The sequence below is a fragment of the Staurois parvus genome, unplaced genomic scaffold (genome assembly GCF_062004578.1).
Source record: "Staurois parvus isolate SC_StPar_1 unplaced genomic scaffold, SC_StPar_1.0 ptg003838l, whole genome shotgun sequence".
NCBI classification, from domain to species: Eukaryota; Metazoa; Chordata; class Amphibia; order Anura; family Ranidae; genus Staurois; species Staurois parvus.
In genome coordinates, this window is record NW_028321633.1 from 7,188 (window position 1) to 70,002 (window position 62,815).

Sequence of the window (62,815 nt, forward strand, 5' to 3'; positions counted from 1 at the left end):
ACTGGGGGGGGTGGAGGCAGTTGTGGTAAGACGGGGGGGACAGAAACACTGGGGGGGGCAGAAATATTTGGGGGAGAATTGGGCAGTTGTGGTAACACTGGGGATGGGGGGCAGAAACACTGGGGAAGAAGTTGTAACATGGGGGGGCAGAAACACTGGGGGGGTGGGGGCAGTTGTGGTAAGACGGGGGGACAGAAACACTGGGGGGGCAGTTGTAACATGGGGAGGGGGGAAAAACACTGGGGTGGAGGGCAGGAACACTGGGGGGGAAGGGAGCAGTTGTGGAAACATGGGGGGCAGAAATACTGGGGGGAGGGTGGGGGCAGCTGAAGTAACACTGGGGGGGGCAGAAACACTGTGGTGGAGGAAATAACACTGGGGTGGGGGATGGGGGCAGTTGTGGTAACACTGGGGGGGGGCAGAAAAACTGGGGGGGGGGGGCAGATGTAGTAACTCTGGGGGGGCAGTTGTGGTAACATGGGGGGAAGGACGGGGGTGAGGGTGGGGGCAGTAGTAGTAATACTGGGGGGGGGGGCAGAAACACTGGGGGGGATGGGGGCAGTTGTGGTAACATGGGGGGACAGAAACATTGGGGGGCAGAAATATTTGGGTAGTTGTGGTAACACTGGGGGGGGCAGAAACACTGGGGGGCAGTTGTGGTAACACTGGGGGGGCAGTAACACTGGGGGGAAGTTGTGGTAACATGAGGGGGGCAGAAAAACTGGGGGGGATGAGGCAGATGTAGTAACTCTGGGGGGGGGCAGAAAAACTGGGGGGGATGGGGCAGATGTAGCAACTCTGGGGGGGCAGAAAAACTGGGTGGGGTGGGGCAGATGTAGTAACTCTGGGGGGGGGCAGTTGTGGTAACATGGGAAAGACTGGGGTGAGGGTGGGGGCAGTAGTAGTAATACTGGGGGAGGCAGAAACACTGGGGGGGATGGGGGCAGTTGTGGTAACACGGGGGGGCACTTGAGGTGACGCTGAGAGGGGGGGCACTTGAGGTATGGGGGGTGACAGGCGATGGTGGAGCTCCAGGTATGCCCCCCCCATCATTTATTAGTCTCTCGATAAAATTCCCCCCCCCCCACATCATCCAGCACTCACTCAGCCTCTTCCTCCTCTCCACCCCCGGCCTTCTCCTCACCTCCTCAGTTGGGCTCCCCCGGTCGCCATCTTGCCCCCCCGGACCCCGTTTCTCTCAGCTCCCGTCTGTCTCTGCTCCATCCTTCCTCCGGCTCCGATTCCTCTCTGTGACATCAGAAGATGGCCGCCGAAGGAAAGGAAAGCGATGTTTATGAAGGAAGGGAGACATCTCTGGCGGGGAGCAGTATTACCGCCATGGAACACATACAGGCACAGTAAAATCTAGTGGCGGAATTTAGAAAAACCCACTAAAGTCACCACAACACTGATTAATTCTATGGGAAAATCAATAAAACGATATCAGATTTCTTTTGGTTGTCACTCAAAATATGTAGGCCTGAAAAGTGAGGTGGAAGGCTGTGATAGGCAGGCAGAGCGAATAGCTCCACCTCCAGGCTGTGATTGGCAGTGATTAGCTCCACCTCCAGGCTATGATAGGCAGTGATTAGCTCCGCCTCAGGCTGTGATTGGCAGAGTGTTTAGCTCCGCCTCCAGGCTGCCTCTGACCTCACTTCCTGTGACCTCACTTCCTCTGACCTCTCTTGCTGTCTGCATGCCTAGCGATACGCATCAGCAGAGAGAGTCTCCTGCCACTGACTGCGATTCTTAGCATTTCGATTCATTTCTATTGCTGATATCATTATCAGGTTATTTTTTATTCTATTAATGGGAAATTTTTAGATTTTTAGCCACTTTAAGGTCATCCAGAGCCATCAGGATGCCACGACCTTCACGACGCCCATCCCGTGGAAGGTCTTCACATCAGGAGGATGGAGGGTCTCCGATCGCCCATCGGACGAGGTCCAGAGTCCAACATCATCGGAGAGGGGAGGAGGCCTCCACCCACCGCAGCCATTCACCAGGAGAGCGTGCCCGGGCCCCTGAGCACCCCCCACCTCCGGCCATGGAGCAGCGTGCCCGGGCCTCTGAGCACCCCCCACCTCCGGCCATGGAGCAGCTCCTCCCATTGACACCAACGATGGGGCTCTATTCCTCCCACTGACACCAACGATGGCGCACTATTCCTCCCACTGACACCAATGATGGTGCACATTTCTTCCCACTGATACCAAAGATAGGGCACTACTCCTCCCACTGACACCAATGATGGGGCACTACTCCTCCCATTGACAACAATGATGGGGCACTATTCCTCCCACTGACACCAATGATGGGGCATTATTCCTCCCACTGACACCAATGATGGGGCACTATTCCTCCCACTGACACCAATGATGGGGCATTATTCCTCCCACTGACACCAACGATGGGACACTAGTCCTCCTCGCTGACACCAATGATGGGGCCTATTCCTCCCACTGACACCAGCAATGGGGCACTATTCCTTCCACTAACTCAAACGATGGGATACTATTCCTCCCCACTGAAACCACTGATTGGGCAATATACCTCTCAATAACTCCAAAGATGGGGCACTATTTATCCCACTGTCACTATTGATGAGTGATGTGAATGGATTTATTTTTTTTTAAGGAATTTGTTTCTTTTTTCTGGCCCTCGGGGCAATATTCTTCTCACTGACATTAATAATGGGACATAATTCCTCTCACTGAAACCAGTGATGGAGCACTATTCCTGCAACTGACACCAACGGTGGGGCACTATTCCTCCCACTGATACCAATGATGGGGCACTATTCCTGCAGCTGACACCAATGATGGGGAACTATTCCTCCCACTAACACCAACGATGGGGCACTACTACTCCCACTGACACCAATGATGGGGCACTATTCCTCCCCACTGACACCAACGATGAGGAACAATTTCTCCCACTGACACCAATGGTGGTGCACTACTCCTCCCACTGACACCAGCAATAGGGCACTATTCTTCCCCACTGACACCAACAATGGGGCACTATTCCTCCCCACTGATACCAACAATGGGGCACTATTTATCCCACTGTCACTATTGATGAGCGATGTGAATGGAGGAATTTTTTTTTTTAAGGAATTTGTATCTTCTTTCTGGCCCTTGGGGCAATATTCTTCCCACTGACATTAATAATGGGACATAATTCCTCTTACTGAAACCAGTGATGGAGTAAAATTCTTGCAACTGGCACCAATGTTGGGGCACTATTCCTCCCACTAACACCAATGATGGGGCACTATTCCTCCCACTGATACCAATGATGGGACACTACTCCTCCCATTGACACCAATAATGGGGCACGATTCCTCCCACTGATACCATTGATGGGGCACTATTCCTCCCACTGACACAAACAATGGGGCACTATTCCTCCCACTGACACCAACAATGGGGCTCTATTCCTCCCACTGACACCAACAATGGGGCTCTATTCCTCCCACTGACACCAACGATGGGGAACTATTTCTCCCACTGACACCAATGATGGTGCAATATTCCTCCCACTGATTCCAATGATGGGGCACTACTCCTGCCATTGACACCAATGATGGGGCACTATTCCTCCCACTAAAACCAATGATGGGGCACTATTCCTCCCACTAAAACCAATGATGGGGCACTATTCCTCCCCACTGACGCCAGCAATGGGGCACTATTCCTCCCACTAAAACCAATGATGGGGCACTATTCCTCCCCACTGACGCCAGCAATGGGGCACTATTCCTTCCACTAACTCCAACGATGGGATACTATTCCTCCCCAATGACACCAATGATGGGACTCTATTCCTCCCACTAACACCAAACGATGGGGAACTATTTATCCCACTGATACCAATGATGGGGCACTATTTCTCCCACAGACACCAACGATGGGGCACTAGTCCTCCCATGGACACCAACGATAGGGCAGTATTCCTCCCCGCTGACACCAGTGATTGGGCACTATTCCTCCCACTGACACCAGCAATGGGGCACTATTCCTCCCTACTGACACCAACGATGGGACACTATTCCTCTCTACTGACACCAACGATGGGACACTATTCCTCCCCACTGACACCAACGATGGGACACTATTCCTCCCCACTGACACCAACGAGGAGACACTATTCCTCCCCACTGACACCAACGATGGGACACTATTCCTCCCCACTGACACCCACGATGGGACAATATTCCTCCCACTAACTCCAAAGATGGGGCACTATTTATCCCATTGTCACTATTGATGAGCAATGTGAATGGAAGAATTTTATTTTTTAAGGAATTTGTTTCTTTCTTCTGGCCCTTGGGGCAATATTCTTCCCACTGAAATTAATGGGACATAATTCCTCTCACTGAAACCAGTGATGGAGCACTATTCCTGCAACTGACATCGATGGTGGGGCACTATTCCTCCCACTAACACCAACGACGGGGAACTATTTCTCCCACTGACACCAACGATAGTGCATTATTCCTCCAACTAATACCAATGATGGAGCACTACTCCTTCCATTGACAACAATGATGGGGCACTATTCCTCCCCAAGATACCAATGATGGGGCATTATTCCTTCCACTGACACCAGTGATGGGGCACTATTCCTTCCACTGACACCAGTGATGGGGCACTATTCCTCCCACTGATACCAGTGATGGGGCACTATTCCTCCCACTGATACCAGTGATGGGGCACTATTCCTCCCACTGATATCAGTAGGAGGAATAGTGCCCCATCATTGGTATCAGTGGGAGGAATAGTGCCCCATCATTAGTATCAGTGGCAGGAATAGTGCCCCATCACTGGTGTCAGTGGAAGGAATAGTGCCCCATCACTGGTGTCAGTGGAAGGAATAATGCCCCATCATTGGTATCTTGGGGAGGAATAGTGCCCCATCATTGTTGTCAATGGAAGGAGTAGTGCTCCATCATTGGTATTAGTTGGAGGAATAATGCACTATTGTTGGTGTCAGTGGGAGAAATAGTTCCCCGTCGTTGTTGTTAATGGGAGGAATAGTGCCCCACCATCGATATCAGTTGCAGGAATAGTGCTCCATCACTGGTATCAGTAGGAGGAATAGTGCCCCATCATTGGTACCAGTGATGGGGCACCATTCCTCCAAATGATACCAATGATGGGGCACTATTCCTCCCACTGATACCAATGATGGGGCACTATTCCTCCCACTGATACCAATGATGGGGCACTATTCCTCCCACTGATACCAGTGATGGGGCACTATTCCTACCACTGATACCAGTGATGGGGCACTATTCCTCCCACTGATACCAGTGGTGGGGCACTATTCCTCCCACTGATATCAGTAGGAGGAATAGTGCCCCATCATTGGTATCAGTGGGAGGAATAGTGCCCCATCATTAGTATCAGTGGCAGGAATAGTGCCCCATCACTGGTGTCAGTGGAAGGAATAGTGCCCCATCACTGGTGTCAGTGGAAGGAATAATGCCCCATCATTGGTATCTTGGGGAGGAATAGTGCCCCATCATTGTTGTCAATGGAAGGAGTAGTGCTCCATCATTGGTATTAGTTGGAGGAATAATGCACTATTGTTGGTGTCAGTGGGAGAAATAGTTCCCCGTCGTTGTTGTTAATGGGAGGAATAGTGCCCCACCATCGATATCAGTTGCAGGAATAGTGCTCCATCACTGGTATCAGTAGGAGGAATAGTGCCCCATCATTGGTACCAGTGATGGGGCACCATTCCTCCAAATGATACCAATGATGGGGCACTATTCCTCCCACTGATACCAAGGATGGGCACTATTCCTTCCACTGATACCAGTGATGGGGCATTATTCCTCCCACTGATACCAATGATGGGGCACTATTCCCCCCACTGATACCAAGGATGGGCACTATTCCTCCCCGCTGACACCAATGATGGGGCACTATTCCTCCCCACTGACACAAACGATGGGGCACGATTTATCCAATTGACACCAATGATGTGGCACTACTCCTCCCACTGAGACCAATGATGGGGCATTATTCCTCTCAATGATACCAATGATGGGCACTATTCCTTCCACTGACAACAATGGGGCACTATTCCTCCCACAGACAACAATGGGGCACTATTCCTCCCACTGACACCAATGATGGGGCACTATTTCTCTAATACCAAAAATAAGGCATTGTTCACTCTCACTGATGCCAGAACATTTCCTCCTCTCACTGGCCACAGTTCGGCCCCTCTATAGTCTGAAGAACAATAAATTGGCCCTTTATTTAGAGAGTTTAGCGATCCCTGCTATATACCTTCACCAACTCTCTCTTAGATGCTTTGCCATGTAAATATTTTAAAGATTTTTAACCTTCACCGTCCTCACTTAGACACTAAAGAGCCATTTACATACCGGTTAGTTCCCTCACGACCCACTCTAACCTAGAGACTTTACAAACACATCTATCACAGTCCTGTTATAAGTCGCTGATCGCTGGCATTACTAGAGAGAAAAATATTCCTGTATACATACTGCTATTAGTAGATGATATCATTTTCACGCACACCAATTAATATACACTTACTGGGATTTTGTTTACCAAAGACATGTAACAGAGTACATTTTGGCCTGAATTGATGAAGAAATTTTATTTTTGTTACTTTTTTTTTATGGGATATGTAAAGTAAAAAATATTGTTTTTTTTTCCATTTATAGTGCGGGAAATTAATAACCCAATAGTGATCAAATATCACCAAAAGAAATCTCTATTTGCATGTAAAGAATTACATAAATTGTATTTATGTACAGCGTTGCATGAAAGTGCAATTGTCACTTAAAGTAGTGCAGCGCCATATAGCAAGAAAATGTTCTGGTCATGAAGGGGGGTAAATCTTCCAGAGGGTAAGTGGTTAATGTGCTATACAACATTCTCCATTTACTGGGCTGTTTATTACACCTTTCAAAATCTCCCCTTTTTCAAGGAGCTACAGTCACTGTAATGGGCCTAGCTTGATTCTTTGTCCAGTAACTTCATATTAACGATACATGCGGTCATGTAACTTTACAGATATTTTAACATACCCTAAGGAACATGTGTCAAACACAAGGCCCACGGGCCATATCCAAGTCCCAGCAGTTGGCAGCACAGAGGACAGGACTCCTCCTACAGATCCTGTGCCTCTCTGTGCAGCCGCAGCACCCCCTCATCGCTGCCTCCCCTGGTCTCAGGATTCAGCAGATTCTGGCAGCTGACTCCAGCCCTCCTCTGGTCCCCCTCCAGATCCTGAACTTTCTACTTCCAAGCACACTTGCCCTCCACTTTTTCCCAGCAGCAGCACAAAATAAGAAAATAAGGGGGGGTGCACTGTGATGTAAGGGAGGGTAGGGGGAACCTTGACCTCTGATGGTGGGGGGAGGCTCATGATATCTGATGTAAGGGGGGGGGGTGCCCTGGATGTCTAGTCTTACAGAGACAGTCAGCCCTTTGAGGGCATCCATAATGCGGATGGGGCCCACTATGATAAAGAATTTGACACCCCTGCCCTGAGGTAACGTAACTTACTTTTTAAAAGGTTTTTTATATCTGATCTAGAGGTACATTGTCACTTACTTAGACATTTATCCAGAACTAGTGGTAACTATTATACACATTATCTAGTCAAATAATATATACAATAACATACAACTACATGAGGAAAACTATTATTTAACATCTAAGCTACACGTTATACATTGTGGAATATCCAGTTCCGGTTATTACACTTCAGTGTCATTATTAGAAAATATCCAATCACTGTCTGTTTGGGAAATTTCATTCATCTACCTATCTTAACTGCTTGCTGACTGCTTCACATAGGAATACGGTGGCAAAGCGGGCTCCCTGCACTGGACCACGTACTTAGAATGCGATCCGAGCACCGGGACAGGGGGTGCACACATGTGCCCGCCAGACCAGCACTGCTTTGATTCGGTACAGCACTCATCAGTCATCATGCTGATCTGCTGTAATGAATCACAGATCAGCTGGTTCCTGTGTTTACAAAACATTAATCAAAAAAGTAAAAAAAAAACTTAAAAAATTAAAAAGAAAACAAACGTTAAGAAAGTTAAAAACAAATTGTTGTTTTGTTGACTTCATGTTATATTGTTACTGTGTTTTATTGTTAATCGTTGTTTGCTTTGCAGGAAGACCAATCAGCTGCAGCACTGACATGTTTACTCTGACAGAATGTATACGCCCAAATATGGGGGCCGGGGGCGGTCAGTGGGTGGATCGCTCCTATACTTCGGCATATATTTTTTTTCCGTTTTCTTCTGGCACAGATTTCTTCATCCACATTGATCGATGTGAATGGAGGAATCCATATGTTTTATTTTTAGGTATGTGTTCTTCTTGAGGCAATATTCCTCCCACAGACATTAACCACTTGCCTACCGGGCACTTATATCCCGTTCCTTACCAGGCCAATTTTCAGCTTTCAGCGCTGTCGCAATTTGAAGGACAATTGCGTGATCATGCAACATTATTCCCATATGGAATTTTTATTATTTTTTTCTCACAAATCGAGCTTTCTTTTGGTGGTATTTACTTGCTGCTGGGTGTTTTACTTTTTGCGCCATAAACAAAAAAAGAGCAAAAAAAAAAGTTCCTTTGTTTCTATTATAACATTTTGCAAACTGGTCATTTTTCTCCTTCACTGATCTGCGTTGATGAAGCTGCACTGATAGGCAGCACTAATGAGTTGGGTAATGATATTCGGCGATGATAGGCGATACTGACTGGCGCAACTGCTGGGAACTGACTGGCGGCACTGACTGGTGGCACAGGTGGGTGGCACTGCTGGGTACTTGTGGGCAGAACTGGTGGGTGGCACTGCTTGGCACAGGTGGGCGGCACTGCTGGGCAGAAGTGGTGGGTGGCACTGCTGAGCACTGATGATCGGTGCCGATCCCTGCTTTGACAACTGCCGGTTCTCAACAGTACTTTCCTCACGCTCTGAAAGTAGTCAGAATAATAATATATACAATAACATACAACTACATGGGGGAAAACAATGTTTTACATCAAAGCTACACATTATACAGTGTGGAATATCCATTTCCGGTTATTACACTTCAGTGTCATTATTGGGAAATTTCATTCCTCTACCTATCTTAACTGTTTGCAGACCGCTTCACGTAGGAATACGTTGGCAAAGTGGGCTCCCTGCACTGGATCACGTACTTCATACACCATTCAAGCACCCGGACAGGGGGTGCACACGTGTGCCAGCCAGCCCGGCACTGCTTTGATTTGGTACAGCACCGATCAGTCATCATGCTGATCTGCTGTAACGAATCACAGATCAGCCGGTTCCTGTGTTTACAAAACATAAATCACAAGGTAGAAAGAAAAATTTACAAAATTAACTGGTTGCCGACCAGCCACTGTATAAAAACGGCGACAGGGTGGCACCGCTGCACAAAATCACGTTTCAAAACGTCATTCGCACTCCCGTTGTTTTTGCAGGCAGGGGGGCGCGCCCAAGCCCCCGCCGACCCGTGGGTGTCACGATTCGATCTCAAGTACAAAAAAAAATTTAGGAAATTAAAAAGTAAACAAAAAGCTTAAAAAAAAAATGTTTTGTTGACTTCATGTTATATTGTTACTGTGAGGAGGATGATGATGGAGGAGGAGATGATGGAGGAGGGGGAGGAGGAGGAGAAGGAGATGATGGAGGAGGAGGAGGAGAAGATGGAGGAAGAGGACATGGAGGAGGAAGAGCAGATGGAGATGATGGAGGAGGAGATGGGATGATGGAGAAGGAGATGGGGATGGAAGAGGAGGAGATGATGGAGGAGGAGGAGATGGAGATGATGGAGGAGATGACAGAGGAGGAGGTGGAGAAGATGAAGGAGGGGGAGATGCAGGAGGAGGAGGAGATAGAGATGGAGGAGCAGATAGAGGTGATGGATGGGGATGATGGAGGAAGAGGAGATGATGGAGGAGATGGAGATGGAAGAGGATGAGATGATGGAGGAGGAGATGGAGATGATGGAGGAGGAGATGGAGATGATGGAGGAGGAGGAGATGGAGGAAGAGATAGGAGGAGGAGGAAGAGATTGGGGAGGAGGAGGAGATGGAGGAGGAAGAGAAGATGGGGATGATGGAGGAGGAGATGGGGATGATAGAGAAGGAGGAGATGGAAGAGAAGGAAATGGAGATGGAAGAGGAGGAGATGATGGAGGAGGAGATGGAAAAGGAGGAGATAGAGATGGAGGAGGAAGAGCAGATGGGGATGATGGAGGAGGAGATGGGGATAATGGAGGAGATAGAAATGGAGGAGGAGGAGATGATGGGAGGAGGAGGAGATGATGGGAGGAGGAGGAGGAAAAAAGAAAGAAGAAAGGGAGAAGAAAAAGAAAGAAGAAAGGGAGAAGAAAAAGAAAGAAGAAAGGGAGAAGAAAAAGAAAGAAGAAAGGGAGAAGAAAAAGAAAGAAGAAAGGGAGAAGAAAAAGAAAGAAGAAAGGGAGAAGAAAAAGAAAGAAGAAAGGGAGAAGAAAAAGAAAGAAGAAAGGGAGAAGAAAAAGAAAGAAGAAAGGGAGAAAAAAAAGAAAGAAGAAAGGGAGAAGAGAAAGAAAGAAAGAAAGAAGGGGAGAAGAAAAAGAAAGAAGGAAAGAAGAAGAAATGAAGAGAAGAAGAAAACAAAGAAAAGAAGAGGAAAAGAAAAAAGAAAAGAAGAGGAAAAGAAGAAAGAAAAGAAAAGGAAAAGAAGAAAAGAAAGAAGAAAAGAAGAAGAGGAAAAGAAGAAAGCAGAGGAAAAGAAGAAAGAAAAGGAGGAAAAGAAGAAAGAAAAGAAGGAGGAAGAGGAAAAGAAGAAGAAAGAAGAGGAAAAGAAGTAGAAAGAAGAGGAAAAGAAGATGAAAGAAGAGAAAAAGAAGAAGAAAGAAGAGGAAAAGAAGAAAGAAAAGGAGAGGAAAAGAAGAAAAAAAAAATAGGAAAAGAAGAAAGAAAAGAAGAGGAAAAGAAGAAAGAAAAGAAGAGGAAAAGAATAAAGAGAAGGAAAGGAAGAAAGAAAAGAAGAAAGCAGAGGAAAAGAAGAAAGAAAAGAAGAGGAAAAGAAGAAAGAAAAGAAGAGGAAAAGAAGATGAAGAAAAAGAGAGGAAAAGAGGAGAAGAGGAAAAGAAAAAAAAAAAGAGGTAAAGAAAAAGAGGCAAAGAAGAGAAAAAGAAGAAGAGGCAAAGAAAAAAGAGAAGGAATAGAAGAAAGAAAAGAAGAAAGAGAAGGAAAAGAAGAAAGGAAAGGAAAAAAAGGAAGAAAAGAAGAGGAAACGAAGAAAGAAAAGAAGAGGAAAAGAAGACAGAAAAGAAGAGGAAATGAAGAAAAAAAAAAGAAAAAAAAGAAGAAGAGGAAAAGAAAAAAAGAGGAAAAGAAGAAGAGGCAAAGAAGAAAAGAGAAAAAGAAGAAGAGGCAAAGAAAAAAGAGAAGGAATAGAAGAAGGAAAAGAAGAAAGTAAAGGAAAAGAAGAAAGCAGAGGAAAAGAAGAAAGAAGAAGAAAAGAAGAAAGAAAAGAAGAGGAAAAGAAGAATAAAAAGAAGAGGAAAAGAAGAAGAGGAAAAGAAAAAAAGAAGAGGAAAAGAATAAAGAGAAGGAATAGAAGAAAGAAAAGAATAAAGAGAAGGAAAAGAAGAAAGAAAAAAGAAAAGAAGAAAGAAGAGGAAAAAAGAAAGAAAAGGAAAAGAAGAAAGAAAAGAGGAAAAGAAGCAAGTAAAGAAGAGGAAAAGAAGAAGGAAAAGAAGAAAGAAGAAGGAAAAGAAGAAAGAAGAAGGAAAAGAAGAAAGAAGAAAGAAAAGAAGAAAGAAGAGGAAAAGAAGAAAGAAAAGAAGAGGAAAAGAAGAAAGAAAAGAAGAAAGAGAAGGAATAGAAGGAGGTAAAGAAGAGGAAAAGAAGAAGAAAAGAAGAGGAAAAGAAGAAAGAAAAGAAGAGGAAAAGAAGAGGAAAAGAAGAAAGAAAAGAAGAGGAAAAGAAGAAGGGGAAAAGAAGAAAGAGAAGGAATAGAAGGAGGTAAAGAAGAAAGAAAAGAAGAAAGAAGAGGAAAAGAAGAAGAAAGAAGAGGAAAAGAAGAAAGAAAAGGAGGAAAAGAAGAAAGAAGAAAAAAAGGAGAAAGAAGAGGAAAAGAAGAAGAATAGAAGAAGGAAAAGAAGAAAAGAAAGAAGAAAAGAAGAAGGGGAAAAGAAGAAAGAGAAGGAATAGAAGAAGGAAAAGAAGAAAGAAAAGAAGAGGAAAAGAAGAAGGAAAAGAAGAAAGAGAAGAAATAGAAGAAAGAAAAGAAGAGGAAAAGAAGAAAGAAGAGGAAAAGACTAAGAAAAGAAGAGGAAAAGATAAAAGAAAAGAAGAAAGAAAAGAAGAAAGAAAAGAAGAGGAAAGAAAAGAAGAGGAAAAGAAGAAAGAAAAGAAGAAAAAAAAAAAGAAAGAAGAGGAAAAGAAGGAAGAAAAGCAGAAAGAAAAGGAGAGGAAAAGAAGACAGAAAAGAAAAGGAAAAGAAAAAAAAGAAGAGGAAAACAAGAAAGAAAAGAAGAGGAAAAGAAAAAAAAAGAAGAAAAGAATTGGAAAAGAAGAAGAGGAAAAGAAGAAAGAGAAGGAATAGAAGAAGGAAAAGAAGAAAGAGAAGGAATAGAAGAAGGAAAAGAGGAAAAGAAGAAGAAAAGCAGAGGAAAAGAGGAAAGGAAGAAAGAAAAGAAGAGGAAAAGAAGAAGAAAAGAAGGGGAAAAGAAGAAAGAGAAGGAATAGAAGAAAGAAAAGAAAGAGAAAGAAAAGAAGAAAGAATAGGAAAAGAAGAAAGAAAAGAAAAGGAAAAGAAGAAAGAAAAGAAAAGGAAAAGAAGAAAGAAGAGGAAAAGAAGAAAGAAAAGAAGAGGAAAAGAAGAAAAAAAAGAAGAAAAGAAGAGGAAAAGAAGAAAAGGAAAAGAAGAAAGAGAAGGAATAGAAGAAAGAAAAGAAGAAAGAGAAGGAAAAGAAGAAAAAGAAAAGAAGAAAAAGAAGAAAGAAAAGGAAAAGAAGAAAGAAGAGGAAAAGAAGAGAAAAAAAAAGAGGAAAAGAAGAGAAGAGGAAAAGAAGAAAAAAAAAAGGAGGAAAAGAAGAAAAGAGGAAAAGAAGAAAGAAAAGAAGAGGAAAAGAAGAAAGAAAAGAACAGGAAAAGAAAAAGAAAAGAAGAAGAGCAAAAGAAGAAAGAAAAGAAGAAAGCAGAGGAAAAGAAGAAGAAAAGAAGAGGAAAAGAAGAGGCAAAGAAGAAAGAGAAGGAATAGAAGAAAGAAAAGAATAAAGAGAAGGAAAAGAAGAAAGAAGAGGGAAAAAAGAAAGAAAAGGAAAAGAAGAAAGAAAAGAAGAGGAAACGAAGACAGAAAAGAAGAGGAAAAGAAGACAGAAAAGAAGAGGAAAAGAAGAAAGAAGAGGAAAAGAAGAAAGAAGAGGAAAAGAAGACAGATAAGAAGAGGAAAAGAAGACAGAAAAGAAGAGGAAAAGAAGACAGAAAAGAGGAAAAGAAGAAGAAGAAAAGAGGAAAAGAAGAAAGAGAAGGAATAGAAGAAAGAAAGAAGAAAGAAAAGAAGAGGAAAAGAAGAAAGAAAAGAAGAAAGAAGAGGAAAAAAAGGAGAAAAGAAGAGGAAAAGAAGAAAGAAGAGGAAAAGAAGAAGAAGAAAAGAGGAAAAGAAGAAAGAAAAAAGAAAGAAGAAAGAAAAAAGAAAGAAGAAAGAAAAGGAAAATAAAGAAAACAATAGGAAAAGAAGAGGAAAAGAAGAAAGAGAAGGAATAGAGAAGGAAAAGAAGAAAGAGAAGAAAAAGAAGAAAGAAGAGAAAAATAATTGGAAAAGAAGAGGAAAAGAAGAAAGAAAAGAGGAAAAGAAGAAAGAAAAGAGGAAAAGAAGAAAGAAAAGAGGAAAAGAAGAAAGAAAAGAAGAGGAAAAGAAGAAAGAAAAGAAGAGGAAAAGAAGAAAGAAAAGAAGAAGAAAAGAAAGAAGAAAAGAAGATGAAAAGAAGAGGAAAAGAAGAAGGGGAAAAGAAGAAAGAGAAGGAATAGAAGAAGGAAAAGAAGAAAGAAAAGAAGATGAAAAGAAGAAAGAAAAGAAGAGGAAAAGAAGAAAGAAAAGAAGATGAAAAGAAGAAAGAAAAGAAGAAGAGGAAAAGAAGAAAGAAAAGAAGAGGAAAAGAAGAAAAGAAAAGGAAAAGAAGAAAGAAAAGAAGAGAAAAAGAAGAGAAAAAGAAGAAAGAAAAAAAGAGGAAAAGAAGAAAGAAAAGAAATAAAAAAGAAGAGGAAAAGAAGAAGGGAAAAGAAGAAAGAGAAGGAATAGAAGAAGGAATAGAAGAAAGAAGAGGAAAAGAAGAAAGAAGAGGAAAAGAAGAAAGAAGAGGAAAAGAAGAAGAAAAGAAGAGGAAAAAAAGAAAGAAAAGAAGAGGAAAAGAAGAAAGAAAAGAAGAGGAAAAGAAGAAAGAAGAGGAAAAGAAGAAAGAAAAGAAGAAAGAAAAGAAGAAAGAGAAGGAATAGAAGAAGGAAAAGAAGAAAGCAGAGGAAAAGAAGAAAGCAGAGGAAAAGAAGAACAAAAGAAAAGGAAAAGAAAGAAAAAAAATAGGAAAGGAAGAAAGAAAAGAAGAGGAAAAGAAGAAGAAAAGAAAGAAGAGGAAAAGCAGAAAGAGAAGGAATAGAAGAAAGAAAAGAAGAAAGCAAAGGAAAAGCAGAAAGAAAAGAAGAGGAAAAGAAGGAGGAAAAGCAGGAGGAAAAGAAGAAGAAAGAAGACAGAAAAGAAGAAAAAAAGAAGAGGAAAACAAGAGAGAAAAGAAGAGGAAAAGAAGAAAAAAAGAAGAAAAGAGGAAAAGAAGAAGGGGAAAAGAAGAAAGAGAAGGAATAGAAGAAAGAAAAGAAGAAAGAGAAGGAATAGAAGAAAGAAAAGAAGAAAGAGAAGGAAAAGAAGAAAAAAGAAAAGAAGAAAAAAGAAAAGAAGAAAAAGAAGAAAGAAAAGGAAAAGAAGAAAGAAAAGAAGAGGAAAAGAAGAAAGAGAAGGAATAGAAGAGGAAAAGAAGAAAGAAGAAGAAAAGAAGAAAGAAAAGAAGAGGAAAAGAAAGAAAAGTAGAAAGAGAAGGAATAGAAGAAAGAAAAAAGAAAAGAAGAAAGGAAAAGAAAAGAAGAAAGAAAAGAAGAGGAAAAGAAGAAAGAAAAGAAGAGGAAAAGAAGAAAAAAAGAAGAGGAAAAGAGGAAAAAAAAAGAAGAAAAGAAGAAAGAGAAGGAATAGAAGAAGGAAAAGAAGAAAGAGAAGAAAAAGAAGAAAGAAGAGAAAATAATTGGAAAAGAAGAAAGAAAAGAAGAGGAAAAGAAGAAAAGAAAAGGAAAAGAAGAAAGAAAAGAAGAGAAAAAGAAGAAAGAAAAGAAGAGGAAAAGAAGAAAGAAAAGAAGAAAAGAAGAGGAAAATAATTGGAAAAGAAGATGAAAAGAAGAGGAAAAGAAGAAAGAAAAGAAGAGGAAAAGAAGAAAAGAAAAGGAAAAGAAGAAAGAAAAGAAGAGAAAAAGAAGAAAGAAAAGAAGAGAAAAAGAAGAAAGAAAAGAAGAGAAAAAGAAGAAAGAAAAGAAGAGAAAAAGAAGAAAGAAAAGAAGAGAAAAAGAAGAAAGAAAAGAAGAGAAAAAGAAGAAAGAAAAGAAGAGAAAAAGAAGAAAGAAAAGAAGAGAAAAAGAAGAAAGAAAAGAAGAAAGAAAAAGAAGAAAGAAAAGAAGAAAGAAAAAGAAGAAAGAAAAGAAGAGGAAAAGAAGAAAGAAAAGAAGAGGAAAAGAAGAAAGAAAAGAAGAAGAAAAGAAAGAAGAAAAGAAGAGGAAAAGAAGAAGGGGAAAAGAAGAAAGAGAAGGAATAGAAGAAGGAAAAGAAGAAAGAAAAGAAGAGGAAAAGAAATAAAAAAGAAGAGGAAAAGAAGAAGGGAAAAGAAGAAAGAGAAGGAATAGAAGAAGGAAAAGAAGAAAGAAGAGGAAAAGAAGGAGGAAAAGAAGAAAGAAGAGGAAAAGAAGCAAGAAAAGAAGAGGAAAAGAAGCAAGAAAAGAAGAGGAAAAGAAGCAAGAAAAGAAGAGGAAAAGAAGCAAGAAAAGAAGAAGAAAAGCAGCAAGAAAAGAAGAGGAAAAGAAGAAAAGAAAGAAGAAGAGAAGAGGAAAAGAAGAAGAGGAAAAGAATAAAGAGAAGGAATAGAAGAAAGAAAAGAAAAAAAAGAAGGGAAACAAAAGAAGAAAGAAGAGGAAAAAAGAAAGAAGAGGAAAAGAAGAAAGAAAAGAAAAGGAAAAGAAGAAAGAGAAGGAATAGAAGAAAGAAAAGAAGAAAGAGAAAGAAAAGAAGAAAGAGAAAGAGAAAGAAGAAAGAAAAGAAGAAAGAAGAGGAAAAGAAGAAGAAAAGAAGAAGAGGAAAAGAAGCAAGAAAAGAAGAGGAAAAGAAGAAAGAAAAGGAAAAGAAGACAGAGAAGGAATAGAAGAAAGAGAAAGAAGAAAGAGAAAGAAAAGAAGAAAGAAAAGAAGAAAGAAGAGGAAAAGAAGAAGAAAAGAAGAGGAAAAGAAGCAAGAAGAGAAGAGGAAAAGAAGCAAGAAGAGAAGAGGAAAAGAATAAGGAAGAAAGAAGAGGAAAAGAAGAAAGAAAAGAAGAGGAAAAGAAGAAAGAAAAGAAGAGGAAAAGAAGAAAGAAACGAAGAGGAAAAGAAGAAAGAAACGAAGAGGAAAAGAAGAAGGGGAAAAGAAGAAAGAGAAGGAATAGAAAGAGGAAAAGAAGAAAGAAAAGAAGAAAGAAGAGGAAAAGAAGAAAGAAAAGAAGAGGAAAAGAAGAAAGAGAAGGAATAGAAGAAAGAAAATAAGAGAAAGAAAAGAAGAAAGAAAAGAAGAAAGAGGAAAAGAAGAGGAAAAGAAGAAAGAGAAGGAAAAGAAGAAGGAAGAAAGAAAGAAAAGAAGAAAGAAGAGGAAAAGAAGAAAGAAAAGAAGAGGAAAAGAAGAAAGAAACGAAGAGGAAAAGAAGAAGAAAAAAGAAGAAGAAAGAAGAAGAAAAGAAGAGGAAAAGAAGAGGAAAAGAAGAGGAAAAGAAGAGGAAAAGAAGAGGAAAAGAAGAGGAAAAGAAGAGGAAAAGAAGAAGGAAGAAAGAAAAGAAGAAAGAAGAGGAAAAGAAAGAAAAGAAGGGGAAAAGAAGCAAGAAAAGAAGAGGAAAAGAAGCAAGAAAAGAAGCAAGAAAAGAAGAGGAAAAGAAGAAAGAAAAGAAGAGGAAATGAAGAAAAAAGAAAAGGAAAAGAAGAAAAGAAGAGGAAAAGAAGAAAAGAAGAGGAAAAGAAGGAATAGAAGAAAGAAAAGAAGAAAGGGAAAAGAAGAAAGAAGAGGAAAAGAAGAAAGAAATGAAGAGGAAAAGAAGAAAGAAATGAAGAAAAGAAGAAAGGGAAAAGAAGAAAGAGAAGGAATAGAAGAAAGAAATGAAGAGGAAAAGAAGAAAAAAAAAGAGGAAAAGAAGAAAGAAAAGAAGAGGAAAAGAAGAAAGAAAAGAAGAGAAAAAGAAGAAAGAAAAGAAGAAGAAAAGAAAGAAGAAAAGAAGATGAAAAGAAGAAGGGGAAAAGAAGAAGGGGAAAAGAAGAAAGAGAAGGAATAGAAGAAGGAAAAGAAGAAAGAAAAGAAGATGAAAAGAAGAAAGAAAAGAAGAGGAAAAGAAGAAAGAAAAGAAGATGAAAAGAAGAAAGAAAAGAAGAAGAGGAAAAGAAGAAAGAAAAGAAGAGGAAAAGAAGAAAAGAAAAGGAAAAGAAGAAAGAAAAGAAGAGAAAAAGAAGAGAAAAAGAAGAAAGAAAAAAAGAGGAAAAGAAGAAAGAAAAGAAATAAAAAAGAAGAGGAAAAGAAGAAGGGAAAAGAAGAAAGAGAAGGAATAGAAGAAGGAATAGAAGAAAGAAGAGGAAAAGAAGAAAGAAGAGGAAAAGAAGAAGAAAAGAAGAGGAAAAAAAGAAGAAAAGAAGAGGAAAAAAAGAAAGAAAAGAAGAGGAAAAGAAGAAAGAAAAGAAGAGGAAAAGAAGAAAGAAAAGAAGAGGAAAAGAAGAAAGAAGAAAGAAAAGAAGAAAGAAAAGAAGAAAGAAAAGAAGAAAGAGAAGGAATAGAAGAAAGAAAAGAAGAAAGAAGAGGACAAGAAGAAGAAAGAAGAGGAAAAGAAGGAGGAAAAGCAGAAAGAAAAGCAGAGGAAAAGAAGACAGAAAAGAAGAAAAAAAGAAGAGGAAAACAAGAGAGAAAAGAAGAGGAAAAGAAGAAAAAAAAAGAGGAAAAGAAGAGGAAAAGAAGAAGAGGAAAAGAAGAAAGAGAAGGAATAGAAGAAGGAAAAGAAGAAAGCAGAGGAAAAGAAGAAAGCAGAGGAAAAGAAGAACAAAAGAAAAGGAAAAGAAAGAAAAAAAAATAGGAAAGGAAGAAAGAAAAGAAGAGGAAAAGAAGAAGAAAAGAAAGAAGAGGAAAAGCAGAAAGAGAAGGAATAGAAGAAAGAAAAGAAGAAAGCAAAGGAAAAGCAGAAAGAAAAGAAGAGGAAAAGAAGGAGGAAAAGCAGGAGGAAAAGAAGAAGAAAGAAGACAGAAAAGAAGAAAAAAAGAAGAGGAAAACAAGAGAGAAAAGAAGAGGAAAAGAAGAAAAAAAGAAGAAAAGAGGAAAAGAAGAAGGGGAAAAGAAGAAAGAGAAGGAATAGAAGAAAGAAAAGAAGAAAGAGAAGGAATAGAAGAAAGAAAAGAAGAAAGAGAAGGAAAAGAAGAAAAAAGAAAAGAAGAAAAAAGAAAAGAAGAAAAAGAAGAAAGAAAAGGAAAAGAAGAAAGAAAAGAAGAGGAAAAGAAGAAAGAGAAGGAATAGAAGAGGAAAAGAAGAAAGAAGAAGAAAAGAAGAAAGAAAAGAAGAGGAAAAGAAAGAAAAGTAGAAAGAGAAGGAATAGAAGAAAGAAAAAAGAAAAGAAGAAAGGAAAAGAAAAGAAGAAAGAAAAGAAGAGGAAAAGAAGAAAGAAAAGAAGAGGAAAAGAAGAAAAAAAGAAGAGGAAAAGAGGAAAAAAAAAGAAGAAAAGAAGAAAGAGAAGGAATAGAAGAAGGAAAAGAAGAAAGAGAAGAAAAAGAAGAAAGAAGAGAAAATAATTGGAAAAGAAGAAAGAAAAGAAGAGGAAAAGAAGAAAAGAAAAGGAAAAGAAGAAAGAAAAGAAGAGAAAAAGAAGAAAGAAAAGAAGAGGAAAAGAAGAAAGAAAAGAAGAAAAGAAGAGGAAAATAATTGGAAAAGAAGATGAAAAGAAGAGGAAAAGAAGAAAGAAAAGAAGAGGAAAAGAAGAAAAGAAAAGGAATAGAAGAAAGAAAAGAAGAGAAAAAGAAGAAAGAAAAGAAGAGAAAAAGAAGAAAGAAAAGAAGAGAAAAAGAAGAAAGAAAAGAAGAGAAAAAGAAGAAAGAAAAGAAGAAGAGGAAAAGAAGAAAGAAAAGAAGAGGAAAAGAAGAAAGAAAAGAAGAGGAAAAGAAGAAAGAAAAGAAGAAGAAAAGAAAGAAGAAAAGAAGAGGAAAAGAAGAAGGGGAAAAGAAGAAAGAGAAGGAATAGAAGAAGGAAAAGAAGAAAGAAAAGAAGAGGAAAAGAAGAAAGAAAAGAAGAGGAAAAGAAATAAAAAAGAAGAGGAAAAGAAGAAGGGAAAAGAAGAAAGAGAAGGAATAGAAGAAGGAAAAGAAGAAAGAAGAGGAAAAGAAGGAGGAAAAGAAGAAAGAAGAGGAAAAGAAGCAAGAAAAGAAGAGGAAAAGAAGCAAGAAAAGAAGAGGAAAAGAAGCAAGAAAAGAAGAGGAAAAGAAGCAAGAAAAGAAGAGGAAAAGAAGCAAGAAAAGAAGAGGAAAAGAAGCAAGAAAAGAAGAGGAAAAGAAGCAAGAAAAGAAGAAGAAAAGCAGCAAGAAAAGAAGAGGAAAAGAAGAAAAGAAAGAAGAAGAGAAGAGGAAAAGAAGAAGAGGAAAAGAATAAAGAGAAGGAATAGAAGAAAGAAAAGAAAAAAAAGAAGGGAAACAAAAGAAGAAAGAAGAGGAAAAAAGAAAGAAGAGGAAAAGAAGAAAGAAAAGAAAAGGAAAAGAAGAAAGAGAAGGAATAGAAGAAAGAAAAGAAGAAAGAGAAAGAAAAGAAGAAAGAGAAAGAGAAAGAAGAAAGAAAAGAAGAAAGAAGAGGAAAAGAAGAAGAAAAGAAGAAGAGGAAAAGAAGCAAGAAAAGAAGAGGAAAAGAAGAAAGAAAAGGAAAAGAAGACAGAGAAGGAATAGAAGAAAGAGAAAGAAGAAAGAGAAAGAAAAGAAGAAAGAAAAGAAGAAAGAGGAAAAGAAGAAGAAAAGAAGAGGAAAAGAAGCAAGAAGAGAAGAGGAAAAGAAGCAAGAAGAGAAGAGGAAAAGAATAAGGAAGAAAGAAGAGGAAAAGAAGAAAGAAAAGAAGAGGAAAAGAAGAAAGAAAAGAAGAGGAAAAGAAGAAAGAAACGAAGAGGAAAAGAAGAAAGAAACGAAGAGGAAAAGAAGAAGGGGAAAAGAAGAAAGAGAAGGAATAGAAAGAGGAAAAGAAGAAAGAAAAGAAGAAAGAAGAGGAAAAGAAGAAAGAAAAGAAGAGGAAAAGAAGAAAGAGAAGGAATAGAAGAAAGAAAATAAGAGAAAGAAAAGAAGAAAGAAAAGAAGAAAGAGGAAAAGAAGAGGAAAAGAAGAAAGAGAAGGAAAAGAAGAAGGAAGAAAGAAAGAAAAGAAGAAAGAAGAGGAAAAGAAGAAAGAAAAGAAGAGGAAAAGAAGAAAGAAACGAAGAGGAAAAGAAGAAGAAAAAAGAAGAAGAAAGAAGAAGAAAAGAAGAGGAAAAGAAGAAGAAAGAAGAGGAAAAGAAGAAGGAAGAAAGAAAAGAAGAAAGAAGAGGAAAAGAAAGAAAAGAAGGGGAAAAGAAGCAAGAAAAGAAGAGGAAAAGAAGCAAGAAAAGAAGCAAGAAAAAAAGAGGAAAAGAAGCAAGAAAAGAAGCAAGAAAAGAAGAGGAAAAGAAGAAAGAAAAGAAGAGGAAATGAAGAAAAAAGAAAAGGAAATGAAGAAAAAAGAAAAGGAAAAGAAGAAAAGAAGAGGAAAAGAAGAAAAGAAGAGGAAAAGAAGGAATAGAAGAAAGAAAAGAAGAAAGGGAAAAGAAGAAAGAAGAGGAAAAGAAGAAAGAAATGAAGAGGAAAAGAAGAAAGAAATGAAGAAAAGAAGAAAGGGAAAAGAAGAAAGAGAAGGAATAGAAGAAAGAAATGAAGAGGAAAAGAAGAAAGAAAAGAAGAGGAAAAGAAGAAAGAAAAGAAGAGGAAAAGAAGAAAGAAAAGAAGAGAAAAAGAAGAAAGAAAAGAAGAGGAAAAGAAGAAAGAAAAGAAGAGGAAAAGAAGAAGGGGAAAAGAAGAGGAAAAGAAAAAAAGAAGACGAAAAGAATAAAGAGAAGGAATAGAAGAAAGAAAAGAATAAAGAGAAGGAATAGAAGAAAGAAAAGAATAAAGAGAAGGAAAAGAAGAAAGAAAAAAGAAAAGAAGAAAGAAGAGGAAAAAAGAAGGAAAAGAAGAAAGAAAAGAAAAGGAAAAGAAGAAAGAAAAGAAAAGGAAAAGAAGAAAGAAAAGAAAAGGAAAAGAAGAAAGAAAAGAAAAGGAAAAGAAGAGGAAAAGAAGAAAGAAAAGAAGAGGAAAAGAAGAAAGAGAAGGAATAGAAGAAAGAAAAGAAGAAAGAGAAAGAAAAGAAGAAAGAAGAAATAAAAGAAGAAAGAAGAGGAAAAGAAGCAGAAAAGAGGAAAAGAAGAAGAAAAGAGGAAAAGAAGAAGAAAAGAAGAGGAAAAGAAGCAAGAAAAGAAGAGGAAAAGAAGAAAGAGAAGGAAAAGAAGAAGGAAGAAAGAAAAGAAGAAGGAAGAAAGAAAAGAAGAAAGAAGAGGAAAAGAAGAAGTAAGAAGAGGAAAAGAAAGAAAAGAAGGAGAAAAAGAAGAAAGAAGAGGCAAAGAAGAAGAAAGAAGAGGAAAAGCAGCAAGAAAAAAAGAGGGAAAGAAGAGGAAAAGAAGAAGAAGAAAAGAGGAAAAGAAGAATGAGAAGGAATAGAAGAAAGAAAAAAGAAAAGAAGAAAGAAAAGGAAAATAAAGAAAACAATAGGAAAAGAAGAGGAAAAGAAGAAAGAGAAGGAATAGAGAAGGAAAAGAAGAAAGAGAAGAAAAAGAAGAAAGAAGAGAAAAATAATTGGAAAAGAAGATGAAAAGAAGAAAGAAAAGAAGAGGAAAAGAAGAAAGAAAAGAAGAGGAAAAGAAGAAAAGAAAAGGAAAAGAAGAAAGAAAAGAAGAGAAAAAGAAGAAGAAAAGAAAGAAGAAAAGAAGAGGAAAAGAAGAAAGAGAAGGAATAGAAGAAAGGAAAGAAGAAAGCAACGGAAAAGAAGAAAGCAGAAGAAAAGAAGAAAGAAAAGAAGAGGAAAAGAAGAAAGAAGAGGAAAATAAGAAGAAAAGAAGAGGAAAAGAAGAAAGAAGAGGAAAATAAGAAGAAAAGAAGACAAAAAAGAAGAGGAAAAGAAGAAGAAAGAAGAGGAAAAGAAGAGGAAAATAAGGAGTAAAAGAAGACAGAAAAGAAGAAAGAAAAGAAGAGGAAAAGAAGGAGGAAAAGAAGAAAGAAAAGAAGAGGAAAAGAAGACAAAAAAGAAGAGGAAAAGAAGAAGAAAAGAAGAGGAAAAGAAGGAGTAAAAGAAGACAGAAAAGAAGAGGAAAAGAAGAAAGAAGAGGAAAAGAAGAGGAAAAGAAGGAGGAAAAGAAGACAGAAAAGAAGAGGAAAAGAAGACAGAAAAGAAGAGGAAAAGAAGACAGAAAAGAAGAGGAAAGAAGACAAAAAAGAAGAGGAAAAGAAGAAAAAAAAGAAGAGGAAAAGAAGAAGAGGAAAAGAATCAAGAAAAGTAGAAGATGAAAAGAAGAAAGAAAAGAAGAAAGCAGAGGAAAAGAAGAAAGAAGCAAAGAGGAAAAGAAGAAAGAAGAGGAAAAGAAGATGAAAAGAAGAGGAAAAGAAAAAAGAAAAGAAGAGGAAAAGAAGAAAGAAGAGGAAAAGACGAAAGAAGAGGAAAAGACGAAAGAAAAAAAAAAGAAAAAGAAGAAGAAAGAGGAAAAAAAGAAGGAGGAAAAGAAAAAGAAGAAGAAAGAGGAAGAAAAGAAAAAGAAGAAAAAGCAGGAAGAAGAAAAGGAGAAGGAAGAAGAGGAGACGTGTTTAAAAGCAAAACGTTAAAAATATTGGTTTTTTTTCAAAAAATAAAAAACGCACAAGCGATCAAATACCACAGAAAGAAAGCTCTATTTGTGGGAAAAGGACAAATTTCATTTGGGTGCAGCGTTGCATGACTGCACAATTGTCAGTTAAATTAACACAGCGCCATATCGCAAAACAGGGCCTGGTCAGGAGTGGGGGGATCCTCTGGAGGGCAAGTGGTTAAAGTGGTTGTAAAGGCTCAACGTTTTTTATCTTGAATACATGAAGTTAAAAACAGACTTGTGTACAGCAGCCCCCACTTCCCTGAGCCCCCCCTCATTCCAGGAATGGAGCCAAGCCATGCTGTGTGTGTGTAAATGGTCACACACAGCAGCAGCTCAGGAGTGAGCCTGCTCGAGTGCCCTCATATTCCGTCATTTCCGGGTGGAGCTCGGTGACGTGTTTCCGGTGACGCACTTCCGGTTTTTGCCAAACGTGATTTCCTATTACTCCCATAGGATATGGGGGAACCGCTTGTTAACTACTAGGAGCATGTGAGTTATTCGTCTGGTCTTTATATTTAATAATCGTTACATATTGCGCAATGGAGATCTCTCTTTTTGCTTAATCTTCCATGGTCCATGGATATATGGCTGAGTCATCTTATATAATAAGATTTTGAGTCGTGGGGACAAGATATATCCTGGTGTCGGTCTAGAACATCATTTAAATAAATGATCTGTGACCTCTAGGGGTCGAATGTTGGAGGTGAGGAGGCACTCTGGATATTTAGGATTGATGCACTGGAGTGACACCTTGGTCTGAGCACAATTTTGATGAAGAAGCACCTATTTATATCTTAATTTTCACAGAAGAATGATAGCATGATTTTGCACATGATGATATTAGATGTATATTGATTGCATTTTAACACTTGGCACTTTTTGAGATTATTCACTGTGATTTTTTATTATATTTATTAAGACATTATATATGTAAGTAAGCACTTGGTCACCCTTATTTAAGTCGTGTGTGCACATGTTTAACCAGTTTTTAGCCACTTGGGGGCAGACTGGTTTTATATGAATTATATATTTTTATTGTGTTTACACATATAATATTTATTAAGCACTAGTCACTTTCTTTTTTTGTTTTATATATATTTGTACAATATTTTGGTTTTGTGTATAGTACTATTATAGCAGAGCGCTTCATCCAATATTTAATATTTATGTTGTGTGCAAAACCAATGCACAGAGCAGGTAAGTATGACACATTTATTTTTCTTAATCTGCCTTTAATATCACTTTAAGGAACCCAAAGATATGGGTGGGGGTCCAGTCAGCAAAGCCCAACAGCAACACACGGCACAGTGGTAGAAACTGTGAGGCACTTTTAGTGCATTATCATAGCCAAGAATTTTATGGAGAAGACTGTGAATTCCTAAGATATGAGGGGTCTCCATTTACTAATCACCACCCATAATTAAAATATCCATTTTAGGTGGACTGACCCATAAAGCAGATTTATACAGTAATCTCCTCTTCTTGCCCAAATCTGAGTATAGCACATCCAGTATATTGGCACTTCTTATACAGAGCATACAATAAAGAGGCAATATGCCAATCAGGTCCAGACATATTGGCAGGAAAGGTTTCATGCAACTTAAAGGTTTGTTACAAGTTCCACACACTTTAGGGTCACCAATCCCCCCCCCACCTGTGACAGCGGGCCAGGGATCTTCTCTCAGCGCTAGCTGTCACAATTTGAAAAGAATGCAGCCGTGTGGTCAGAATGTAAATTAATGAACTACAAGTATCAACAGTCTTTGCGTCTGACGGCTTGCAGTTCTTGAACTACCAGGGTGCTAGTGAGTGCTCTAGGCAGTTCATTGAGTCTTCCTGTCATCGTGTAACTGCCTGTCCATATGAGGAACGAGCAGACAGATACAATGGCAACCTGCAGGAGCCTGTCATTGCACCAGCGATCTGCTGATCACGGGGTGCAATGTTTTACATGCACCAAAACAAATAAATAAATGAATGAATGCACATTTGTTTTACCTGCAAAATAATTGCATGGGAAAGCTTGGGTTTCATCCTACCCCCCCCCCCCCTCTTTACTGGTCAGCCACATAAAAATGCCAAAAGTAAGGCTGAGAATACAACAGCTCCAGTAAGGATGGCGAGTTGCACATCACATCAGCTGCCTCCATCTCTGGCATGCAGGTTTAACTCAAAGTTAAAGGATAAGTTAATCTTTGGGAACATGCAACATGTTCCCGGGGCCCGCTCTGCTGCATCTAGTCACAGCGAGCAGATCTTTCCCCTGATAGCGGTTACTATTTTTTTTTTTTTTTTAAATGCAACCATGTGGGGCTCCTCCTGCTCGGTCGCATCATTCATTTACAGATTTCAGTGAATGGAAAACTACAAGTCAGGATAGCCTTTGCGGCTGTTGGCTTGTAGTTCTCAATGAACTACCACGGAGCTGTTGAGCACTGTGGTAGTTCTTTGTCTCTTCCTGTCTGTCAGTGTGTATCATCTTGCCTGTATGAGGTAGGAGCACACAGATACACTGACAGGTCTACAGGAGTCCTGCATGGCACCTGTATCTGCTAATTGTGGGTGCAATGCTTTCTAGGCTCCAAGTAAAAAAATAAATAATAAATGCACATTTTTTTTATCTGCAAAACAGAGTTAAAGAATAATTTCACCTTTTTTTTTAAAATGTATTTATGTGTTTTTTCCTGATAACCGATCTGCTCATTTCAACTTGCCCAGTGTAGCCACCCTGCCATAAACAGAGGTGACTAGTAAATTTAGTTCTGCCAGGTTGATCAATAGTCTTTTACTTGGCTCTCCCCTAAACTCAGTGTTGGTGTTCCTGGCTGCTGCTACTAGGAATCACTGACGCTTTGGGCAATAAAAAAGGGAGCTGCAGCAATACTAGATTATAGATATTTATGTCAGTCTTGGTAAACCACAAGGAAAATCCTCAAGCTGCCTTGCCAGGTCAAGGAGCATACAGTACCCAAGCTGGAGAGCCAGGAAAAGAAGTCCTGTTGGAGGAAGATTGGAGTCTGCCCTCAGAGAGTGTGATGACGTTTTGAACCCATGTTGCTGGAGGTATCTCAATCCCTAATCCTCTCTCTCTTATGAGCCAGAGCAGAATACTATAAAATACTAAAGTGCTAGGTGCCCTTCATCACTGTAACTCTCCACTGCGGCCATGGATCCACCCTGGGGTAATATCAGCCCACCTCTGTGCTGGAGGTTTTTCCTTTTCTAGCCAGGAGGAGTCACTACACCAATTTAGGATGATCAATAACAGTTTTTTAGATCAGGGGTATTGAATTAAAATTCAAGAAGTCCGGTTACTAAAATTTTCTTCTGGCCGAGGTCCAAATAGAGTGTGCCCATCAGTGCACCCCCTTACACTAAGTGTCGCCATCAGAGTGCAACTTTACATCATGTATTCCCATCACATCAGGTGTGCCCATCAGAGTGCCCCCTTTACAACAGGTGTCCCCATCACAGTGCCACCTTACATCAGGTATTCCCATCAGAGTGCCCCCTTTCACTCAGAGTACCCCTTTAAATCATATTCCCCATCAGAGTGCCCCTTTCCACAGTATGTGCCCGTCAGAGTGCCCCCTTAACATAACATGGGCCCGTCAAAGTGCCCCCTTAACATAACATGGGGCCGTCAGAGTGCCCCCTTAACATAACATGGGGCCGTCAGAGTGCACCCTTAACATAAAATAAGGGGCACTCTGATGGGCACATTTATAGTAAGGGGCACTCTGATGGGCACATTTATAGTAAGGGGCACTCTGATGGGCACATTTATAGTAAGGGGCACTCTGATGGGCACATTTATAGTAAGGGGCACTCTGATGGGTACATTTATATTAAGGGGCACTCTGATGGGCACATTTATAGTAAGGGGCACTCTGATGGGCACATTTATAGTAAGGGGCACTCTGATGGGCACATTCTATGTTGTGTCCATCACAGTGCACCTTAACATTAAATGTGCCCATCAGCATGACTCTAACATTAAATGTGCCCATCAGAGTGCCCCTGTAAGACTACACCCTACCTTAAGGGCAGACAGGAGCTGTGTCAGGATCCTTGCTGAAGAATGCTTGTGTACAGGCAGGGAGAGGGAGCCGGAGAGACAGTGAGCTGCAAGGGGCGGGGCGCACACACGTGATGTCATGTTGCTGTGAGGACCGCCCTGCTCAGCGGCAGATCTGTCATTGCAGGCTGGCGGTCCAGAAGGGAGCATTTTGGGGCCGTTCTCGGACTGTGGTCCGCCATTTAGTGACCGCTGGTTTAGATACTGAGCAAGTCTATTGTAGCTAACACGAATAGCATTTTGTTTGTTCACCACAAACTAGAAGAAAAACTACAGCAGCCAGTGGGAAAGGTCTAAATTTAATAAAATTAAACACTGCACACAGAAATCATGACTACGTACATGAAGGTGCACAGAGCAGCAATGCAGGATGGATGGATGGATGGATAGAATGAGTCTGTTGGCGACTTTTACTGCAGTGATCAGGAGGGAAGGAGGATGGGGATTCTGAGGTCATGGAGCTTCATCCCACTGGGCACAGCATTCATGGTTCCCAGGTAGTGACATGGAGTCTTGCGCTCCATCTGTTGGAAAAGAGAAGAAGAATGAACAAATTGAATTGACTGCAGGAGGACATGACACAAAAAAGAAGAGGATTGGAGCGGTTTGCCTTAAAAAAAAGTACAACCTTACATCACTTTAAATTTATCCTGTATGTTGATTAAAAAAAGAGAAAATCAATGTTTCCTGTAATCCCTCACCCTTTCCCAACAATTCCCCCCCTTCAACAAGCACCAGCATGACTTCACAAACACCACTCCTTCGGGGCTTTACTTTCATTTCCAACTGAACAGATTGGCTGAGGAGCAAAAACCAGGAAAGTATTTGCATTTGTGGAGGTTGGCATTATGGTGAACCTGTCGCTTTATCCTGAATGTGCAGATTAATTTAACCTTCATGCGTTTACTTTGCAAGGAAGAATGAAGGTTGAATTTTATCAAAGAGAACCTGTCACCCAAACACCATGGAGAGACCCATCCTGTGCACAGACCCAATACACAGCTTATTAGTATAAAATTATGGATGTACTACAAGCCACAATGTTAATGCTGCTCCCTGGGCAATTCACAGGCTGTATTTTATTAAATATTAGACCATCCTAAAAGCGTGGTCTTCCACGGGGCTAGGAAATGCACAGTTGAATAGGGACCCATCCATCTTTCAAAACAGCTCTTAAATTTACCCATATATTAGAAACAATGTGAAACCCCCCGGAAAAGCAATTGGCTGGAAAAAGACATTTGATATACCGTATTTTTTGCTCCATAAGATGCATTACCCCCCCAAAAAAAAAAAATGGAGAAAAATGTCTGTGCATCTTATGGAGCGAATATGGAGCAGCCGGTCTGGTATTCCTGCTGCCGCCGTGTCAGAATACCTGGCCGGCCACTCGGCTCTTCTCTGCAGCAGAGCCCTTACCTGTTCCTCGGTCCAGAGCTCTACAGTCTTCTCTCCCAGCACCGGCATCTTTAGTGTGGGCACCAGGCTGTGACAGCCGGGTGCCCACTGCGCATGCATGAGAAGTGTTGCTCTCTGTGAGTGGTCCAGCAGTCTTCTGGGACCTGTCAGTGTCCCAGAAGACGGGGAGGGAGGACAACTCAGTGCAAGTGGGAGTGGGTACCTGCTACCCCTCCCTCCCCAAAGGTCCGCAGTCTCTGCTCATCCCCTGTACTGTGTCCGCAGTCTCTGCTCATCCCCTGTACTGTGTCACCAGTCTCTGCTCATCCCCTGTACTGTGTCAGCAGTCTCTGCTCATCCCCTGTACTGTGACCGCAGTCTCTGCTCATCCCCTGTACTGTGACCGCAGTCTCTGCTCATCCCCTGTACTGTGACCGCAGTCTCTGCTCATCCCCTGTACTGTGACCGCAGTCTCTGCTCATCCCCTGTACTGTGACCGCAGTCTCTGCTCATCCCCTGTACTGTGACCGCAGTCTCTGCTCATCCCCTGTACTGTGACCGCAGTCTCTGCTCATCCCCTGTACTGTGACCGCAGTCTCTGCTCATCCCCTGTACTGTGACCGCAGTCTCTGCTCATCCCCTGTACTGTGACCGCAGTCTCTGCTCATCCCCTCTACTGTGTTCGCAGTCTCTGGTCATCTCCTGTACTGTGTCTGCAGTCTCTGGTCATCTCCTGTACTGTGTCTGCAGTCTCCGGTCATCTCCTGTAGTTTGTCCGCAGTCTCTGGTCATCTCCTGTACTATGTCCGCAGTCTCTGGTCATCTCCTGTAGTATGTCCGCAGTCTCTGGTCATCTCCTGTATTATGTCTGCAGTCCATTGGGTCAAAATATTTTTTTTCTTGTTTTCCTCCTCTAAAACCTAGGTGCATCTTATGGAGCAAAAAATACGGTATATCCACCTGTGTCTGTCTGGGTCTCTTCCCTGCCGAGTAACCACCAGCTTATCACTGACCATTCCTGCAAACTTCCAGGAATCTAAAAAAAAAAAAACAAAAAAAAAAAACACTTAGCTTAACACTTAACACAAAAAACATAGCTGGTGTCAGTGAAAGGAATAGTCCATCACTGATGGGAGGAATAATACCTCATTGTTGGTCAGAGGGAGGAATACACCCTGTTCCAAATTATTATGCAAATTCTATTTAAGTGTCACAAAGATTAAATATTTTGTTTTTCAGTTTAACTCATGGATGGCATTGTGTGTCAGGGCTCTTTTGATCACTGAACACAATCTCGGACACCTGTGATAATTAGATTAGCAGGTGAGCCCAATTTAAGGAAACACTACTGAAGGAGGGCGTTCCACATTATTAAGCAGAGCACCGTTTTCAAGCAATATGGGGAAGAAAAAGGATCTCTCTGCTGCCAAAAAGAGTGAAATAGTTCAATGCCTTGGACAAGGTATCAAAACATTCGATATTTCACGAAAACTTAAGCGTGATCATCGCACTATTAAGAGATTTGTGGCTGATTCAGAGCACAGACGGGTTCGTGCAGATAAAGGCACATTGAGGAAGATTTCTGCCAGATCCATGCATCGGATCAAGAGAGCAGCTGCTAAAATACCATTACATAGCAGCAAACAGATATTTGAAGCTGCTTGTGCCTCTGGAGTCCCACGGACAACAAGGTGTAGAGTCCTCCAGAGTCTTGCAACTGTGCATAAACCTTCTATTCGGCCACCACTAACCAATGCTCACAAGCAGAAACAGCTGCATTGGGCAGAAAAATGCATGAAGACTAATTTTCAAACAGTCCTGTTCACTGATGAGTGTCGTGCAACCCTGGATGGTCCAAATGGATGGAGTAGTGGATGGTTGGTGGACGGCCACCCTGTTCCAACAAGGCTGCGACGTCAGCAAGGCGGTGGTGGAGTCATGTTTTGGGCCGGAATCATGGGAACAGAGCTAGTCGGCGCCTTTAGGGTCCCCGAAGGTGTAAAAATGACCTCTGCAAAGTATGTGGAGTTTATGACTGACCACTTTCTTCCCTGGTACAGAAGGAAGAACTATGCTTTCCGTAATAAAATCATCTTCATGCATGACAATGCACCATCTCATGCTGCAAAGAATACCTCTGCATCAATGGCTGCTATGGGGATAAAAGGAGAGAAAGACATGGTGTGGCCTCCATCCTCCCCTGACCTCAATCCTATTGAGAACCTTTGGAGTTGGATCTGTGTTTAACAGATGAGGCTGAGCGCTCCTTACGTTGGACTCGCCAGAAGTGGTATTGCAAAGCTAACAAACCAGACTCTATGTTGGCCCGTAGATTGCGTTCTTTTGCGCAACACCCTAAACCGATATCTTTACGTACTCGTCACAATACCCTTACGAGCAACCCAGTAACGGTTTTAGAGGAGTTCCGGCACAGACTAGCTAAACTTTACTCTGATCCCACCCGGGCTGACCCTCAGTCTATTTCTGACTTCTTATCTAGTTTGTCATTACCTACTTTAACACCGGCCCATAAGGATCTGATGGATCGCAATATCCAAGTATCTGAAGTTTTGCAATGTATAGCGGAACTGAAAACAGGCAAACGCCCAGGTCCTGATGGATACACGGCACTATATTATAAGAAATTGGCTGATGTGCTCGCTCCCCACCTTGCCGCTATGTTTAATGCGGTGAAGGGAGGTTCAAATTTTTCCCCGGACTCTTTAACTGCTAATGTAGTTATGATCCCTAAACCGGACCGAGATCATTCTTCCTGGGCTAATTATAGGCCTATCTCTCTTACCAATATCGATATGAAGATTCTTACTAAGATTTTGGCTACTCGATTGAATTCCTTCCTTTCTCGTCTGATTAAAAAGGATCAGGTGGGATTTGTTCCCCATAGGCAGGCCGGAGATGCCATTAGACGTATTTTACAATTGCAACATTTGGCCCATACTCGTAAAATCGATATGATGCTCTTATCCTTGGACATCAACAAGGCTTTTGACACTTTATCCTGGCCGTATCTCCTGTCGGTCCTCCATCGTTTTGGCTTCGGTCCTTCCTTCTTGCGATGGATCTCTTCACTATATACATCCCCTCAAGCGAAGCTTAGATACTACGGATTTGAGTCTTCTACGTTCTCGGTTGCTAGAGGTACTAGGCAGGGCTGCCCGCTTTCCCCTTTACTTTTTATCTTAGCCCTGGAACCGTTGGCAGAAGCAATCAGTGTACATCCTGATATTAAGGGAATCGATGTGGCGGGCTCCCAACATAAATTATCGTTGTTTGCGGATGACATATTATTGTCAATCTCGAATCCGGGGATTACTTTGCCTAATTTACTAGCAGTTCTTGATTCTTTTGCCACCCTCTCAGGTTTACACGTCAATCCAGCTAAATCAAGAGCTATGTCAGTTACCCTCCCACCATCACTTCTGACTACTTTGAAGCAAACGTTCCCCTTCCAATGGCTTTCGGCCTTACCATATCTAGGAATTAAGCTTACCCCGACATATGATGGACTGTATCAGGCTAACTTTCCCACTGTTTTTCATGAGTTGACTGAGCTTTTGTCCTCTTGGTCCCATTTCCCGTTATCATGGTTTGGCAGAATTAATGCAATCCGTATGACCTACCTTCCTAAACTATTATACCTATTTCGTGTTCTGCCAGTTTCAGTACCTTCGCATATATTGCGTATACATCAGCGAAAACTTTTGTCCTTTATTTGGGGCTCCTCTCGACCTAGAATTAGCAAGCACATTTTATTTGCGCGGCGGAATGCGGGCGGGTTATCTGTTCCAAATCTCCAGTCCTATTATTTGGCGGCTAACATTGCCCCTTTAGCTCATATTCATGCTTCTCACCATTTCCCCCTGTGGGCTGTAGTAGATATGATGGACTCTCACCCGATACCGCTCCCCTCCTTGCCCTGGCTCCCTAATGCTCAGCGTCCATCTAATCTTAGCCCAACGCTGACACTTTCGCTTCGTCTTTGGGATTCTATAAAATACTCCGCTGGCCTTATCTCTCCTCATCTGCCTCTGCTACGTCTATTGCATAACCCATTATTCCCTCCGGGTAAGGATAACCCTAGACAGTTTGTCTGGTGGCAGACACATGGTTTTTATGATATTCATTCACTCCTATCCCCCACCAGAATAATTACCTTTGACACTTTGCGTTCTTCTTATAACATTCCCCTCCGAGAACATTTTGGTTATCTTCAACTTCGTCACTTTATTCATACTCTAATACGTACGCATCCAGGACCTTACCGTTTATCCCCTTTTGAAAGCCAGTGTAGACATAGACCTCATGCTCCAGGTCTGATCTCCCTGATTTATTCTTCCATTATGTCATATAGAACCCCTCCGGTTCGTTCCTACCATCAGCGTTGGCAGTCGGAATTAGGGGGAACCCTGGATCAACAAGACTGGCAGCTCATGACCCAAACATTATCTAAGTGTTCCAGGAATGTTATTATTCTTGAGAATGCCTACAAAATTCTATACCGATGGTATTATACGCCTGCCCGTCTAGCTAGTTTTATTCCTACCTATTCCCCGGTTTGTTTTCGGGGATGTCAGCAATTAGGTACCATGGCACATATCTGGTGGACTTGTCCTAAGGTAAGCAGGTTGTGGATTAGGGTGTATGCCCTCCTCCGCACTATTCTTCATACAGACATTAAGCGTAATCCATATGAAGCGCTTCTATTTAAACCACCAGAGGGCCTTCTCCGCTCTGAACGGCAACTGGCATCACATTTATTTATGGCAACTAAGTTGACGATTGCGAGGGCTTGGAAGACTCCTGTTCTTAGCTTTGAGGCTGTCAAAAACCGGATGAACTTCATAATGGTCAATGAAAAACTGACGGCCATATTATTGGATACCCATACAAAATTTCTGCAGATATGGCGTCCCTGGCTGGACGTAGCCCAGCCCTCGAGATTCGACCAGTCCCTTCTATCGATATGAGGATGGATTCTGCTGTGATCCCCCCAGGGCCCCTCCCTCTCCCCCCTTTTTTTTTTTTTTTTTTGTGTGTCTGTGTGTGTTGTCCATGTCTCTCTACTATTTGTCTTTTTCTACTCTTCTGTTTACTCTGCTCTTAAACATAATTTACGGATTGTACCTCCTGTTCTCTACGCTGCATTCGTAAGGCTATTTATGCAATCTAGATTTCTTTTTAAATTCTAGGTCATGAATATGTGCTGTTTTTTGATGCGGCCTTTTCTCGGGCCTTTCCTGTTTATTATAATGTTGATATAGCAATACTTCCCTTTGGAGTTTACATTATCATTGCCCACAAAGGTCTGTTGCCCGTTCTCTCCCAACCTCCCTCCCCATCCCCTCCCTCCGGGCACCTATGTAAACTTTTCCGATTTTGCCTTTATTGATGCATGCCTTGCACCAGCTTCCCTTCATTTATTGTACTATGTAAATGTTGGTCATTGAATTTTTGTTACGATTGTCTGTTCATCTTTGCTTATTTTTCAATAAAGCTTTTTGTAAAAGAGAACCTTTGGAGCATCCTCAAGCAAAAGATCTATGAGGGTGGGAGGCAGTTTACATCCAAACAGTAGCTCTGGGAGGCTATTCTGACATCTTGCAAACAAATTCAAGCAGAAACTGTCCAAAAACTCACAAGTTCAATGGATGCAAGACTTGTAAAGCTGCTATCAAATAAAGGGTCCCATGTTAAAATGTAACGTGACCTGTTAAAATGTTGTTAAAAGTTTGATTGAAATAGCTTTTGATTTCAGTAAATATGCTGCAAACACAAGAAACTACAATTTTCAGTTCTTTACAACCTATAAAGTGTTTTGAAACTTACTGTGCGGAATAATTTGGAACAGCGCATTGTAAGTGTTTTAGGTTTCAAAAAAATCCTGTTATCATTAGGAGGTTTGTTCAATCAAATTTGAATTGTACTCTTAATAGTTGATAACATGAGAATTATGCCGACTGTTATTTACATCAATTATTTAGGTAAATGAGAAAAATATCATTTGCATAATAATTTGGAAGTCCAAAGGGCTAGATAAAGGCAAGTAAAGGACTGGATATGGCCCTCGAGCAGCAGTTTGGAGACCACTGGTCTAGGGAGTAGTGATGGACGAATTGGAAAGCACTTAAATGTGTTCAACAATTCACAGGATAAAGTAATATTTGAGCAGGTAAAGACTTAACAACTGGGACTTCTAACCTGCCCAACTGACTGTAGGTTGGGAGATCAGGGCACACTCACTCAACATCATAAAGCAACTGGAAATGACAGGATTCTCCCAATTAAGTCTTCTTAAATGTAACCCATTGGAATTCTGCACCACAATCCTTTTGCAGGGTTTTAACCCTGAAACACTGACAATCCCTGTTATTTCCCCACCCTCCCCAATAACTGGCCCTACAGCCACTGCTTATTTTTAGTCAGGAGCAAAATAGAAGTATCATCGCCCATGCCATGTATGAATGCGAATTCACCCTGCACTGCAATATGGTAAATGTCTGCAAGCAATATCCATCTGTACTATCGCCCATGCCATGTATGAATGCGAATTCACCCTGCACTGCTATATGGTAAATGTCTGCAAGCAATATCCATCTGTACTATCGCCCATGCCATGTATGAATGCGAATTCACCCTGCACTGCTATATGGTAATCTATACTGCTTTTAAAATCCACCTCTAACTGAAGCCGATTCATGGCTATCAATGTTCTTGGTAATTCTTACTGCTTCCCAAATCTTTACGGCTACGTTCACACTAGCTTTGTCAGCAGGCGTCAGACAGGCGTTTGGGAAGTGTTTTTAACGTTTCTCAAACACCTATGAATATTCTGCACATGGCAGCACACAGTGCTGTTCACACTGAAGCGTTGCGTCGCCGCAAAACTGACGCCTCATGTTGAGTCAGGAGGAGTTGAAACCTCCCATTCAAGTCTATGGTGACGCTCCTCAAACGCCTGGGCGTTTGTGGAGCATTAATACCATTAAACTTCATTATAGGTGTTTGTGGTGCGGTTTTAATGCTTGGTAAATGCCTCAAAAACGCTTCCCAAATGCCTGTCAAACACTATAGGAGCGTTTGGCAAGAGTTAGAGATAAGTCAAGTGTGAACGAGCTCTAACTCTGTCCATATTACTGTGGTGTTTATTTTGCTCTTATTGTCTTACCCAAATTTATGAGTTGATCCTAATCTTTACAACTCTGCCCTCCTGCAGTCTTTTTGTCCTCCTTTGGTGTGAGAAATTTGCCCTGCTAGCCATGTGTCTCTCCTATGCATTCCTCATTGATTAATTGGCAATACCCCCACCCAACTCAGTAAAAATTTAGACCTTCCTTAGGGGAGGCACAGCCAGAGGCAGCACAGCCATGGGTAGCATTGGCAACTATCATCTTGGATTAAGTATTGAGCATTGCACTTTGGCTCTGCACTTCAGCAAAACCACAGCAGACGACTTCAAATACTAAACAGACTACAGGTGACCTGTTTCCTCTTCCACTCTTTCATCTCTTACCCAGTCTGCTTCTTCATCTCACCACTCTGTAACATGCACTCCCTACTCCTCCTTCTCACAGTTGTATCCTCTCTCTTCAAACTCTCTCTCCTACACCCCTCTTCTCCACCCCACAACTCATATATATCACCCTCACTACTACCTTCACCTTATTACTGTACTCATCAACTCCTGCTAATTCTGAACTCACATCCTAATAAAACCTCCAGGACACTGGGACCTGTCCCTCCATATAAGTCACACTCCCATATTACCTCTCTCACCCTTCTGCATCTCCTAACATCTGGGAGACATTTCCCAAATCCTGGGCCACCATCTTTCTCATTTGACCAACACACCTTATCCTCGAACTGCGGCCGCAATCCACACAATCTGGTTACTATTCCTCTTCTTTCTAGAACCAGTCTCCCCTTTTCCTGTGCCCTTTGGAATGTCTGCTCTGTCTGTAACAAACTCACTTCTGTCCATGACCTTTGAATCACTAACTCCTTTAACCTACTTGCAACTATGTAAGGGTGTGACGCATGGATGAATACTGACATCTAATGTTAAACTATATTGTGCCTGTAATATGCTCTTTGGTCAGTAGATGGCAGCAAAGTACAAGAATCGATTTTGTAGTGACTTTTGCTAAGACAAGATAAATGCTTATTTACCCTATAAAGTTTCATGAATACTAATTTAGGGGCCGAGTAGGACCCTCAGAAGGGTCATAGTGAACTGTAAATGCAGGTTTGAGGCTGCAATTAAGAAATGACTTACTGCATCACAAACTCTGAGGAGGAAGTGGAGTCTGGGTCTGGCTTTTGGATGCTGAGGACGTCTGGAGAATCTGTGTGGGGCCTGGAAGAGGATTTACGGCTCACAGTGGAATCTGGCAAGGGCACCTAAGGAAGATCCACAACGAGGCCAGGAAACAAGTGACTGTGTGGTCTGGTTCCGGAGTGGGTCAGGAGAAAACACCAAGAGCCTGGCAGGGAACCGTAAGTGCGGCTTTGCCGCAGCACATCGCACCACACGTGGTCAGTGACATTTTATATATACCAGAAAGTTACAAGAGACATACTCCACTTTCCTTTGGATTACAAATAGTATTGCGCAATACTTAGGGTGCACCCCAACGTTATATCTTGCTCAGGAACATTCAGGCGCAGCCAGGCTGCTTTCTGGACATTGGGGAAAAGTCCGCAAGTACGGGGTTAGTGTTAGACAGTATTATTCTTACTGTATGGTTATGCGCTGTTATCATTCTGTTTACGTATGCTCAACTACATGATCACTATAACTCTTCAGTAAACGTAATTGTGGCATCGTGTACCCTCTGAATCTGTGGGCCCAGCCCTCGGTTTTCCTTCAACTACAGAAACCTGGCTTCATGAATCTGACTTTCCCTCTCCTGCTGCCCTTTCCCATGGTGGTCTCCTCTGGACTCACTCTTACAGGTCTAGTGGATGGAAAGGAGGTGGAGTTGGAATCCTCCTATCCCCTCAAAGCACTTTTCAGGACCTCCCTCTCCTCATTTGAAGTTCACTGTATACGTCTATTCTCTCCAATTTCTTTAAGAATTGCTGTGATCTATCAGCCTCCTGAACCGGTATCACGCTTCCTTGTTGACTTCTCTGCCTGGCTGCCTTACTTTTTCTCTTCTCAAATTCCCACAATCATTCTTGGTGACTTAAACATCCCTGCTTATCTTAAAACTCCTGCTACCTCTAAACTTCTGAGCCTAACCACTTCTATTGACTAAAACAATGGACACATGCTTCTACTCACTCTAATGGGAACTGCCTCAACCTTGTATTCTCCTACCTATGCACTTGTCAGGGATGCGGGTGTGACCAGAAGTGTGTGGACTGACACAGGGAAACGCAGGCTTCAGATATGGTATAAATAAGACAATTTATTAAGACTAACAATACAAATATAAACGCAGTGCACCAAACACCAAGCTAACACAAATTCATACAACAAGGTAAAACAAACCCAAACCTAAACTGATATAGATACACAGGTACATACACATATAGAGCACAACGTAGCCAGGCAGGCCGTGTCGATAACTATCGGGCAGGTAGGTACAGGAGGAGCAGGCGGAGAGTAGTCAGGTCACGAGCCGGGTACAGCAACTAACGGACAGGTAGGTACAGGGGGTCAGGCAGAGAATGGTCAGGGTCACAAGCCAGGGATCAAACAGGAGAAGTCAGCAGAAGTCAGGATTAGGCAGGGTCGGCAACAAGTCAGGCAGAAACAGGAACAGGAATGCAGGTTACAAGATACAGGGGCCATCCCTTAAATACACCACCTGCAATCAGCCCCAGGTGATGGCTAATTGCCGAAGTGAACCTCTGGTTGTTGAGAGCACCCGCTGGCCAGCCCTGGTACTGCAGCCCACAAGGCAGGTGAGTCCCACCACTATTGGCAAGTCCATTCCTGACAGCACTCTTTGCAACCTCACCAACTTTTTTCCGATCTCTGATCACTCCGTTATTAGCCTCACTCTCTCCTTGGCTTCCAACTACCAGTTACCGGTAGAAACCTTCGTTATCTTAACCCTTCTCTTCTTTTTTTCGGCAACAGATTGTCTCTATGACAAAATCTCAGCCCTGTCCTGTCCCAACCTGGCCACTTCTGTCTACAACAGTTCACTGTCATCCACTGTGGACACATTGGCCCCCCTCACTACACACAGACCTAGGCCCTAACCGCTACAGCCCTGGCAAAAAGACAATACCAGATGCCTCAAAAAATGTAGCCATGCTCTTGAGCGTTTATGGCATACGACTAAGCCCCAGCAAGACTTCAATCAATATAAATCTGCCTTTCAAAAATACAATTCCTGTCTCCACACTGCCAAACAGACCTATTTTATCACTCTCATTAACACCCTCTCACGCAATCCCCATCAACTCTTTTCTCCATTTAACTCTACTTCATCCTTTACCTCCAGCCGCTAACTCACTCACTGCCCAGGAGATCGCTAATCACTTCAAAAATAAGATTGATACAATTAGTGACGAGATCTCTACTGTACAGATATCTCCCTCACCCTACACTCCTTGTCTACCTGCACAATCTATACTTCCCTTGGTTAACCCAGCTACTATAGAGGAGGTTGGTAAACGTTTCTAAAGCCTACCTAACCACCTGCCCCCTGGACCCTGTTCCCTTGCAAATACTTCGGTCATCCTCTGGCTCTATTCTTCACTCTTTAACTCGTATCGTCAGTCTCTCCCTTTCTACTGGCATCTTCCCCAACTCTCTAAAACATGTGCTAGTCGCCCCCATACTTAAAAAGGCCTCACTGAACCCCAGCAATCTTAGCAACCTAAGACCCATCTGCTTACTCCCTTTTGCCTCCAAACTCCTTGAATGTCTAGTCTACAACCAGCTGAGCTGCCACCTTATTGAGAATAACCTTCTCGTTCCCCTTCAGTCTGGATTTCACCCACAACACTCCACAGAAACTGCTCTCCTAAAACTCACAAACGACTTACTAACCGCGAAAACCAATGGTCACTATTCCGTACTCTTGCTCTAGGACCTCTGTGCTGCCTTTGACACAGTTGGCCACCCCCTCCTCCTCAAAAAAACTCTATTTACTTGGTCTTGGTGACTGTACTCTCCGTTGGTTCAAATCTTACCTATCTCACCGCACCTTCAGTGTCACTTACAACTATACTTTCTCCTCTCCTACTCCTCTCACTGTCGGGGTCCCCCAAGGTTCTGTCCTTGGACCTCTCCTAATCTCGATCTACACTTCTTCCTTGGGTCAGCTGATAGCTTCCCATGGTTTCCAATACCATGTCTATGCTGATGACACACAAATCTACCTCTCTACTCCTCAGCTCACCACCTCAATTCCCTCACGTATTAACGATTTACTAACAGACATATCAGAGACAAATCAGACTGGATGTCACACCACTTCCTAAAACTCAACCTATCCAAAACCATTTCTCAGTCAGGATCAATAGCACCACTATCAACCCATCCCTGAATGCCAAAGTGCTAGGGGTAACCCTGGATTCTGAAATATCCTGTCAGGCCCACATCCAATCCCTGTCCAAATCATGCCGCCTCAACCTCCGCAACATCTCCAGAATACGCCCCTTATTAACAAAATGATGCCACAATGCTCCTAATTCACTCTCTGATTATCAGTACAATTTGTACTGTTGTCATTACAGTTACAAATTGTATTGTAACTGTAATGTCAACCTTCATTTTGTATAGCGCTGCGCAAACTGTTGGCACTATATAAATCCTGTATAATAATAATAATAATCAGAGAATCTGTCATTCAATAACATTTTGTTGGGGTGGTTACTGCACTAGCTATTGAGTCACAGAATAAATCCACAACACTTGCAGTCAGGACACCGGTACACCACGATCCAAACACATCAACAAACTTACCTTGAACACATCCTAGTTGTGGTCCAGCGTGAAAAGCACCAGCAAGTCAGACGTTCCCTTGGACAGATTCTTGGGGACGACAATTGCTCCAGAGAACTTTCTCTTTACAGTCATTCCGTTTTCACTTTGACAACAAAAATAAACATATTAGTTATCTGGAAGAGCATCAACCCCAGCACTGCCCTCATATTCTACCATGGACAGGAATACAATCAGTTTGATTTAAAATTCCAAACACTTGACTTCTTATGAACAGTTTTCATATTTCCATTGTCTTTAGGATGTATTTGGGTGCATTTATTTTACATTACAATTTAAAGAAGGATCGAAGTCTACACTCAGAAACCTGCAAGTTTAAAGGATAAGTTCACCTATTGTAAAAAAAAAAAAATAATAAATGCACGTGTTTTTTGCAAGCACCAAAAATGTGCATTTATTATTATTTTACATTGCATTCTGTAAAGTATTGCACCTGTGATCATCAGATTGTGGGTGCAATGCCAGGTTCCAGCAGGCTCACAATAAGCTGTCTGCCCGTACCTGGGCAGAAACGGGTGTGGAAATTTTTGAAAAAACTACTTGTTCAGGGACTAAATCGGTCTCCAGGTCTACTTGTCCTGACTAAAAAATAAATATATTTTAACCAAAACACTATTTAAATCTGAGGTGCTTTATGGACTGTCTGGGGCTTTTAAAAAAAAAAAAAAAAAAAAAAAAGGGACTTTATGGCGAATTAAACGTTTAATATTTTTAACATTGCACTCTATATCTCCTCCTCCCCTCCCTGCCTGTCTCCGGCACCGTACCCGGGGACTAGCAGGGAGGGAAGAGACCTTGCAGTGTAATGAGCACTGATTGGCTGCTCCTCAGAAAATGGGAGTGTTGGACTTATCCTTTATCACTTTCACTGCCAGAGCCATTTTTGCGTTTTTTGTGCACATTTAAAAAATCATTTAAGGCCTGATTACACAAAACTCTTAAACATTATATATTTTGTGAAAGCAGAGACCCTAGAAAATAAAATGGCAGCAGTTCCAATTTTATATGTCACATGATATTATCACAAAGATCTATGAAACTTAAAATTTCAGTAAAAAATCCACTTAATTTAATTTCAGGGCACAAAACGCAATAAATTATCAGATTTTCTTGTAAAATATAAAAGATGAGATTGCATCGAGTAAACAGATATCCAACATGTCAAACCTTAAATTTGAATGCACGCGTGAAAAAGGTCCCAAACTTCAGTTCCCTATATTTTCTATAGGTGACGCTTTTAAAGCTCCTTATAGGTCATCAGTTTAGCGTTACATAGGAGGACTGGTACTAGAATTATCGCTCTCATTCTGGTGTGCACGGCGATATAGAACATGTGTATCGCACTTGACGTTTTGATGTGTAGGCGCCCCAGCGCATGCTTTTACATTTGTGTGTGCGTACATATGTGGGGGTGAGGGGCATTATATGCTAGGGTGTAACTTACATTTTTAAGAAATAAATTTTTTTTTTTTTTGTTAAATCACATAGGGGACAAAAAGTCCCCTATGTGATGATTTTGGGTGACAGATTCTCTATTTTGAGACATCCAGGATCTAAAAGACCCTGCATGCCTCCGCTGTGCTCCACCAAGATCAATAACACAAGCATCATTCCCTCCCCTCATGCCAGGGTACTAGGTGTAATCCTAGACTCCCATCTGTCCTTTCAGCCCCAAGTCCAGTCACTGTCCAAATCTTGTAGACTTCACCTCCACAACATCCCCAAGATACGCCCGTTCCTAACCTCAGAAACCACTAAGCAACTTATCCACTCCCTTGTTATATCTGGCCTTGACTATTGTAACTCCCTCCTCATTGGCCTACCTCATCACAGGCTATCCCCTCTTCAGTCTATCATGAATGCTGCTGCCAGACTCATCCACCTTACTAACGTTCTGTATCTGTCACCCCTCTCTGCCAATCCCTCCACTGGCTTAACGTTGCCCAACGGATAAAATTCAAAACATTAACAATAATGTATAAAGCCATTTATAACTCTGCCTCAAATGACATCACCAATCTTGTCTCTAAATATCACCCAAACCGTACTCCCTGCTCCTCACAAGACCTCCTACTCTCTAGCTCCCTTGTCTCCTCCTCCCATGCTCGTCTCCAGGACTTCTCCAGAGCTTCCCCATCCTCTGGAACTCTCTACCCCAATTTATCAGACTATCGCCTACTCTGCAAACCTATCTCTTCAGGGAAGCCTATCCTTCCCTCAACTAATACTGGAATCTTCTACTCTTCCAACCAGTTCATCCCCCAAAGTTACTACCTTTTGTACCACTAGCCCCTCCCTCCTAGATTGTAAGCTCCAAGGATAAGGCCCTCCTATCCCTCTTGTATTGAACTGTATTGTTGCTGTATTGTCTCCCGTTATATTGTAAAGTGCTGAGCAAACTGTTGGCACTATATAAATCCTGTATAATAATAATAATAATAATCACATTCTTTCCTGGCAGGGCCGGATTTAGTTTGTCTGGTCTGGGGGTGCAGTAAAAAAAAAAAAAAAAAAAGTCGGGGGCATAATGTTTACACACATTTTATCCAATCCTCTCTTAGCTCCCTACAACTCCATGTGGCTGTATTATGCCAGCGTTTTTCAATCTTCAGATCCAGCTGAGGAAAGCTGGGATTGAACAGAAAATAAGTCCAGCAGTGCATGTAGCACACCATTGCAATTGGTTGTCACGGTCAGGTTGTGCCTAGCAGTGGAAATGGCTTAAAGCAGGATGAAAAGAACCTGAGCCTAGTCCCAGTATACAGTACACTGTACACATATGGCACAGTCCTTGTACCCACAAAATGCTTCTAATTTATGTGCCACAAGTGACAGTCTCACAGTAAGAACATAAACCTCAGGGCAAAGGAGTTAAAAAGAACCCTTCCTTTACATTTGCTTTTCTGCACCCAAAAAGGTATTGTTTTGCCTCACTGAGCATATCTTAAAGAACTTCATAACAGGTTGCCGACCAGCCACAGTACATATACTTTTTTTCTTTTGTTTAGAAAAAATTAGTCTTAGCCTTGCATTAATTTTACTAAAGCTCTTATTATTAGCGTTCGTATTAAAACTACAAAAATGACCACGGAGTGTGTAATTGTGGGAGAGTCTGCGCCTACACTGGGTACAATACTATCACTGAATTCTCTGAACACAGCGCACTAAGCTTTGCAGCAGCTGTAAAACAGTCCTGCTGCCACCCTGTTCTCCACAGAGGGGGAAGTTAAGGATATATACAGTATCTCACAGAAGTGAGTACACCCCTCACATTTCTGTAAATATTTGATTCTATCTTTTCATGTGACAACACTGAAGAAATGACACTTTTCTACAATGTGACGTAGTGAGTGTACAGCTTGTATAACATGTAAATCTGCTGTCCCTTCAGAATAACTCAACACACTGCCATTAATGTCTAAACCGCTGGCAACAAAAGTGAGTCCACCCCTAAATGACAAGGTCCAAATTGGGCCCAAAGTGTCAATACTTTGTGTGGACACCATTATTATCAAGCACTGCCTTAACCCTCTTGGGTATGGAGTTCACCAGAGCTTCACAGGTTGCCACTGGAGTCCTCTTCCACTCCTCCATGACGACATCACAAAGCTGGTGGATGTTAGAGATCTTGCGTTCCTCCACCTTCCGTTTGAGGATGCCCCACAGATGCTCAATAGGGTTTAGGTCTGGAGACATGCTTGGCCAGTCCATCACCTTTACCCTCAGCTTCTTTAGCAAGGCAGTGGTCGTCTTGGAGCGGTGTTTGGGGTCGGTATGTTGGAATACTGCCCTGCGGCCCAGACTCCAAAGGGAAGGGATCATGCTCTGCTTCAGTATATCACAGTACATGTTGGCATTCATGGTTCCCTCAATGAACTGTAGCTCCCCAGTACCGGCAGCACTCATGCAGCCCCAGACCATGACATTCCCACCACCATGCTTGACTGTAGGCAAGACACACTTGTCTTTGTACTCCTCACCTGGTTGCCTCCACACACGCTTGACACCACCTGAACCAAATCAGTTGATCTTGTTGTCATCAGACCACAGGACGTGGTTCCAATAATCCATGTCCTTAGTCTGCTTGTCTTCAGCAAACTGTTTGCAGACTTTCTTGTGCATCATCTTTAGAAGAGGCTTTCTTCTGGGACGACAGCCATGCAGACCAATTTGATGCAGTGTGTGGCGTATGGTCTGAGCACTGACTGGCTGACCCCCTTCCCATTCAACCTCTGCAGCAATGCTGGCAGCACTCATACATCTATTTCTCAAAGACAACATCTTGATATGACGCTGAGCACGTGCACTCAACCTCTTTGGTTGACCATGGCGAGGCCTGTTCGGAGTGGAATCTGTCCTGTTAAACCGCTGTATGGTCTTGGCCACCGTGCTGCAGCTCAGGTTCAGAGTCTTGGCAATCTTCTTATAGCCTAGACAATTGTTTGATAAAAAATTCCTCCTGCGCTGTAATGGACCCCAAACCCTACCTATCAGCTGCTTACACTCAAACTGATACCCAACCAGTGCAGAATAAATATTAAACAATAGTGCAGCGCTAATAAACTGAATCACTATAAATATTGCTACATGGGCTAAAAATGCCAAACACACCTACATGTGAAATAATGATATTGAAAACATGGAAAAAAAATTAAAAAATGAAAACATATGAAATGTGAAAAATATGACACATCTTAAAGTGACCAAATCATCTTAGTGCCCCACACAAGTGCCAGCAAATAATATTGGAATAAAGATAACAAACATAAATCACGTGATAGTGCCACTTCAAATCTCATAAATGTACAAACGCAGAAATATATAAGTCCAATATGAATAATTCAGTGATGCAACATACACATACACACGCAGCTGGAGTGGAAAAGTGTGTTGGCACTTACACGATTGAGCACCAATTGCACATTGCATGTGTATGTTGCATCACTGAATTATTCATATTGGACTTATATATTTATGCGTTTGTACATTTATGAGATTTGAAGTGGCACTATCACGTGATTTATGTTTGTAATCTTCTTATAGCCTAGGCCATATTTATGTGGAGCAACAATTCTTTTTTTCAGATCCTCAGAGTTCTTTGCCATGAGGTGCCATGTTGAACTTCCAGTGACCAGTATGAGAGAGTGGGAGCGATAACACCAAATGTAACACACCTGCTCCCCTTTCACACCTGAGACCTTGTAACACTAATGAGTCACATGACACTGGGGAGTGAAAATGGCTAATTGGACCTTGTCACTTAGGGGTGGACTCACTTTTGTTGCCAGCGATTTAGACATTAATGGCTGTGTGTTGAGTTATTTTGAGTGGACAGTACATTTACATGTTATACAAGCTGTACACTGACTACGTCACATTGTAGCAAAGTGTCATTTCTGCAGTGTTGTCACATGAAAAGATAGAATAAAATATTTACAAAAATGTGAGGGGTGTACTCACTTCTGGGAGATACTGTATTTGCCAACTAATTCAAGACCAAGAAAAATACAAGTGCCGCAGGACCAAAACAGCAGGGACGTTTACCGACATGAATAGAAGGACCTTCCACCAATGCGTTTTTTCTAATATACCTGCTCTATGTGCAGCACATTGGGGTGTATGGATTATGAATGGCACACCCTTACATTGTACAGCAGACCGCAATGCACTGCACTACAACCAACATATACCATTTTATTGTGGGTATTGAGCCTAAAACACTTTTTCCCCGCTCACACTCCCACTCAGAACAGTACGGCACCTATAGGACTGATGAGGTCACAGCTCCTCATGTTCGTCTGGTTGGGGAATCCCAGCGGGCTGCTGACAGGAGGCCGGAGTGTAGAATTCCATGAGGTATTCACAACAACTTGGCTCCGACGTGGACATGATGACTGTTTCTTTACCACAGAACAATTTCACCTGCAGAAGGGAGAAAAATGACGGCATTTGCATGTCTTAGTCTGATCAAACACCTCATCACGATTGCTACGGTGCAACATACAGGGGGAAACACGCCTCCTCACACGTTCCCAAAGATTCCGAGTACAATCCTTCCACGTGGCTGTATGTGTACAGATGCACTTTTATGGAGACTACAAAACTGCTATGTAGCTGTATTTATAAAGTGACTGCAATGCTGTTACATAGCTGTGCAGAGTAGGCATAAGATATATGGTGTATGTGACCTTCTAGGTGTCTCGTTATCCTGTAATGAAGCCATACCCTGCACTTTGGTCACAGCAGGCAATGCCCCGCAATCCAACATGTTATTCCCATCGGTCATCCCTAGTGACACTCACCAATGTGGACCGGTTGGGACCCTGCCAACAGCCTGTGCCCTGGTCGTACTTCATGGCACTACATCTGTCATTTTCTGGTCCGGCCCAGGTGTTCCAGATGCTGTGAATATGAAGTCATAACAAAAAAAGAAAAATCACATTTACTAGAAGGTGCTCAGGAGCCTATTTGCCCATTTCCTGTGAGTCCGGTTCACACCAATGCACTGAATGAAATGTTATTTTGTGAAATTTTATTAAAGGACAAGTTCACCTTTTGTAACGTTACGTGTTATACCCGTATTCAAGGTGTAACATGTAACAAGTTACTTTTGCAGCAGCAACAAGGCCCCCCCCAATCCTCATTGTGTCAGCATGCTGCTGATCTTCTCCCCACACCCACCATTTTAAATAAACACGGCCTTGCGGCGCTCCGTCCACCCAGCCGTGTCATCCATTCACAGAATTTTGTGAACGGGAAAACTACAAGTACCAACAGCTTTTGCAGCTGACGGCTTATAGTCCTCAACCACGGCACTGTTGAGTGCTCTAGGTAGTTCACTGCTCCTCCCAGTACGTGGTGATAGCAACACTGACATTCTGCAGGAGCCTAATATTGCACCCAGGTTGCACAAAAAAAATAAATAAAAAAAAAACATTTTTACCTTCAAAAACTTTCCTTTCTTTTCTTTTTTTTTTACAAAGAGCAGCTTATCCTTTGAAGTAAAACAAGTAAACGGTGTGATGCAAAATGTCGATGGTGTGAATGGATCCTACAAAGAGTGGGCTTGTGGATAGGAATTGTGTTCCAACACAATTGTGTTTTTTTTTTTACTTTAGGTACTTTCACATTTGTTTCTTACTCAAAACATGCATACAAATATCAATGCCATTGGACTCCATTGTTTTCACTTTTGTATAGAAGGCTTACTGCTGGCAGGTTTGGGGCATCCTCACAGTAGTAAAAATCATCATTTCTGAGCTTACAGAACCAGAAATAAACAAGTACTAACACGCATAAAATGACAACAAATGAAGAACATTTCCTTAAAGCACAGGAGAAAAGCTGCAGATTTGTGGCAACTACTGCACCGAAACACATTAAAACTCCAGCAGGTAAAAAAAAATAAACACCCCTAATAAGGCACCTTTCAAACCGTTTGGCTCCGATCAGCAGGGTATCTGCTCACAGATCGCAGTGGACTTTCCTCTGTGTGAAAGGAGCCTTAGCATTACTATTTTTGTGACCTGCAGGAGTAATAATGTTTCAGTGTGTGACCGGTCACATCCGTGCCCTTACAGTTTCTGTGGACACAGGCAGACCCGTCAGCTCTATGGGTGGCCAGGTGTAAATGGGCTCTCCTGTACCTCCCATCCAGTCAACAAAAATGAAAAATTACGCATTTCTTTTCTGTTTTTTTGCTTTCTGGACCTGGATGGCGGTAGGTGGATGTAAAGAGACACAAGCCCAATTACATCTGCCTGTCCATAGGGCTCCATGGACCTTCCAACCAGGTCTGCCTGAAAAACTGACAAGTGGACCTGATTGGAATGCTGGTGTGAAAGTAGCCTAACAATTACATCAGCACTTGCCCTATAATAGATCATACTCATCTGCAGCTTAGACCAAATTAGGGCTCATTCACAAAGAGAAAAAAACACAGTTATTTACCTGTTAACTATTTCCAGGAATCTTCCAGGACAGCTTCACATGAGAGATAGGCTCCTCCTACCAGGAAACACCTGATCCACTTTTTCCTAATAAATAGCCTCTCCACCCCTGAGATCCTCAGTGTAATAATATAACCGAAGGTCTAGGATAAAACACAAATATAACAGTAGGAATATCATATATCTAGTCCATTGTATGACAGAACACCAGCTTATAACTAGAAAAGCTACAATTTCTGGGGAAATTGTGTGAAGTGTTCTTGCCTCCACCAGTAGTCTATAACTGGAGTGGGCGGTGTAACTGGGTGGAGTGGGTTCCTATGGCAACTCACTCTACAGCAAGGCCAGAGAAGAGCGGTTAAAAAACTGCTCCAACTTGCTCACTTCACTGGCGGTTGGCCTCTTCAAAAGATTGTAGTTTAAAAATGATAAATCTGAAGAGCTTTATATTGTGAGAATCACAAGACCCAGCCCTACATTTTGTTGCATAGTATGTCTCTGAAATATTAAAAATGAAGGCACAGTCGCAGTTTAGAAATTGCCCTTCAAATTTGAGGTGGCTAGAGTGCAGTTTCAATGAATGTCAATGGGCGGCGTGAGTTGCAAACAAATGGTCATATTGTGAAGACTATCAGGACTATCGCCTAGCCGTGGACATTTTTAGTGGCAGCAGGGATAGCTGAACGTTTTGATATAAGATTTGTGTAGGTGGGCTTGAAAATGAGGGAGTGATGGCAGTTTACAAATCATGTCCTGATTTTTCAGCTCACACTCTAGCTTTTGTCAGCTCCCACTCTAGTTTTCAACATTCCGCCATTCATTCCTATGGGACCAATTTCACCACAAAAACGCTGATATTTCGTGAACCATTCGGCGAAACGTTCCACAAAGTAATAGCACACCAATCGGGAACAATCCGCACGTTTCGGTATATTACTGTCTATGTAGTGTAAAAACTGCGGGAGGAGTTAGGGTGGTAAATTTGGCAATAATAATAGGAATATATATGTGAGATAACAGTAAGTGGTTGCCATGCAAGAACACTTAATGACAGGATTCTCCCAATTAAGCCTTCCTAAATGTAACCCATTGGAATTATGCACCACAATCCTTTTGCAGCGGTTTAACACTGACACTGGTATTTCCCCACCCCCCACCGATAACTGGCCCTACAGCCACTGATTATTTTCAGCCAAGAGTAAAATGGAAGTTGATTCTAATCCAAGAATCTGTCATTCAATAACATTTTGTTGGGGTGGTTACTGCACTTGCTACTGAGTCACAGAACAAACCCAAAACACTTGCAGTCAGGACACCGGTACGCCACGATCCAAACACATCAACAAACTTACCTTGAACACATCCTAGTTGTGGTCCAGCGTGAACAGCACCAGCAAGTCAGACGTTCCCTTGGACAGATTCTTGGGGACGACAATTGCTCCAGAGAACTTTCTCTTTACAGTCATTCAGTTTGCACTTTGACAACAAAAATAAACATATCAGTTATTTGGAAGAGCATCAACCCCAGCACTGCCCACATATTCTACCATGGACAGGAATACAATCAGTTTGATTTGTAATTCTGAACACTTGACTTCTTATGAGCAGCTCTCATATTTCCGTTGTCTTTAGGGTGCATTTATTTTACATTACAATTTAAAGGAGGATTGAAGTCTACACTCAGAAACCTGCAAGTTTAACCACCTATCTACCGGGCACTTATACCCCCTTTGTGCCCCGGCCAATTTTCAGCGCTGTCTCACATTGAATGACAATTGCACAGTCATGCAACATTGTACACATATGACATTTTTATAATATTTTTCACACACAGAGATTTTTTTTTGTGGTATTTAATCGCAGTTGGGTGTTTTATTTTTGGCACTATAAACAAAAGAAGAGCAACATATGCAGCAATGATGGGCACTGATAGGCGGCGCTGATGGGCGACACGGACAACCAGCCCTGACTGCCGAAGCTGAATGGGTGGCATTGATGGACGGTACTGATGGGGGCCCTGCTGGGTGGTACTGAAGGGCACTGATCATCAGTGCCCTGATGATCATTGCCGATCTCCTCTGTGACAGCTGACAGTTATCGGCAGTACTTTCTGCACGCTGTGACAGTGTGAGGAAAATGCTGCCGATAACAGACAACTGTATTTACACAGTGAACTGTTGTGTCATTGGACGCAGCTGATCATGTGGGAAAAGGCTGCTGTGATTGGCCTTTTACCTCATCATGTGATCAGCTGTCTCCGTAGGACACAGCGATCACGGAGATCGCCGGGTGCGTGCCCCTGATGGTGCGCGTGGGGCACATTCTGGGAGGACGTCATAAGACACCCTCCCAGAATTAGGTAACCGCGCTGTAGCCGTCATTTGGCTATATCACGGTTACCAAGTGGTTAAAGGATAAGCTCACCTTTTGTAAAAAAAAAATAAAAAATTAAAAATGCACGTTTTTTTTTTTTGCAGCCAACAAAAATGTGCATTTACTATTTTTGTACATTACATTCTGTAAAGTATTGCACCTGTGATCAGCAGATTGTGGGTGCAATGCCCGGATCCTGCAGACCCACAATAAGCTGTCTGCCCGTACTCCCATATGTCAGAAAGTTCCTACACTGCAGGAAGAATCAATGAACTACAAGAGTGCTCATCAGTGTCCTCGCAGCTCATTGAGAACTACAACCTGTCAGCCACAATGGCTGACAATACTTGTAGTCCGTTCATTCAAGGAAACTGAATGAATGACGTGGACATGTGGGTGGAGCCCTGAAGGGCCACACTGTTTTTAAATTGTGACAGCGGGTGAGGGAAGAAGCCCACTGTCATGGAGAGGAGCGCTGGTGGCGGGAGGTTGGGGAATAGGAGCATGGTAAGTGTTACACCCCAAATATGGGTGACATGCTCCGAAAGGTGCTTAGATCCTTTCATTTCTACATTGTTTTTGTTCAACCAGAGTGGCTCCAGGCAGAAAAGTACAACCTGAAGATGAACTGCTGAAAAACAATCTGGAATACATAGAACAGAGACATTTTACCTGCCAAAAGATTCTTTATTTCTGTCTGTCCAGTTCTGAGAATTTCAAAGCTCTGTCACACTGCACAGCTCTGTCTAGCAGGGCAGTAGACCTGATTTTAATCTGCTGCAGTAACTTACAGTTCTTGCTCCTCCCTCAGTCTGAATGGATAGTGAAAGAAGCAGTAGACTGATGAGCTCACACCCGTCACTCTGCTCTCTCCTCCTAACCGCATGCCCCTTACACGAGTATTGCAGCAGAACTGATTCACTTCTTGTGCTGCGGCTTCTCTCTGGTCAAATCTGAACTCTGCTGTACAGGGATTTTAAGAGTCAAATATCAAGTCAAAGTGTAGGCACTTGCATCATTCAATGTAATAATTATATATAAGCAGTAGACGAGCACATAAATGCTGCATTCTAGTCCATGGGGCGTCATTTTAAATGACTCATTCAGGGCAGAGAAATATTTTTTAAAAATGTGAGAGCCCATAAAGCTGCCCGTACATTTCACCTCCCACAAACCTATATGGATCAGGCCATATGAGCAGAGATGCAGTATGGATCCTTTTTATGCAGGATCTTTCAGCTAGCAAGATCCTGTAAAAATGTCGGCAGCCGTCAAAGGACAAGTTCACCTTTCGTAACGTTAAACCCAAACTCAGGGTGTAAAATGTAATATGTTGTTATGATCAGACTGGGCCCTGTGGGGGATCTTCTCCCCTCTCGCTGTCAAATTTTTAAAACCGTGGCCGTGTAGGGCTCCGCCCACACAGTCACCTGTGGATGAGAGACTACAAGTCCCAAGAGCCTTAGCGGCTGTCAGCTTTAGTCCTCAATAAACTACTACTGTGCTGTGAAGTGCCGTGGTAGTTCATTCATTTTTCCTGTCAGTATATCTGTTGGCTCGTACATCCCTTTACGTGTAAGAAGATATACTAACAGATCTGCAGGAGACCCGCATGGCGCTGGCACAATGGTCTACGGGCTCCTGCAGACAGAAATAAGAAATGCACATTTATTTTACCTGCAAAAAAAAAAAAAGTGCAATAATTATTGTTTTTTAAAAGGTGAACTCATCCTTTAAAGGATACAGTCACCTTTTGTAACGTTACACCCATATTCAGGGTTACAATCACACCAGCCCCTGCACCCCCCCCCCCCCCCCCATCACCGTTGTATCTGCTAATGGGGGATCTTCTCCCCCCTGCTAGCTGTCAAAATGTAAAATAAAAACTGCTATGCGGGGCTCCGGCAGCGTCACTCATTCACAGTATTCTGTGAATGGGAAAACTACAAGTCCCAGCAGCCTTTCCAGTTGTCAGTTTGTGGTTTTCAACCAACTATCACGCCAGTCCACAGCACCATGGTAGTTCATTGAGCCTTCCTGTCAGTAAGTATCTGCTTGCCCATACGGGATGTACAAGCAAGCAGATTCTGGCTGTGGTGGGAGCACAGCCTGCCTGTCCTCCAATGGGCAAGATTTATTTTTAATAGTAATGGCGGCGATCAGCAACTTATAGCATGACTGCGGCGGGCATTCTGACACTGGGGGGAACTGACTTGATGTCACTGACATCCCCAGTGACACCAATACACTGATCAGTGCTAATAAAAAGCGCTGACACTGTACTAATGGCACTGGTCAGGAAGGGGTTAGCATGTGGGGCGATCAAAGGGTTAACTGTGTGCTGTGTAAGCCATGCAAAGCATTGTGCAGTAGCTGACAGGGGAGAGCACTGTATTGTTTACATACAGTTCTCTCCCTCCGTCAGTAATGCTCCTCAATCACCGGGACCCGGTGACTGACAGCTAAGGCTGCGAATAGCTGCACGGGTAGGGGCGTGCACGGCTCAGAAATGCAAAATGACGTATATATACAGGTGATTTTGCGCACCCCTGCCGCCCTGTAGCAGTATATCTTCTATAGGGCGGCAGGAAAGCGGTTCACTGAAAGTACAAATACGAGGTAACCTGATAAGACTTCTTTTCTGATCTTCTGGAGTTTAATGGACACTAGCTAGATCAAAGCTGAGCACATAAATCTTGAAGATCTGAACTTCAGCTTCCCTTCAGTCTTACACAGTTGTACAGACTTCTCTGCTCTACTGACATGGCATGATTTCACTGCACACTGAGCTTCTCACAGTGTGCATCACAAGTCAGAGCCCACCTTATTTCCTTGCTGGAGGACGTCAAGCATCTATTCTTTCCTCCCCGGCCTTCCTGTCCCTGGTCCACCCTTTTCATTCATTGGATTTCACTTTCAATCATGAAGATTCGGCATCACATGTGTGCATTACCTGGAGTGATTTGTGTGCCAACCAAGCCTGCCGAGAGTGCCACTGCTGAGAGACGGACATCCAACCATCAAAGCATTTTGATTTTTGCACAAATCGTCCTAAGAGTCAGCCCACTGCTTGTATCAGAACTGAGGACCTATGAGAGGAGTACTGAGGCAGGGTGCTGTGATCATTTCAGAAGGCCAGCATCCCACTAGCACCTCTCACCAGCCATTGCATAGGGAAGCACAGAGACCCAGTGATGTCTAAACAAGCTATATAGTGAAAACAGAAAGTTTCCTTTTAAAACTCATCAGCATGTTGATGGGGATGGAAAGACTTCAGCTTCAAAGGAAACCCTGAGGAACATATCGAGGTGACCCTTTCTTCTGAGAATTGTAGTACCCGCCATGATACTTTGGATCATCCTTCACAAGTACAGAGATGAGGAATTCTAACAGTTTTCTGACATTCACAGCATGCTTGTTCCAGGCATTGAAGCCAAACTACCAGGCACATAGCATTTTCAGAAGACCAACAATGGCCACAAAAGCAGACCCATACTTCTCATGACAGGTAGACTTTGAAGGAAACGAATGCATGAAACAATATGGAGATCATTATGGAACACTCTGAAAATGCTATTTGCCTGGCTGTCTCTAGAATCCATACTTTGAAACACCAACTTGAAGCCAGCATGCAGGTTAGAAAGCAGGGATGCACCGATACCATTTTCTGATCGGCCAGTACCGATACTTTCGGTCAAGTACTCGCCGATACCGATTGCCGATACTTTGTGGTGCGATGTGCGTCAATACAAAATGTATGAACACAAATTGCACCACAAAGACCAGCATGCAATGTGAACAGGAATGCAATTTCTGTCCAAAACAAATGCGGTTTCCCCACTGGACAGGAGCGGTGAAGGGAGTTTTCCCGCAGCGGAGAGTGGGCATGTGGGGATGTATACCATGGTGGCAGATACTCCATATTCTCAGCGGTAGGAGAGGAGACAAAGACGCCGACATCTGAAATCCCTGCCGATTTCTCTCCTCACCTTGCAGCAATGACAGTTCAGGCTAGAGGACTATTGATGTCACATGGACGGTGCTGACCAATCAGATGCCACAGGGATGTTGGATTCCTATCTCCTGACGCCCGGGACATGTAGTTCCGGGCGCTGGGCAGGTAGTTTCATTCTACCTTTAGGTCTGCTGCGGGCAAGCAGCAGGGCTCACCTGTCAGGTGAGGCAATAGGTGGCAGCGCTGCTGTTGACTGCGTTGCACAGTGCCAGCCTCTCCGCACCCCCGTCGTGTGCTCTCCCCGTTGGGTAGAGGGGAGGGAGAAGAGCGGACGAGTCCCCTCCCCTTCTTGTGCTGACTCGGAAGTGACGTTATGATGTCACTTCCGGGTCCCCGTTGAGAGATTGTAGAGCAATCCCCATAGGAACAGAGGGGAGACATCCAGAGTCTTTTAGACCTTGGATGTCTCGAAGAGAACCTGTCACCAAAAATCATCACATAGGGGAAGTTGTCCCCGTGATTAAAAAAAAACTTTTTTTTTACAATTATAAACAATGAAAGTTACACCCAAGCACATGCCATCCCCCCAAAAAGGCCGGCACCCCCACACATACAAAAACGTACAAAACGTAAAAGCACACGCTGGGACGCCTACGCATCAAACCGTCGATTGCGATACGTTACATATCGCCGCGCACGCCAGAATGAGAGCGATAATTCTAGCACCAGACCTCCTCCGTAATACTAAACTGGTGACCTATAAAGGAGCTTTAAAAGTGTCACCTATAGAAAATACAGGGTACTGAAGCTCCTCGCCATTTCACAAGTGCGCACAAATTTAAGGATGACAAGTTGGATATCTATTTATTCGCTGCAACCTCGGCTTTTAGATTTTACAGAAAATAGGGTCATTTATTGCTTTTTTTGTGCCCTAAAATTAACATACTTGTATTTTTTACTGAAATTTTGCGATAATATGGGACATAAAAAATTGGAACTACCACTATTTTATTCTCTAGGGTCTCTGCTTTCAGGAAATATATATTTGGGTGTTATGCCATCTTCAGGCTTAAAATGATTTTTTAAATGTGTGCAAAAATGGCAAAAACGTCTCTGGCAGCCAAAGGGATAAAGTATAAGCCCTGACCCACCCATTCCTGACGAGCAGCCAATCGGTGCTCAGTACACTGCAAGGTCTCTCTCCTCCTTGCTAGTCCCCGGGTGCAGTGCTGGAGAGAGGGGGGGGGAGGGGGAGGAGATAAACAGCGCAATGTTAAAAATATGACACGTTTAAGTCGCCATAAAGTCTCTTTTGCTTTTAAAACAAGTAGATTGTCATGAGGGACAAGTAGATTGGGGCCCCGATTTAGTCCCTGGACACGTCGTTTATCAAACATTTCCACCCCCCTGTGCCATCTCGCCCGTACTGTCATCGCTGCAAGGAGAGGAGAGAAAGCCGCTTCACAGGTCTGCAGATTTGAAATCCCCACAACTATCTATTCTCTCCTTGCAGCGATGACAGTCCGGGCAAGGCGGCTTCTGATTGGTCAGCACCGTCCATGTGTCCATAACAGGAAGTGAGAGGAAATCCATGCAAACTGGACCCCCCAGATCACCAGAACTAGTGTCCCCATCGGAAGATTTCCCCTCTATCACTTTTCTGGGGACAACCCAAAATGTGGGATCGTCTTTCCCATTCACTTTGGATGATGATGGTAAACAGGACAAACAGAGAGGGGGGATCTCCCCAACAATGGGGGCACAGACAGCAATAAACACTGACAGGGGCTCCAATCATCTCCACTCCATCCAAATCTAAACATGACTTTCCTTTACTTATTTCATTTCTTTTAATATTTAGATTTGTTTTCAGTATTCCTCAGTGATTGTATGACACGGATCTCTTTATGAAGAGTGGGGGAGGGGCAGGGAAGTGATATTTGGGGGATTATAGCTCTGTATTCATTTCCTTTATGAATGGCTGATATGGGGGGGGGGGTCTGGCACAGCTGCTGGGGGGATTATTGGGGGGGTTTCTGCACAATGCTGGGGTACTATAGAATGAATACATGGAGAGAAATGAGATGTATTCTGTGCAGGCATGGGGGGGGGGGCAGAAACACTGGAGGGGGGGATGGGGGAAGTTGTAGTAACACTGGGGGGGCAGAAATACTGGGGTGGAGGACAGATACACTGGGGGGATGGGGGCAGTTGTGGTAACACTGGGGGGGGGGGGGATGGGGGAAGTTGTGGTAACATGGGGGGGCAGAAACACTGGGGTGGAGGACAGATACACTGGGGGGATGGGGGCAGTTGTGGTATCACTGGGGGGGATGGGGGAAGTTGTGGTAACATGGGGGGGCAGATACACTGGGGGGATGGGGGCAGTTGTAGGAACACTGGGGGGGGGGATGGGGGAAGTTGTGGTAACATGGGGGGGCAGATACACTGGGGGGATGGGGGCAGTTGTGGTAACACTGAAGGGGGAGGGAAGTTGTGGTAACATGGGGGGGGCAGATACACTGGGGGGATGGGGGCAGTTGTAGGAACACTGGGGGGGGGATGGGGGAAGTTGTGGTAACATGGGGGGCAGATACACTGGGGAGAATGGGGGAAGTTGTTGTAACATGGGGGGGGGGCAGAAAAACTGGGGGGGGGAATGGGGGAAGTTGTTGTAACACGGGGGGGGGGGGGGCAGAAACACTGGCGGGATGGGGGAAATTGTTGAAACACGGAGGGAGCAGAAAGACTGGGGGGGGGATGGGGGAAGTTGTTGTAACACGGGGGGGGCAGAAACACTGGGGGGGGGGATGGAAGAAGTTGTTGTAACACGGGGGGGGGGGGGAAGAAACACTGGCAGGATGGGGGAAATTGTTGAAACACGGAGGGAGCAGAAAGACTAGGGGGGGATGGGGGAAGTTGTTGTAACACGGGGGGGGGGGGCAGAAACACTGGGGGGGGAATGGGGGAAGTTGTTGTAACACGGGGGGGGCAGAAACACTGGGGTGGAGGGAAGAAACACTGGGAGGAAGGGGGATGTGGGTAGTTGTTGTAACGGGGGGGGGGGGGCGGGAACACTGTCGGGGATGTGGACAGTTGTGGTAACACGGGGGGGGGGGGAGGATGGGGGCAGTTGTAACACTAGGGGGGGCAGAAACACAGGGGGGATGGGGGCAGTTGTAACACTGGGGAGGAGGGCAAAAACACTGGGGGGGGGGGGCATTGGGGAAGTTGTGGTAAAACGGGGGGGGGGGGCAGAAAGACTCGGGGAGAAGGTGGGGGCGCTTGTAGAAACACTGGGGGGGCAGAAACAGTGTGGGGGGAAATTGTAATACGGGGGGGCACAGAAAAACTGGGTGGGGGGCCATTGGGGAAGTTGTGGTAAAACAGAGGGGCAGAAAGACTGGGGGAAGGTGGGGGCAGTTGTGGTAACACTGAGGGGGGGCAGAAACACTGGGGGGGCAGGTTTGGTAAAACTGGGGGGGGGGGCAGTTGAGGTTACACTGGGGGGGTCGAAGCTCCAGGTATGTCCCCCCCCCATCATTTATTTGTCTCTCAATAGATAAAATCCCCCCCACATCATCCAGCACTCCCTCGGCCTCTTCCTCCTCCCCACCCCCGGCCTTCTCCTCACCTGGGCTCCCCCGGTCTCCATCTTGCCCACCCCGGACCCCGTTTCTCTCAGCTCCCGTCTGTCTCCTCCATCCCTCCTCGGGCTCCTATTACTCTCTGTGACATCAAAAGATGGCTGCCGAAGGAAAGCCATGTCTATAACGTTTAATGGAGCTGATTGGGAAGGGAGACACCTATGGCGGGGAGCGGTATTACCGCCATGGAACACATACAGGCACAGTGACATCTGGAGGCAGAATTTAGGAAAACCCACTAAAGTCACCACAACACTGATTCATTCTATGGGAAAATCAATAAAATAGCAGATTTAGTTTGGTTTTCAGTAAAAATATGTAGGCCCGAAAAGTGACGCTGTGATTGGCAGAGTGATTAGCTCCACCTCCAGGCTCTGATTGGCAGAGTGATTAGCTCCGCCTCCAGGCTGCCTCTGACCTCACTTCCTTTCTGGTTGTTGAGCGATACAGATCGTCAGAGCGGTTCTCCTGCAACTGACTGCGATCATTAGCATTTCTATTGCTGATATCATTATATTATTCTTTAGTAGTGGGAAATATTTATATTTTAGCCACTTTGAGGTCATCCAGCACCATCACGATGCCACGACCTTCACGACGCCCATCCGTGGGAAGGTCTTCACATCAGGTGAACGGAGGGTCTCCGATCGCCCATCGGACGAGGTCCAGGGTCCAACGTCATCGGAGACGGGAGGAGGCCTCCACCCACCGCAGCCGTTCACCAAGAGAGCGAGCCCGGGCCCCTGAGCACCCTCCACCACCGGCCATGGAACAGCGCGCCGGGGCCCCTGAGCACCCCCCAGCCATGGAGCAGCGCGCCGAGGAGGAGGTAATTCTCTGTCCCATCTGTTTGGCAGGTTATGAAGATGGAGAGGACACGACCATCCTGGCCTGCGCTCACGAGTTCCACACCAGCTGTATCCACCGATGGCTTGAAGAGAGCGCCACCTGTCCAATCTGCAGGACTGCTATTCCCAACCAGCAGGACGACCAGCCACTCCTCCCTGAGGACATACAGGAAGTCATGATTGAAGACATCCAGTTTGGGATATGAAATAGATGAAAAATGGTGATGTAGACTTGCATGTCATTGTATTCCTCAGGGTGCAGGTAATGTAAATGGGAACTGTTACTGTGTACAGTGTATATATTTTTAAATTTCTTTATATATTATTTTTAATATTATATTATATATGTTACATGTTTATCTGTTTTAGCCTTTAAGTAGTTATTGTATTAATGCATTGAGAAAAAAACAAAAAAAAAAACAAAAAAAAATTTAAAAACCAAAAAAAAAAAAATTTATTTATTTATATATTTTTAGATGTTTTATGATTATAGTAATGTTAACTAATGCTTTGCAACGATGGGGCGCTAATTCCCCCCACTGACACCAACGATGGGGCGCTATCCCCCACTGACACCAACGATGGGCGCAATTCCCCCCCACTGACACCAACGATGGGGCCAATTCCCCCCACTGACACCAACGATGGGGCGCAATTCCCCCCCACTGACACCAACGATGGGGCGCAATTCCCCCCCACTGGCACCAACGATGGGGCGCAATCCCCCCCACTGGCACCAACGATGGGGCGCAATTCCCCCCCACTGGCACCAACGATGGGGCGCATTCCCCCCCACTGGCACAACGATGGGCCCCCCCCACTGGCACCAACGATGGGGGCGCAATCCCCCCACTGGCACCAACGATGGGCGCAATTCCCCCCCACTGGCACCAACGATGGGGCGCAATTCCCCCCCACTGGCACCAGCGATGGGGCGCAATTCCCCCCACTGGCACAGCGATGGGGCGCAATTCCCCCCCACTGGCACCAGCGATGGGGCGCAATTCCCCCCCACTGGCACCAGCGATGGGGCGCAAATTCCCCCCCACTGGCACCAGCGATGGGGCGCAATTCCCCCCCACTGGCACCAGCGATGGGGCGCAATTCCCCCCCACTGGCACCAGCGATGGGGCGCAATTTCCCCCCCACTGGCACCAGCGATGGGGCGCAATTCCCCCCCACTGGCACCAGCGATGGGGCGCAATTCCCCCCCACTGGCACCAGCGATGGGGCGCAATTCCCCCCACTGGCACCAGCGATGGGGCGCAATTCCCCCCCACTGGCACCAGCGATGGGGCGCAAATTTCCCCCCCACTGGCACCAGCGATGGGGCGCAATTCCCCCCCACTGGCACCAGCGATGGGGCGCAATTCCCCCCCACTGGCACCAGCGATGGGGCGCAATTCCCCCCACTGGCACCAGCGATGGGGCGCAATTCCCCCCCACTGGCACCAGCGATGGGGCGCAATTCCCCCCCACTGGCACCAGCGATGGGGCGCAATTCCCCCCCACTGGCACCAGCGATGGGGCGCAATTCCCCCCCACTGGCACCAGCGATGGGGCGCAATTCCCCCCCACTGGCACCAGCGATGGGGCGCAATTCCCCCCCACTGGCACCAGCGATGGGGCGCAATTCCCCCCCACTGGCACCAGCGATGGGGCGCAATTCCCCCCCACTGGCACCAGCGATGGGGCGCAATTCCCCCCCACTGGCACCAGCGATGGGGCGCAATTCCCCCCACTGGCACCAGCGATGGGGCGCAATTCCCCCCACTGGCACCAGCGATGGGGCGCAATTCCCCCCCACTGGCACCAGCGATGGGGCGCAATTCCCCCCCACTGGCACCAGCGATGGGGCGCAATTCCCCCCCACTGGCACCAGCGATGGGGCGCAATTCCCCCCACTGGCACCAGCGATGGGGCGCAATTCCCCCCCACTGGCACCAGCGATGGGGCGCAATTCCCCCCCACTGGCACCAGCGATGGGGCGCAATTCCCCCCCACTGGCACCAGCGATGGGGGCGCAATTTCCCCCCCACTGGCACCAGCGATGGGGCGCAATTCCCCCCACTGGCACCAGCGATGGGGGCGCACATTCCCCCCACTGGCACCAGCGATGGGGCGCAATTCCCCCCCCCCACTGGCACCAGCGATGGGGCGCAATTCCCCCCCACTGGCACCAGCGAGGGGGCGCAATTCCCCCCCACTGGCACCAGCGATGGGGCGCAATTCCCCCCCCACTGGCACCAGCGATGGGCGCAATTCCCCCCACTGGCACCAGCGATGGGGCGCAATTCCCCCCACTGGCACCAGCGATGGGGCGCAATTCCCCCCCACTGGCACCAGCGATGGGGCGCAATTCCCCCCCACTGGCACCAGCGATGGGGCGCAATTCCCCCCCACTGGCACCAGCGATGGGGCGCAATTCCCCCCACTGGCACCAGCGATGGGGCGCAATTCCCCCCCACTGGCACCAGCGATGGGGCGCAATTCCCCCCCCACTGGCACCAGCGATGGGGCGCAATTCCCCCCACTGGCACCAGCGATGGGGCGCTATTCCCCCCCACTGACACCAACGAAGGGGCACTATTCCTTCGACTGACACCAACGATGGGGCGCTATTCCTCCCCACTGACACCAAAGATGAGAACTATTCCTCCCCACTGACACCAACGATGGGGCACTAATCCTCCCCACTGGCACCAAAGATGGGGCACTATTCCTCCCCAGTGGCACCAACGATGGGGCACTATTCCTCCCCACTGACACCAAAGATGGGGCACTATTCCTCCCCACTGACACCAACGAAGGGGCACTATTCCTTCGACTGACACCAACGATGGGGCACTATTCCTCCCCACTGACACCAAAGATGAGAAACTATTCCTCCCCACTGACACCAACGATGGGGAAACGATGGGGCACTAATCCTCCCCACTGGCACCACGATGGGGCACTAATCCTCCCCACTGGCACCAACGATGGGGCACTAATCCTCCCCACTGGCACCAACGATGGGGCCACTAATCCTCCCCACTGGCACCAACGATGGGGCACTAATCCTCCCCACTGGCACCAACGATGGGGCACTAATCCTCCCCCACTGGCACCAACGATGGGGCACTAATCCTCCCCACTGGCACCAACGATGGGGCACTAATCCTCCCCACTGGCACCAACGATGGGGCACTAATCCTCCCCACTGGCACCAACGATGGGGCACTAATCCTCCCCACTGGCACCAACGATGGGGCACTAATCCTCCCCACTGGCACCAACGATGGGGCACTAATCCTCCCCACTGGCACCAACGATGGGGCACTAATCCTCCCCACTGGCACCAACGATGGGGCACT

The 62,815-nt window shown here is 43.6% G+C and overlaps 1 long non-coding RNA gene across 2 annotated transcripts; it reads right to left on the reverse strand.

Annotated features, from left to right (window-relative positions):
- Nucleotides 1-27,583: 27,583 nt before the first annotated feature.
- LOC149427358 (uncharacterized) lies at nt 27,584-59,132 on the reverse strand. Of its 2 annotated transcripts, none has more exons than XR_016311318.1 (7): nt 58,599-59,132; nt 49,989-50,112; nt 48,638-48,779; nt 46,990-47,089; nt 46,449-46,609; nt 40,649-40,772; nt 27,584-27,827 (listed from the first exon to the last, which is right to left on the reverse strand). It is a non-coding gene; the product is annotated as an uncharacterized LOC149427358 (long non-coding RNA). The 2 variants fall into 2 exon arrangements; XR_016311319.1 differs by lacking the exon at nt 58,599-59,132 and adding an exon at nt 53,963-56,856.
- Between the last annotated feature and the right edge of the window lie 3,683 nt (nt 59,133-62,815).